This window comes from Opisthocomus hoazin, chromosome 3 (genome assembly GCF_030867145.1).
Source record: "Opisthocomus hoazin isolate bOpiHoa1 chromosome 3, bOpiHoa1.hap1, whole genome shotgun sequence".
NCBI lineage: Eukaryota > Metazoa > Chordata > Aves > Opisthocomiformes > Opisthocomidae > Opisthocomus > Opisthocomus hoazin.
This window is the reverse complement of record NC_134416.1, coordinates 87146468-87218206: the sequence shown is the minus strand read 5'-3', so window position 1 is coordinate 87218206 and position 71739 is coordinate 87146468. Positions and strand designations below refer to the sequence as shown.

Below are 71739 nucleotides of genomic sequence, written 5' to 3'. Positions count from 1 at the left end.
CAGCACAGAAACATATCCAAGCTCAGCCTGGTACTACTTTGTCTTCATTCCAGTAGGTGGGCGCTGGGAGGAGCATTAGTGCAAGCTGAGCGCATGTTAGAGACTTCAAGATCATCGACTACTTATCTGAAGTCGTCAGGAAGCCAAACAGTTGGCTTTGGAGGCATGGAAAAGGGACACGAAATCATGATCAAGAATATGCCCACATTATAGGAATACAGGTGAAGGGTTGGCAGTTTCTTCCAACAACCTTCTTCTTTCATCAAAATGATGATATTTTAGCTCCTGTCTGGAGTGCTGGCTCTGAGCTGGTGAACAGGGTTGTTTTTGTTGGTCGTTTTCAGTTGAATTCTTAGCTGTATGCTGATTATAGGAACCCGAGTGCTAAATACAGCTGCTGAACCCTCAGTATTGCTTGTGTTATTCATTTCTTTCCTTAACAGAGCCGAGTCCTTGGGGTCAGGTGCGTGCTATCGCAATGGGTATTTGACAATACTTGACATGACACAGAATACCACGATATTTCCAGGAAGAGAGCTCTCCGAAGCAGGCGGTTTCCAGTGTGCACGTATGTGCCTGTGTTTGTGTGCGTGCTGGCTATACTGTTCTCTGAAGCAGGGAGATAAGAGTGGGATTATCCTCTATCTGCCAGCTGCAGGCTTCTCAGACCTTTCTGTGAAGCATCTGGTACTGGCTAGCATCAGAGACAGGATATTGACCCTTTTCTCTAAGCAAATCTGGCAATTCCCATATTTCCAGGCACTGGACAGAAACAGACTGTTTTCTAGTAGAGGGTGGCTCATATTTCTGGCCAATGCTGACAGTCAAATGCTGCTTTCACATTCTTTCTTACTCCTAATACACAACCTCAGGCTGAAGGTCAAAGGGTAGATTCTGGATGTTCCCATGCAAGGAAAATCAATTTAGATTCACAAAAGACAGAGCAGTCAGTGCAGAAGGTCACTGCATGGTCTCAGTTGCTCTTCGGGTTTCGAAATTTGAATGGGGAGGAAGAAGGGGGATGAACAAAGTTGAACTGATGGAGCAGGAGTGCTTGTGGACTGGCAGACAAGAGCTTGAGAGGAGGCATGGGCAGAAGGGCCGTCCGCAGTAGAGATTGACCCATCCCGCTGTGCCAGGACCTGGACTATCCAAAAATCTGATCAGTAGTTGTAATTTGGCCTCAATTCATCCCCCTGTGAAGCAAAATGTCCACTAAGTGTTGATTTCAGATCCAACCTGAGACTTTTTACTTTGTTTTATGGAGAAGTTTGATACCAAGTAGTTTGCTTTGAATCAAGCAAGGGACTTGGACAGAGAATTGCCTGACTCCTCACATAAGAATGAATAAAGATGGTTTTGATCTTAAAATACTGGGGTAAAGCTACAAGTCTGCTCTCCTAGTGTAGCAGGAAAATCTGCTTGGCCTGTAACAGAGGAAATCTGAGCTGAGAAACACTGTCCAAAGGTTTTGGGGGGATTCTTTGCCTTATAAAGACACTCATTTCCCCCAAAAGTATATTAGCAAGAGTGAAATATTTTTTGGAGGTGCCAGGGCAAAAGACTCTGAATGAAAGGCAATGGGGAAAGCAACTCTCAGGGCAGTAAGGCAGCGCAGGTCTCCCCCCAGCAGACAGCGTGTGGAGGAGGTATTGGTCCTCTCTATCCCTACCCCCCGCTTGCCTTTCTGCTTTCAGGGCGTCGAATGGAGCCGCGCTCCATACCTCTCACCAGGACGTGCTTGTAGCTTGTATTCGGGATGTTGGTAAACTCAAGCTGCTCGTTATTGCATCATGTTTAAGCTAAGTTTCACAAAGGGAGACAGACCATTGCTTGTCTGAGAGGCCAGCGTCGTCATTTGGTAAAAAAGCACCCAGTGGGTGAATTCCCCCTTCCGCCTCATTACGTTTTTGAGCACTGCGCAGTAATGACACCAGGCATGGCGTCAAATTTAAGCACCAAGATCCCTACAGATGTGGACTGTTTTGCAGCTTTCGTGTCTATGGCAGAGCATGACAGCTCTCCAAGGGCTGGACCATGCTGCTGTTTTCATCTGGAGACAGATTCTTGCTGCAGAGCCTAAAGCCCTGATGAATTCAGCAGGGTTACATCAGAAGTAGAATATGAATCAGGATCTCAAGGTTGTCATTTAGTGTTTAGTTCATATTTGGTGTTGCTATAAATAGGTCATTTGGCTGCAATTCTTATTTCCAGATTTATTTATTTTTTTTAACCTCAGCTACACTTTTTTAGACCACGAGTGTGTGATGAGCCTCAAAATGTCAGACTTGGAACTGGAAAGGGCAGATAACTGAGGCATGGCTCATTCCTGTCCCATGCTGCTCACTGCCTTCCCGCTGCAGGCAGAAAGGGGCCAAACGATCAGTCTTGGCGCAGTCACCGAGGCTTGTTTTGAGTTCCTAGGAATTTAACCCTATGACTTTGACCTTTGACAAGAACACTTAATTATTTCCAGCTCTCCAGCCAGGTCGTAAACTGGCCCTTTTGAAAAGTTTCCTGCTCTCCATAAAAGAGAGCTCTCGGCTCTTGTCATAGCAGAGTTTACATTCTTTGAACAGAGGGGCTTCTTGAATCAGCAGGATACTGTGGTTGGGTTAAAGAGTTCAGCATTTGGTTTTGTTTTTAACAGTAGGGGAATCTGTGTTCCAAAATGCCATCCTGTGTTCAGATTTTGTATCTCCCAAAATTTTCCTTTTATTTTTTGTTTGCCCAGCTTCTGGAATTTGAGATTGTTCCACTATAAAAAGAGAATTTGTCTGCAAAATCAGAATAGAAACTATTCTGCCATTTTCTTATCTGCAAGGTCACATGTGACTAATGATCAATATTTTATTCAGCCAAATACAGAGCAGTGACTGCCTTATGCTCCTGAACCTTTATGTTTTGATAACAGCTCACAAGTGTATCTCCTCCCTTGGCTGACATATCAAGCTGCATGTGGCACGCTGTGTATGAGGCAAGAGAAACTTTTCTTTTCACCTTTTCCTTAATTCTCTCTATGCATTCCAGTTTGTCACAGGGACATTTCTCCTTCAGCCAAAAAATAACAAATGTAAGACATTAGTTATGCCAGATTATCCAATAAAGTGGAAGGTAAGACCCCAGCTGCAGCACGTCATGCCGTAATGAAGAAGTGTTTCATCCCATGCTTTCTCTGATTTAGGTAAACAGACAGACCTAAACAACCACAACGCAGCAGGGAGTGAAGAGACTCTGGCAGCCTTGCAAGGCTTCTGCTTTTTAGCAGAGATGGGCGGCTGGGGTGTGTGCTGACCTCCGTGCGCACGTCACTCTGGTTAAGGAGCTGCTGAAACCATCGGAGCCTCACTTAAATGACAGTAAGGTTTAACAGAGAGTGTAATTCTGCGTTCCCACTTAAAAGCTTTACCAGTAAGTTGCTGCTTTTTCCTTACATGGGGATGTGGTTGATGGGGACATTCTTTTAAAATGAAAAAGCAGCTCTTGGTACCAAAACCCACTTGCCCACATTTCTAATGTGATGCACTGTAAGGCAGCAAAACAGAGCTGAAAAAAAAACTTGTACTGAAACATCTATTTTTAGACTGATTTCCCAGCATTTGCAGAGGTCTGAGGCAGAGCCCAGTGCCCACCGAGAGCGCAGCAGCTGGAGCTGGCCTGAAGCAGACGGCTCAGGTCCAAATCTGCGTTTACATCAGCCCAGATGTGCAGCGAGGGGTCGGACCGGGGTGAGGAACAGCCTGGAATGTCTGTGCCCCATGAAGCTTTGGCCAAGACTGGGCTGCAACCAGAAACCCCTCTGGTGCCCCCTTGCCTTCACCTTGGGGTTTAGGATCATTGAGATGCCACAGCCAGCTGCAGGACCATCGCTCTGGTGAAGCCTGTGAGATGCCGGTGAGGAAAGAACTGAGCAGCACCCCTTCCTTACCTCATTGCGAGGAGGGGGAAATGGAAATACATGCATTCAAGATCACCAGTGGCAGCAGTGACCGCATTTCTTGGTCTGCAGAGAAAGAATTAATTTAGAAAGTGACGTTATTAAACTTGTCTCGGAGAACAGAAAGCAGCTGTAAGCATCTTTCGTGCTCGGAGGTAGTGTCCCATGCCTCGCAGAAGGCTGGATTCCTGAGCGTGACCTGGGAAATTCCAGCACTTCGCCTGCCTCTGGGGGGCTGCCAGCTTCTCCCTGAGTTATATGGGGGAATGCAGCCTTTGCCAGGCAAAAGGAAAATAATAATAATAATAGTAATAATAATAATAATAAAGGTGGAAAGCTTTACAGGCCACAAGCCCTCAGGAAAAGGGCTGCATTTCAAGATGAATCCGTTTAGCTCTAAACACAAATGGCATGTCGTAAAATGGCACAGAATCTCAGTTGCTGAAAACAAAACGGCAATTAACAGTGATGCTGAAGTCTGTGTCTCGAAGGGTTTATCTTTTTTTATACTTTTGTCCCTTCACAGTCTCCTGTCCATACACAATGTCCTGAAAATGCCTTCTGCCACCTTACCCTCAACAACAGCATTTCGCAGCAGATGAATTGCTTTTTTGTGTGTCCTTTCTTAAAATTCTTTTCTTCAGTTCAATCCTGCAGAAGACTGACTTTTAAAACTGTGATTCCATGCTGCCTGAACCCAGTTCTCACCCAGAGACTGCTCCAACAGCACCACACTGCTGAACTGCCAGCATGGTGTAGAAGAGACCTGGACATTAAAAAGACATCCTCTCATGTCTCTAGAACATTTTCCATATTCTACACAACTACCAAAGTACTTCTGTTTTCTCAAAATAAGAAAAAAAAAGCAGCAAACTCACCCATTTAATATCCCTCCTCCCCGTACATACCATATGGTATTTTAAATACCATCTTTCAGGGCCCTTCTTTTTTTAAAGGTAAGAAGTTCTATAGCATACATATTTTCCCTGTGAGGTTAGGAAACCAATGTGTCGGACACTATATTTTTTAACAGTTATGGTATATTAGATCATGATCTTTTGTGGTTAGGTATGACATCAGGCCACCACAAAGCCATACCAAGAGAATCACATGGAGGAAAACATGTTAACTTAATAGCTTTCAACATTCAGGGGAATTCGGAAAAGCCAAAACCTTGGTATGTGGAATGATGCGTTGTTATTCTGACAAAGCTAACCTGAGGTGACTTGCAAGCATGCATATGTATAAGAAGTTTAGAGGAAGAGATACGGTGGAAAGAGCTACTGTTTAGATACTGCAACTTCAGTGAAAAAATCAGTGAGGCAGACAGGCCAGCCACTGGCCCCACTTGTCCCCCAGTAAATCCCTGATATTTCACCTGCGATCTGAAGCTCTTGGTGCTGCCTTTCCTAAGTGAGAGAGGCAGCCCAAACTGCTAACAGACCCAGCTCGTGATCTGGTGCACCTGGCCTGCCACTTTGATGATGCTTCATTTATCCATTCCACTGATCTGATTTTTTTTTTTTCCCCTTAATGCAACACTGGCAATCTTTAGCCCTTTTGGCCATCGTCATGAGGAAACACACAAAGAAAAACAACTTTTCTCGGAAGACAGATCTGCGAGAGCAAGTGCCAAAATGCTGATGGGCAGCTGGAGCCCAGCGATGCCTCAGGCTGGCTGTGGGTGGCTGAGCTGCGCAGGGAGCTGGGGACCCAGCCCCGGGTGGGTATAACCTGCCTTGTGGGGCTGGGCTGTGGAGCTGCCCTGAATTGTCATTGGGGCAGAAAGATTATTGCCTGCCTCGAGCTGCCCGCATCCTCCTGCAGCTCGTGCCACAAGCTGTCTCCCACTCAGAGCAGCTGGGGAGCCTGGTTTTTCTCTCCCGCTACTTCTGCAGCCACAGCCGGCGATTGCCACGGAGCAAGGGCCTCTCCGAGAGACGGAGGGGGAAAGCAGGGTCTGCCCTGCTGCAGGTGAGCAACCATCTACAAAGATTTCATCAGCTGCTGAGGAGAAGTTGTTGCCTCCATGGAGCTCAGATTCTAGTGTTGGGGTGGGGGAGTGGGGGGGGGTTGTTTGTTTTTTTGCAGAGCAAATACCCACAATTTTATTTGGGAATTTGCTGTTTCTGAGTCATAAAAGGACTTGTCTGTCTGGAATTTTTTTCTAGCTATGCTAATTGGGCTAATGAAAAATATTTCTTCTACCTGTAAGCTTTATCTTGGCTAGGACTTACTCCATCCCTTTCCCAGCAGACAGCAAAGTGCAGTTCCCACTGCTGGCCTTGTGTGTTGAAGGGTAGAGGCAACACACCAGATATCCCGCACCTCCGAGGACTTGAGTTACAAGCAGTCTCATACTGATGTGTGTACATGCCTGTACATCTAACAGGAGCAATCTCAAATTGCAAAGGCAATCTTCCTGTTGGCATTTCTGAATCTAAGCAAAGTGGACTGGATTTTGACTTACTCCTGCTGTCATTGTCCTTGCTAAATGACTTGTGCAAAAGCACCCATAGCAAATTTCACACACAGTGCTTCTTATCAGCCCTTACACAGGGAGACGAAGGGAAGATATTTCTGATTACATGTAAAGTAGTTCTTTTTATAGATTCCAACATGTTCATAACAGCGTAGAAAAGGAAATCAGTTCTTCTGACTCTGCACGTGGGACAGACCCCAAAGAGCCAATTCATTTGCTTTGCTCACGGTGAGCCACTGTTCTCCGCTTCTGATTTCATGGCAGCTTGACACTAGCTTAAATATTATGCTTTTTAACTTGCTTTAATGTGCTCAGGGTTTTTTTTTTTTTGTTATTGTTATTAGCTGTTTATGTTTTGGCCCGGTGTTTGGAGGACTTTTGTGGTCAAAAGCTCTGACATAGCTCTAAAACCCTGCATTGCTCCGTGTCCTAGCAGCCCGGGGGGGATCAGCTGAACCCTGCCCTGCTGCTCTCCTGGGTGAACGGACACAATGGGGAACTGGGCTGTAGGAGGGGTGAGGCTTGAAAAAACAGAGGGATCCCATTTTCTTTGCAAAATGACAGAGAAATATAGCGGGCTGAGCTCCCAGGCATATCTTTGGGTGTTACACCAAACGCTGGCTTCAAGTAGCTTGCCTCTAGGTTTTCAAGGCACTCTTCTGAGTGGGACCAGGGAGAGGGCTTAATAAACACCTCAAAGCCACATCGTGCTGCAGTAGCAGCGTTGTCCTGCGTTAGCCCCATCTGTAACAGCCACTAGCTTGTGGAGAGCCCGGGGAAGTCCCATCAGAAATGCACATATCATTAGACCCTCCAACAAGGGCAAGATACTCGGCGTTTGCTTAGTGTTGCATTGGGTTGGGCATGTCTGTATTTCTGAGCCCTGAAGGACAGGGGAGTGCTACTTCCTTGCCCTGGGTTATTGCAAAACACTGTTGTTAGTGGATGACAGGGATTTGACGGAAAGTAATAAGGAACTTCCTGACTTTTCAAGGAAACATTTGTTGTACCTTTTCTAAACCACCAAATATTGACTGTGCCTATGATTTTCAAAGAAACCCCTCGGCGAGACGCTGAGAAGAGAGACACGTTTTCCACAGGCTGGCAGCACGGCACAGCTCCCCTTGCAGCTGCGGGAACTGGCATAGGGAGCAGCAAAGTAAAGCAGCCGGCAGGGAGGCAGCTTTGTGTGCTATCTGCAGATGCTGTGGATGGAGAATAGCACTGCCCTGGGGTGGCCTAAAGGAAGAATTTGTCACAATGACAGCAGAACCTTTGGAAATTAACAGAGTGGTAAGGTTCCTTGTCACTCTAGTGGCAAAATCCTCTCCCTCCTGTGTTCTGTGACAAAGACAGAGGAAAAATATTCTGGATTGGGAATTGTACAAAAGGAGCCCTTAGAAGTTCTGCAGTCCCTGGTTTCAGGCCCTGCCTGAAGGCTCAAGGGACTGCTTCAAGCTGTAAAAAAGGAGTTGAAACCTTCCCTAATTAACCTCTTTTCTTTGTTCAGAGTCTTCTGATGTCTCCAGCTGCTGTATTCATGTGCTTCCCCAGCTGAAAGGGAGCCAGGCACAGGGCAAGCAAGCCTGTAAGCTCTTACAGTGTTTGGAGAGCAGAGTGAAAGCATTAGAGAAAAGCGGTAGGTTGTTTTGCACCTTTTTGGTGTGTTCTTACCCCAAAAGCTGATGATCGCTAGCATAAGGATTGACATGTTGGTGGTTTTCCATTCTTAGTGGAAGGTTAAAGTTTCTGCTTCTGACTGGTGTAGTTGATGCGAAGTAGCAATAAAAGCAACGGATGAACGTGAAGTCCTTGAACTCTACACTGGCTAAGGTCCCAGTCTTGCATCTACTTCTATTGGTGTGCTACAATGTATTGGAAATCTCTGATCCTAAACAGAGGTTAGATAAACGCTGCTGAGACAACTGATAATGGCTGGGGGGGGGGGGGCGAAATCACAGTTGTTTGTTGCTAGGATGGTGCTTGTCTTTTAGAAGAAGCGTTGTCTTTTTTCTGATGCTTATGACTTTCCCTGGCAGAACAGCCAGCCTTTCTAAGAGCAGAAATGTGACTGTCAGTGTGTAAAACCTGTGTCTCTTATTCATATACGGGACAGATACGCTAACCCCTTTGAAGCTGGGTTGTCCATGAGAAGGAAGGATTTTACTTGTTGTTTTTCAAGCAGTTCTTGGGTAGTTTTGGGCACACAAAACATACAGAGTCCACAAGACCCTGCCCCCCCCCCCTTTTCTTGTGAGGAAGATGGACCTGATGTTGTAGAAGAGCATGTTTTCGCACTGTAAGCAAGCTGCAGTGCTGTTTGCATCAGCATGGTTTAGAAAAGCAAGTTTCATTCACTGTTCTTGATGGCTTTTATTCAGAGGGAGTTATGGACTTCAATTTTCCATTTAAAAAAGAAATCTGTTTGTCTTCTTATAGTGGAAGGAATCACATAATGTACCTAATGCAGGACTAGATGTTGTTGATACTGCCTCTCAGGAAGCTCAAAGTAAAATCATTCATAAGGCTGATGGCCACGTCAGGAGCTCTGCTGGAGGCAGTACAGTGGGCTTTTTTCATTTGTATTACCAGTGCTTGATAAGCAATTTGTCTAATGTGGTAAGAATCTGGACTGGAAGAGATGGAAATAGTAAGCTAAAATAGGCAACTCTGGGCATCACCTGCAGTAACACCTGTTGCAGTACCAGTGAAGCTCCTGGGAAAGACTTATTTAAAAGGAACATGGAGAAAAGGAGTGCCTTGCTTGTGTATTACGAATCTCCACCATCACCACCACGAGCTTCTGTAATACGTACTCAGAGAAACAAAGCAGTCGTCGTTAAAAATTTTGTCGGCAGATCTCATGGATTTACTTTAACTATTCTGTGTTCCTGCTCTCAGCAGCCCAGACCCGTCCTTCACCTCTTCACCTCTCAAGCATTTTGCCTGATTGCACTTCTCTCCATTTTCCTTGGTGACGGTGATCTTGGAGGAGTCTGCCCCGGAGAAGAGGTCTGGGTGAGAGAAGAGGAGTCACTGTTGTGATGCGCTGTGTGGGGTACGCTCTGCAGCCAAGGGGGTGATCATTTGCCCTGTACCTGCTCCTGCCTTCTCCCCCATAGCTCCACTGTACGTTGTTGTGCTTCCATCGGCCCCTAAGCTTGCAAACCAGCCTTTCGCTGGGGAGTGGTAACAGACGGACTCTTCCAGCATCTCCTCCAGCCTCTGCAAGGTCTCCGTGCCCTATGACAATTCTGTTGTGGCGTTCGGCAGTAGGATCATATGAACTTGTTTATGGCCTGTTTTCATATTTTTATAGTTCTGCTAAGAGGGAGGATGGGACCATTTAAACATTAACTGTTGGCTACCTGCCTGAGGGACCTAAGGACTAATTACAGGGGGTGTGATTGGGTTTGGTTTAAACAAACAGAGTCTCCTATTAAATTTTTTTAATATATATTTGATAAAGGAAAAAAACTTTAAAATTTGAATAATTAATTTAATTAAGTTCAAAGCATATTAAATTCGAAGCACAAATCTGAAGTTGAAACAACCTTCTTCCCTCCCTGCCCCAACAAAAGGCAGTATCTGTATTTTCAGAAGGCTACTGCCACGCCACAAAGGAGACCTTTGTTGTGCTCTTGGCCACGCGTCTTGCTCTCAGGCTGACCTTCTGCAGGCTAGCCTCTCTCGCCCCATTTAAAAAGGCAGTGTAATGTTATCGACCTATTTGGCAAAGTGCTTTGAGATCCATCTGTGAAAAAGTGCTGGGGGTGAGTTGCCTTTGCAGACTTTGAATGTTTCACGTTGGTGCGCTACTTCAGCTTGGAAAACATTACTTGCTAAATTTGGACAGGTTTTAATGTTTGTGATTCATTTGCAGGGAACTCCCGACTTCTTTAAGCTCTTCCCTTATTTGTAGGTATTTGCTGACTAATTTACTAAACGGGCTGTTCTGAGGCTGTTGGCCACACTTGACACCACTTATCCCTCCATGCAACCGAGTCATGCATCACCAGGTCTTACACTAGGGTGTGGCAATTAAGATAAGGTAGACGGAAGCAGAAATCCAGCCTTGAGCACAACATACAGCTTGGCGTGGTGGGGTGGGGTGGCATCTCCGCTTCCCCACGCCTGGACTCTGTCGGTGTCTGACTCACGGCTGGCTGAGCAGGCAGCGGTGGGGCTTCTGCAGCTCAGAGGCTTGATAACAGCCGAGGACAAAGAGGAGTTCTTATCTAGCATGCACACAGAAGTACTCACAGTGCAGACAGGGTGTTTGGCACGTAAAATCACGAGCTAAGCACTACACGCAAGAGGTAACTGTAACAGAAGTATACTGAGCACATTTTGTTAGTGGTTACTTCCTTGATAAACTGTGACAGCTCTCTCCTTTAGCAACTTTCCTTTCTCCCATGTCTCCTATTTCAAGAATATTCCTTTTGCATATTCTGAAAAAAGTGTCTCGTTATTTTGAAATCTCCCACAGGGAACAAAGCCACAGTTACAACCTGCTCATGCTTTCTCATAAATTGATTTAAAACCTTGTACATGGGCACACTGTGATCCCAACTGGTACTCAGACTGATGTCTTCCACGCAAACACACGGCTGCCTCTTAATGGGAGATTAGTGATTCAATAAGACGTCTTTTTATTACACTTGTTGTTTTCTCACTAATGAAACAGGCTTGTGCTGTGTGCTATCAATTACATTACAAACCATGTATTGTAATAACTTGGTACTTTTTTTTTTTTTTAAGAAAACATATCTCTAAGTTTTATTCAGCGTGGTTGTTTCATGGCTTCAAAATTTGTTGTCGAAGTCCCTAGTTACTGCAGCTATGGATAAAGACTTAAAAATCTGAATCTCTCAAAGCTCAGGAACATGACAGAGAATAGCCCCGAAAAGGTCACACACAGTTTGTTTCTGTGGGAGAGGAGAAGATGAGGAGGAGGAGGGGTTAAAAAGCTGACATGGGATATTTGCAGCTAACACTGCTGTCAGTGGGCCTGCTGGCACCGTGTGGCTCTTGGAGCTCTTTGTAAAGTTTTCTCTGTTTAGCCTCTGAGTCTGAATTCTTCCCAGCCATGTTTAGTCTTTCTGGGCTGCCTTAAAGGCCAGCTGAGAGAAAATATGAACTGGCTTTTCCAGAAGGAGCTGCCGCTTCGCTTTCTCCATTTGGCAATGCAGGGAAAGTGCCTAAAGCACGGTGGGTGAGAAATTAGCTGCTTCTGCTTTCTCCCTTACCCTGTAGTAAATTTTGTTCCTTGAATGAATGAGCCAGACTTAGTACCAATTTTATTCCTGACAGTCCTTGATACACAACCTAAAAAAAACCAAAACCCACACATATCCCTCTTAGCCCACAGCTTTTTCTGGAGGTGATGAAAAGCAGAGCTGATGTCATGGGCTATTTTTATACAGTGATGTCTAAAATACTTGAGTTTTGTAACAATGAATGACTGCACTGTACTTGTAAGTAAATTATTTCCATTTCATTGTGTCCATTTATGTAAATTGACAAATATCAGAGCTGAACTCAGATGAAGCAAGTCTTTTTTTTTTTTTCAAATTACTTTCAAGTTCTTACACCCCACTTCCACCCCTGTCCTCTTCCGCAAGTCTCCTCCAACAGCAAACACCAAGGTAACACCTGCCAGGGATGAGCCAAGCTCTTCAGACAGTGGTTTTTGATCTCAGAATAAGAGCAGGTGAGTAGCTGCACACTTACAGCCCCAAACCTGCACAGTGAGTTGCTGCAGCCGAGGTGGCACGTTCCTTCACAGTCCCTGGAGGCAGATGCTTTGGTCCTGTCGGCCCCGCATCCTTGTGCTGTCCTAGCAGCTGTGATAAGCCACCAAAGATTCACTGAGAAGTTGCTGAGATGGTGGCAAAGAGAGTGAGAACCGAAGTGTCCAACTCTGAAGTACAATGAATAGCTGTCATTACCCATGTCAGATATAGGCTGGGTGGTTTTCCAGTTTCTGGTTTTCTTCTCCTTCGATGCTGCTGAAGTGTTTGAGAAGCCAGTCTGTTCCCTGCCAACTCCCACTGTTACGTTTTTCCACTAAAGTAATGTTAAAGGTGCGGGTATTTTTTTTTTCAGAATCAAAGAGTAGCCCAGCGTGCAGAGTCTAGCCTGCTGGGTTTACATTTCTGCCAGCAAAGTCACTGCTCCTGTCCTGCACTTGACTTGCTAGCAACCCAGGCAGGCACAGCACAGCCTTTGTCTCGAAGCAGTCCATTAGAATAAAGTGCATTTTTTCAGAAAGTTAAGCAATTCCTGATTTGCGAAGTTCACTAAATGGAGCACAGGATGCTGCTGAATGCACAGCTGTTTTAAAAAAGAAACTGTTTAGTGAAAGCAGTACAGGTTCCTTCCACCTTTGCTCTCGAAAAATCAAATCAAAGAAATTAAAATGTTTTGGGTTTTATTCAGGCCCTACTTTAACAGCATTTGCCTTACCTGGGGGAAACAGGTGTGACTGAGGTAGTAGACAAGGGGCTCTTTTCCAAAAGGATTCAGGTACCTAATGTTGGTTTGAGATGCTTCAGCCTAAACGCAGAGCCCCCAAACCCCTTTGCTGTACTAAGGGACCTGAACACCTAACTCCAGGCCTCGGCAATTGTATCAGAGCTATGCATGAAATGGAGGTGGCTGCTTTTTATCTGCTCATTGTTGAAAGGGGAGATAAAAGCATTCATACCACTTCACTGCCCAAGGGCATTTGAATTTGTGTATCTCACTTCCCTGGAGAATGTCCTACGCAGCGAACTAGAGAGTATTCTGAAGTGGTGCTCTCTCTGTTACAACTCTTTGTGGCTTTGAGTAATTACACGTGTAATTATGAAGGTACAGACACACATGGAAGACTGACTCTGCCTGTGTGGTGGTTAAATACTCATTGTAGGCCTCAGTTGTTACTTCAAGGATGTTAAGGTTTATTTGCGTATTTCTTTATATAAGTCTAGTATTCAGTGAATTGGTGAGTTCAGAAAGGAACAAAGCTTACTGTATCTTCATAAAAGCTTGTATTAATCCAGATCCAGCATTTGGGTCCATTATACATACAGGAACACACGGACTCTGAAGGCCAAACTCCATGATATGTAACTGAACGAAATGGTTTGCAGACAGCTGTGCTGCACTGAAAAGCAAGCGCTGACAGTAAGCACCAGCCTGCAGAAGAGAAAGGAGATATTCTTCCTGCCTGCCCGTAAGCAGGTGCGGCATCAGACTGGGTTGTTTTCATAAACACCGTGTCACACTTCTCTGTTACATCTGTGCCATTTAAAGAAAAATAAAAGGATCATCTTCTCATTGCCATCTCCTCTGCTTCCAGCTTTCTGAATTATTTTCACTGATTTCATGGCAGGAAATGCTGATCCTGTGTTGCAATATGTAGTCCAGGCTGGAGCAGTAATTGCATTTTAAATATTCAAAGTAGAAAACACATTCCATTAACTTCTGGCAACCTAAAGAGTCACATTAATCAACTTTTTATCAGTATCTTCTTCAAAGCTTTCTCAAATTGCTATTAAATAATATATGTTTTTCCAATGTTTTTTAGATATCATTTTGTCTGATCACAATTATGCTAGCTGCCTCTAGAGGACAAATCTTTACCCCAAGCCTGCACTGTTCTCACATATCTGTGGAGAAGTATTGACCGAAAGCAGCTGCTGAAACCCTTCGCCACCAAGACGAGCATGCTGAACTGCTTCAGGTGACACTGGGGAGGCTGTCTCCATCCCCCAGCTGCTGTGGGCCAGGCAAGGGGGAATCCAGTCTGGGAGAAATGGAAACTACCTCAGAGGTTTTAAACAGTTTTGTCCACTGAGGCTGGAGGAAGAAAGAGATGGATCAGTGACCATCACAGAGCAGACCCATCTGCATAACCAGGAAACAAGAGGGGTCTGCAGACCCAAGGTTTGTGTGATTTACACAATCTGTCACGTGTGTGTGGCAAAACGCTATTCAGAAGAAGCAGTCTGCAATTGTTGCTTTTTGATCTCGATCCCATCTTGGCCTCTAGAAAGGTGGCTGTTGCATTTCTAGTCGGGCCTGCTAAGAAAATACAGTCCATCAGACAGGTTGTTGTAACCTGAAGAGCCAGGACAGGCATAGGGTAAGTTGTGCAATTTCATCCCAGTGCAGTTTCGCTGTGGATTTACCAAGACGGTTACTTCCCTCTCAGGAGTTTGTCCTTCTCAATGCCCAAACACACCCTCAGAATCTCTGCACTTCATGGGCACCTTGCAACTGAGATCTGGTTCCTCTACATCTGTTGTTTTAATGGAGCTGAGCGTAAACCAGCATGATGTGTCTGTCCTTATTTGTCTCTCCCTTCAAGATTCAGCAGCTATTTTTATAAAGACCCAACCTTTCCTTTTTCCAAGTCCAGCCCTTCTGCCTTGGAGAAGTGCCCTCTCCTCAGAGCCAGGCCACCTTCCTCAGAGTGTTTATGTCCTCTCCCCAGGAAAGGATTACATATTACGGTGTGAATGCAATGCTTAAAACAGATGACCTCTTATTAGACAGTGTTTTTAAGTAAAACAGCAGGTGAGCTTGTTAACTCCATCTGCCAGTCTTCTCATGGAGTACATGTTTTTAAAATAAACTTTAATATCCTCTACTAAATTAAAGAACTGTTGTTTTCAACAGGAATATGCTGAGTATAATCATGATATGCATATGTGCCCTTTAAAAAAACCCAAAACAATAACTACCATCTGCCACTTTCTTAGTAAACATCATGATATTATGTCACGAACTCAATTACGCAGATCACTGGGGTGTGGACAACCAGTTGCCGCTTTTTAAAAATAAGTGTTGAAATAAAGCTTTGCTTTAAGTGCAGCAAATCCATTACTGAATGTTCATCAAAGAGAAGGGGCTCATTTCAGCCAGCTGTGCATGTTCCCTTACGTCAGCGGGAAACTGCCTGGGCACAGCTAGCTTGTTTCTTATTGACTCGTGTAATTACAGGCAGGGTTAATAAATGGCATCAGTTACTGCGAAGGCTACCCCAAACCCTTGTTCTGCATTCTGCTGTCTGTCTTTGGCCAAGCCTGTTAAGAAATGATGATAGCTGTCACCAGGTCTGCTTTTTGGCAGGGGATGCATGCCTCGGGCTTGGTTTTAGAAATAGATTCATTTATTTAGAAAAATGCCAGTCTGAAGGGCTGAGAAACTGCTAGTACGGGGAGAAAGAGGAGGCAAAAGATAATTTTGTTCTCATGAGGAGAGAGTTTGGTGACCCTCTTGAAATCAGAGGTTGGAAGTCAACGGGGAAGATCAGAAGGAAAGTAGGACTCAGCATTGATGGAAAAATGCTTAAATTCACTGAGCATTGGACAGAGATGGAGAGAGCACGTGAGAAGAAAGGCAGAAAAATGGCAGAAAGATTCAATAAGCATTTAAAGAGTAAGGTGGGGGTCCCTCCTCCCTCTCCCCCAGCGCCTAAGAAATCACAACTTATTCACTAAAGAAATGGTGGAAGCTTGAAAACGAAGAACTCAAAGGTTAAGAGATGCTTCTTTTAATTTGACCTTTTTAAATACAAAAATTTAGAAACAGCTCTTAATTGTACACTATGTGTGATCATGCAGTGAGTGACATCTACTAATTGCATGAGGAAAGCCTCTTTTGGGAAGGGAAACAAGTTATGAGCCTAGAGGCAATTTACGTTGCAAATCTAAGAGGACAGTCATGGTTATGATTCCTATTTTATTACTCATGGGGCATTAGGTCATTTTCTCTGGAAAACCTACAGATATCTACTGAGTTACACCAGGTATTATTCAGAAACAACTTTCATCCTTTTTCAACTTATTACTGGCATCAGTTTCAGCCTGACACTTCAGGAATTGTTAAATATCTACATACTTGACTTATTTTATGTTCACACAACGTGTTGGTCAGACTCCTATCTTCAGTATTAGTTGTAAACTGATGTTAAGTTGGTAGCCCTGAAATGACTCCTGTGAAGTTTTAATACCTTCTCCCTCTCTTTTCATTTGGCCTGTCTTATTTCCCCTCCCTAGCCAAACTGACCTGCTGTCTCTTACTGATATTTTGAGCAGCTGAAGTGAGGGTAAGGAAACCCCTGTGTGATAGTAGGGGCCAAACTGCTTTGATGCACACAGCAAAACTCCTGTTCACTTTAATGGAAGAAGGATGAGTCCAGAGCCTGTCTCTCTTCTTTTTGCGGTTTGAGTTTTGGGGTTTTTTGTTGGTTTGGTGTTTCTTTTTGGCCAAAATGCAATAATAATATGCTGCAGATATGTATGTATTGCATTCACTAAGACACAAACAGAGAGGTTTCTAAGCTTCCCATGACCTGTTTGTGATTCAGGAGGTGTCTGTGTTTGATGTGGTGGGCACAATGTGCCTGACTCATTACACCTGTTTGGTTCTCAGCTGAAATCCACTGGTGCGAAACTGCAGCCCATTGTACCGAGCAGACTGGTCTCTCAGCAGGTTCATTGTGAGTACATGATATGTATCCCTCTGGCTGAGTAAGACCTTGATGAACTTGTATCAAAGGATTTTCTGAACTCCTTTTAGGAGCGTGATGTGAATTATACGGAGCAGGTGTGAGTGCCAGAGGAAGGCGGAGGTTGGTGTCACACTTCACAGCTGAAAGCCACCCACCTTCAAGGCTGCTTTTCATGTGCTCTGCCAATATGAACCCTGCTGGAAACAGAAGCCCCTCTGAGGCTATATGGTAAGCTTGAAGGGACAGAGCGGGCTTTTGAGGGAGGATATAAAAAAAATTGGAAAAATTCCTGCTTCAAATCAAGGTAATTTTTAATGACTTGTAAGTTAAGACTAGACTGAAGAAAAAACATGATTTACAGAAATCCTCTCCCTTGCCTTCAAAGTAAGCAGGATGCTTTCCAGGTTAAATCAGTTGCATGGGTCCATTGCAGCAAAACAGAAGAAGCCTTTGTAGAGGGAGTCGGTTACAATTCTAGCATTGTGGTGCTACCTTCTGTGGAGAGGGGTTATGTGATTTTGTGTCAGATTGTGCTACGTTACAGGCAGTGAGAGGGAGTCCTTTAGGGTGGCAAACAATTGTCTTGACGGGGAAACAGGACCATGCTGTGTGCCTGCTTTCCCCCCCCCCCCAAGGAAGCAGCAGTGCTTGGGTTTGAAGACCTGGACTCTTTCCTCCTGGAGATATAATGTTTGATGATGCCCTAAGGCTACAGGTAGAATGCCTTAAAAGGGACAGCCCATGGCTTTGCTTCCAGCAAAACTCCCAAGCCACTACTACTGGCAGTGCCTTTGTCGGTGTGGGGAAAAAAGTGTATAAGGGTTGATGAAACTTTCTTTTAACAAAGCAGTTTGGGATGTTTCCTAGCGGTTAGGGAACGCTTACATGGTAACACATCCAAGAATATCAACTGGCAAGTTATTCTTGTCACTGTGTTTCCTGAGGGACTGATTTCTTAATTGTTGTTCTTCTGATAATGCCCCTGTGTATCTAGCGTTGCATGCTGTGGAAGGCACCTAAGCCCGCAGTAGAAATTTCAGTGCGCTTGATGGAGACTGGATCTCTGGCCCAGTGTGGGATAAACCTGAATCATGAGGTAACAGATTCCATGCTCTGTGAGCTGCTCTGGTTAAATATTTAGATTTTGCATTGAAAAGTTTGGTTTTTAAACTGCGTTGGCCCTTCTGTATTGATTAGCCCTTACGAAAAGGAAGCCCCAGAAAAATACTGCCATGGAAGGTTTTTCCACTGTAGTCCCACAAAATTGAAATGGAGGCCCTTCACCATGAAAACGTTGTGTCTCCAGGAAGAAGTTTCACTGGTTAAATTTGACCAGTTCCAGCATGTTATGGTGTGCAGGTCTTTACCCTCTGCCTTGAGGGGAGTTAGAAATGGGAGATGCCTACAGCGGTCCTGACGTAATATTTTGTTTTCAGCAATTGGAATTGGGGATGGAGGAAAAAAAACAGAAAAATAAGAGTAGTGAGAATATAAAAAGTTACTGAGAGGCAAAAGGAGTCTGAAAGACTGACTGTCATACAAACCGGGCTTCCTGGAAAGCTAGATAATTTCTTCGTTATGTTGGCATGTATCTGAAAAAGTTTGTAAGCTTTCTTATATATTTCTGATTACTTAAAAAAAAATAGGGAAGATGGATTACAGTGTTACCCAATATCAGCATGCTTTGTGTAGTTCTTAGGCAGTGAAGTTACAAAATTCGGAGGCAGTTTGATTTTTTTTTTTTTTCTTTTAGAACATTTTAAACAGTGCAAGTGTAATAACAGTTGCTACCTATAAAGGGGGAAGAACATTTTCTGCTAGTTCTTAAATCAAGGGTTAATGTTTGCAGCAGTGATATTGGTTAAGGCTTTGCATTTCAAATCTGTAATCTTCCGAAGTCACCTTCCTAGTAGAGTTGGGTTCTGTTGGTGTAACCTGTGATGCCTGCATGCGCAGCCTCACATGCAACAGTTAATGTTTGAACAAAGCCTTCTGGCTGGATTGAAACCTCTCACAGTTAGCAAGTCATTTGAAGAATTTTTTTTTCTTTTTTCTCAAAGCTAGCATAAAAACCCCCAAACCTTATTGCTTAAATAGCGCAAGAAAAGATCTGAGGTAATGCATTGACATCTGCAATCCAGAGTTAATTAATCTTTACAATATGCTTTTCAGAAATAATGTCCTTTACCTTTTCTTGGTGAGTGGGGCGAGCATCAGCTCCCAGTGGGAAGAGCAGGACTACCCTAACCGGCAGCAGAATAGGACAAGAAGTAGAGCCGGGTTAACCAAAGCTACTCTTTCCCTGCTCTGTAGCCTTGATTTGGCAGCTTGCTTTATCCTTTGATCGGTGTCCATTGTGCCATGCATTATCCTCTTACTTCATCTTTGCGGTCTGGAAATGTAATGAAGAATATGCTTACTTCTTGGATAACATCCTCCCAGCAGGGCTAATTTGAAACAACAAAATATCACAATGGAGTCCAGTCAACGAACTAGCAAAAAAGGGGCAATAGAATAGCAAAGTTGTAGCCATGAACTAGGTATTGCTTGGCACCAGTAACAGTCTTGGGAAGGTAAGAATGATGACTCTAATGCTCCTGGTATTTTATTAAGAAGTTAAGGGTAGGGCAGCAGAAAGAACTTTAGGCTGCTGTAAGAAAAAGGTGAGAGCTAATGTTTGTCCAGGCTAGCATTTGTCGGCCAAGTGATCTGCACAGCACTTGGAAGACCATAGGTGAGTATAAAGGATGCTTTGAAAGTAAACGCCTGAGGGAGAGTTAATTGTTTAAAAAAAAACAAAACAAAAAACAGAGAAAACAGGCTGCTGTTCATTTCTCTTTCTCCCAAGAACAGTATGTGTGATGTGCCACCTCCACCATCAAGTGGGCTTTGTATTTTTTTTGCATTATTTTCTGCTAGCCTCATCGCTTCAACCAGTCTCCTCCTATGTGAATGCTTTTGGCTGCGCATTTCTACTTTGCTGGCAGGAGTAAGAACAAGGAGTGAGGATGGAGGAGAAGACTTTCCTTAGCCAGTCTGCTGAATTCTGAAGTTCTTGTAATCTCATGGTGGCCTGGTTATGTCTGTGCTTTCTTTTCCCTTTAAGCGTTGAGTGACGCTGTCCATGATGGAAATCACAGATGTAGGTCGGTTTAACACCCCCTCCCTCCCGCCTCCACCCCTGGTTTATGGTTACTTTAGCTAGGTTGTTTTGCCTCCTTTAATGTAACAGGTGGCACAAGCTGATGGCCTAGAATGAGGAAGTGTGATGTAGCTTTAATCATGATTCAGGTGTTCTAGCTATTCCTTAGGTTAGCAAAGGGTATTCCCCCTTGCATCAACCTAAAAAATAGTTGAAATCTGTAGCTATAAATATCCATCCATCAGAAGCAAGGCCTGGGAAAGCTAAAAACAGTAATTTGATGCTCTTTTGCTTTCTCCTCAAATAAGCTTATTTTTTGGCTGGATATTTTAGACGCATTTCCTTCGATTCCTCCTCTGGACTAGATACCATGGGTTTTACCCTAAATACTGTTTTGAAAGTAGCTCCAGTGCAGTTAAGGGATTGACAGTGGGCACATAGCAAGGCACTGGTTGGAACAAATATGTATGACAGAAGCAATGTCTTCTGTATCTGGAATAAGTGCATCAACACGCATCTTGTTGATATTTTAACAGTGACTATGTCAAAATATTGTGGGGGGTGAATAGAAGCCAGTAAACTGTCACAGAGACTTCCTCTCCTGAGTGTATAACGGAGTCCCCTTCACTCTTTCAACCTCCTTTGCATTTAGATGGATTAAAGAGTGAAAAAATACTGCATAACTGTTTGCCAGGAGTATGATGATCTATGACAATTACAGCATTAGAGAAATGTGCTGGAATGCCCAATAACCTCCTCGCCATCCAGCAAATATGCTGCTACGGCACAGAGCATAACTGAGATGCTGGTTAATTAAACTGCTAATGAGGTAATTCTAAAACATTTTTCCTGCTTTTCTGCTGGTTGGTAAGAGAGGTTCCTAACCATGAGTGGCATGGAGGATGCTTCACAGGAACAGAGAAGAGGGAAGAGGAAGTCTAGAGAGAAGAGTCTAGACATCTGAGCATGTAGTCTTCGCTTGAACCTAAAGAAAGTTGTTTGGTTTTTTGTGGGGGTTTTTTTGTTTGTTTGTTTCCTAGAAATGTGAAAGTTTTAGGATATAGTTACCTGAAGCCTATTCTCTCCTGGCAAGGCTCATCTAAGGACACTGCTGGCCTCTCGCTCCTGTGACTGTGCTGCTGTATGCCAGCCTCTCCCTCTGTCAGTGCAGCCATCTGTGGTGCTGCATGCTGAACGGTTTCCCCTGCCAAAGGACATGGAAGGCCACTGCCCACCCCCATGTGCAGCAGCAGATGCTGTAATGAAGAGTTTGACAGGCTTTTCTGGATACAGTCACACAAAACCATCAGCTGATAACACAGAGATAGGCCATTCCAAAGAAAACTGGAAGTACCTCTTGGAACTTGGAGTAGAAGCCCTTAGGAGGGCATGGACCTCTGATTTCTGCTTAGAGCTGGGTTGTGAATTTTGGAAAGATCACTTTACTTCCCAAACCATGTTCCAGGAGACTATTCTGATCTTTCTTATCAGATATGCAGAAGTGCAAAATAGCACGTTGTGATATCCAATGTCATCTTTTTCAAGAGGTAGAAGCCGTAGATGTGAATGAAAGTTTAGACTTGTAAATATTCAGCAAAATTTAATCACCCTGCAGGAAGAAAACTTGCTTGACTGTGCTTAATTCCTAGTTTCTGTCCACAGACTAGTCTTTTACAACTTCAATGTGCTTGTCATAGTCACTGTGTTGATTAAACAACACCTGTTTGCTAATAAATATTCTAATTCTTCCAAAGTGTAGATCGGGGGGGGGGGGGGGGGGGGGGGCGGGGAGGGGATTGCAGATCATACCTTACAGAACTGTTAAAGGATATGCAAACTCTTTGATGGCCTCCTGAATAAGATCAGTTATACTTGCATTTTAATTAGAGTAACAGTTTACTCCTGACCAAGACAGAAAGCAATTTGTGTCCTAAGGAAAGGTACAGGACAGAAGTCTATGTTCTTAGAAAGCAACCATAAGCAGTGCCAGCAATATCCGGTAGATCAAATGTTTCTAGGATCTCATGTTACTTGTCTGTGAAATCAAATTGAACCGCTGGCTCCCAAGGAACTTACAATGTGAGTAACGTTCCCAGCTAAGACGCTGCTTTGTAAACCAAACAGCACTAAATGCGTATTACGTCTCCATTGCTACCGCTAGGCATCTCAGCATGCTATTGTTCATTCCAGCTGAATTTATTAGTGGGCTGTTAGGCAATGAAACATTGATTCTCCAATGTTATTTGCTATGCCAGCTGCAAAGTCGATGCAGAATTAATCACATTTCTCTCAATGTTTGGTTGCTCTACCCAAAGAGATTCTCTTGAGCTCAATATCCTTGTTGTCTTTACTAATTAAATCAAAAAGCAAAATAAATTTGTCTTTCAGCCAAAGTCTACGCTGGCATAGAGAGGAAGTCTTCCTTCTGACTAGTAAGAGTATGCAGAAGGAAGAGCATGCATGTTTCTGGACCTGTGTACACCTTCAGCTCAAGGTGTATACATAGTATTGCCTTGAAATTTGACCTTTGCTTCCAATTCATTCATGGTCCATGGTTGGGTCAGCAGAGGAGTCAAAATGAGTTGCAGCTGGATGATACAGAGGCTAGAGTAAAGGGCCCAAGTGGTTGTGCCCAGAGGTATAGCATGAGAAACAGAAAGGGATTCGGAGTATACTCAGGAGACTGGCATTAGAACATCGAAACTTACAGGCTGTAGGCACTAACTAGAACATGGGCTTTTGCTAGGCTTGTAGTATTATTATGTTAGTAGTATGAAGACGTTTTGGACTACAGACAATGTGTTAGTGATAATAATTGTGACGTTAATTCTGCAAAGAGCTCATTATTCACACTTCATGCACATCTGGCATCATCTCAAAGGTAATTTTGTAACTTGCTGCAGAGATCTGCATGATGCTGAGTTTACTGAAACCAAGTCTGCTGTAAAACCCAGCAGGTTCTGCAACAGGAAGACATGGAATCAATACGACAAATCGAGCAATTTCAGATTGTTGTTGTTGTTTCTGTTTTCCTGAAGGATGACATTTCAGCCTTATGTGGAGAACCTGACTAAAGCCTAGGCAATGCTTATGGACCATCTAAGCTTTAGCCCTGTAACTTACCTGGAACACTATCAGAGGTAGTGTGTTTTTGGACTACTTACTCTGGTATGGAATTTCACCCTTTGGGTTTATATTATCATACTTCATTGCAAAAACCTGGTGAAATCTGAGTCTGAATATGACTACACTCTCCAAATATGCCTCGCTGAAGCTGACCTCTTTGCATTTTTTATCTGGCTACATTTAAAGCTGCTGACACTTTTATGTAGAACTTAGTCCCATCTACCTGAAAGAAAAGACCAAATCTAGCAGTGTTCCACAGAAAATAAGCACAACTACTGTAACCTGTTTGCCCAGGTGGTCATACAATAGCCCGTGATATTATGTTAGTTGTTGAGCTTTTCCAATTAGCATCCTAGAGCAAAAAGATTATATTGAAATATATGTTTAAGTACTGAGGATCAGAATCTCCTATTTAATGCCTTGGGAGGGAAAGCTCTGTCTGGCAATTTCTTATTTTGCAAATAGTATCACTGCCAATACTGGAGCTTGTGACGGAGTAAAGTATTTAGGGTGTCAGCAACTGATGTTCCACAACACAGACTATATTTCTTTTGGATTCGTATCGTATTTATGGTTCAGCCCGTGAAGATCAGAGTGAGCAGAGGTAATGGTGACATTGCAAACCATCGGACCAAACATGTGTAGAACTTCATGTTTAGCAAAAACAGCATAGGGATTCACCCCATGGTATGTAGAACTGAAGGGATTATCTGCTCTGCTAAATCCCATCCCTGCAATCACCTGACCAAACCAGGCTCATCTCACGCACCAGAACCTACAAAACATCTCCCTGCACCTTGTAGCAACTGTAAGGTCTGTAGGGAAAGATGAAACATCACAGAACGTACACTAGCTGAGGGCCTGTCCCTTTCCCTCTGCCTGCCTCTCTTTTTTTTCTGAGTATTTTAAGATCTATCTAAGATTTTGTTCTTACTGAGTCTGGATATGATGAGCGTTTGCCACATTGTGGCACCAGTGCCCAAAGTAGCAATAGTCTGTGCTGCACACTGAAAAACGGTGTGAAGCGGACTAAGCTTAACTATCTCTAAATAAAATTCTAGTGCACAATAATAGTCTTCATCATCTATAAAGTGCTGAACATAAATAGGGTAATATTGTCCTTGATCCAAAAGTCACAAGGTGCTTTAATTACACTGCTTAATGTTCCTGCCGAATTTTCTACATCAGATGTCTGTATGGCAGTGTTAAGTCAACCAAGCTAAAGGTGTTATTCTAAGTACAGAGTGAAAAAATAACCATGACCTGGATTATAAAACATTGACATTAAAGGTCTGCTGCTCCTTGTAAAGAGCGTGGTTTTGTAATTTGAAGAAATCTGATCTCCTGAAAGTGCCCTGCTGGGCCTGCAGCTGACATCATGTTTGCCTGAGCTTTAACAGATTCAACAGGACTAGTATGATTAAAGCAACTTTCAGCTCCCTGTATGTTTGGAACAGAGCTGTGGAAAAGACACTTCGAGTTAAAGATGACAGCTCCCTGGAGATCTTGACTTCACCAGCTTCATTAGAAATTAACTTACAAAACTCAAAGCTGTAGCTGGAAAGGATCCAGAGTTTATTTGCGATTCCTTGGTTACCTGTGAAAAATCGGTTATTTTTTTAGCTATGGTCATTTAGGGTCAGTGTGAAAGGTATGTGCCCAGGAGCAAGTAAACTAAGATTGCATTCATAGCCTCTAATTTAACCTGCTGTAACTGGCTGTGCATGCATTCTTACCTAGCTATAAATTCATGGCAGCTACCTCTCGGCAACAAATTCATGGCAAGGCAGGGTAATAGGACATTGTCCTTGCTCTGTACCGATTAAACAGAGCAGACTTTCAACGCTGTAACTGCACTGTTGACATTTTATCACAGCCCTCATCGAGAAGACTATCTTGGAAAGTCCAGAGGGAAACAAGTGCATATAATTACCACATATGCAAATAGAACAATTGTGTGTATCATTGAGATACTTCTTATCTACAAAGGTCAGCAGGTGGGTGCCAGCTGCACTACATGTGTACACAGAGTGTTATCTAGAATGTAGACAGGTATATTTCTGCACGCAGGCCTTGAATCTTGCTTTAAAGCAATTTCCTTTTTCTTCTGTTTTTTTAACAATACTGTTTTTGAATTATGTTAGGGGATTTCTGTATCTCTGACTTTCACCTCAGCTGCTTATCTTGATCTGCTTGAACTCCTTATCTTGATCATCACAGCTCCCATCACTATTATTACGTTTTGTCAAGAAAACCTTCTGGAAAACTACTCTGTTACCTTACAAAAGAGCATTGGATGCAATTCACCTCTGAGGCGCCCGGTGTTGCCTACGTTATTGACCAACGACATCTCAGCTCCACCTGGAAATTTGAGAGGTGTTCTAATTTTCCAGTGATCTCTTCATTTAGCAGTGATTTGCTCTTGTTAGAAATCCCTTCAAATGTGCAAAATCAAAATTTAATATAATCAGCAAGCCCCTGGCATAAAAAACAGATTATACTTACAGAAGTTAAAATAAGAGCAATACAGCCAAAAAGATGCAATGACCAAAGCACCGTCCACTATAAACCTTCAGGAATAGGCAACATTTCCAAATGAAAGATGCTTTAACTTTGCCTTAACCCAGGAACAGTTACTCTAGATTTTAGGATCCTCCGCATGTTTTTAGGTGCGGCTGGAGGGAGTGGGTTGCCTCTAAACATGTAGAAGCAGAAAAGCTGGGAGTCATAGGTTCAGAAAGTGTTCTGCATGGCTATGGAGACTTGCAGGGAGGGCTCCACCCCGAAGGAAGGCAAGCAGCAACGCTAAGGTACATCTTCAGTGCACACCCTAGCTGGGCAAGCCTTGCAGTTAGCAAATTTCCAGCACTGTTCTACGCAGACTGGAAAGGAGGGTGGGTGAAGGTGGGGCAGCCGTAGTCTTGGGCAACCCTCCAGAGAAGCTCCGACAGAGGTGGCTGCTGGTGGATGGCGTTGAATGGTTGCACCCTGGCGGCACAGCTCTCTCGAGCCAGTGCCGTCCCGTTGCTGAGCAGCGCTGGTTTCCTTTGGTGGCCCTGGCTGGAGGAAGGTTGCAGCCGCTCGCTCCAGCTTCCTCCCCAGGCAGACAGTCTGTCTGGAAGGCTCCGTGCCAGGGTTCGTGCTGGCACGGGGGTTCAGCCCCGAATTAGGAGGATTTTGTTACTAACGCATCTGTAATACTGATGATCTTAGTACTTGCAGTACCGTCGTGCTTTTGACAGAAGCTGCGTTAGTTTGCTCCTACATGAACAAGCAGAAACAGAGGGGCTGTTTTTTTCATGCTATGTAGCGAGAAGTGGAAACCAACGCTGAAAACCTTTTCCCTAACGTCGCGACCCACTGTGCTGCTTTACCAGTAGAGGCTGACAGAAACAGAGAACTTGGACCAACGTGCGTTTCTCCTCGTGTTACAGGCTGACCAAGTTCCTCTTTCAGATGCGAGGTAGTACGCTTATACACGCTGTAAGACCAAACTGTTAGCTAATCCTCTGTTCTGGAATCTGTCTGACAAAGGGGCAAACTTATGACACATTTTCCTTTTGTAATCTGTTTAAGTAAACGAAATTGAATCTCCTCTCGGCCAGTTTTAAAGATCAAGTCAGAAAAGCCTGGAATAGTTCTGTTGTACACATTTCCCTTGGAAAGTATCTGCTTTAGCTTTTCTCTTTGTTAATCAGGTTTGAGACCTCCATTAGAGAATAATCTATTCCCCAACTTCAGTTAATATTTTTCAAATGTGCTGTGTTTGTATAGATTAATTCTTGCAACTCTCACAGATTATCTGAGGACAGGACAGCTATTGTCTACTTGAAACCAGTCAGATTCTTTTCCTGATATCAGCGTAGGGACAGGAAAATTATCTGTAGAAAACAACTTCTAAAATTAGTGTGGTCCTTGCCCTTTTGTAAGACTCTTCTTCATTTTGTGGGTTGTTTTCTGGAGTAGTGGATTGTTTAAAAGCAGGTTCTTTATTCAGTGTACATTACAAGGAAACCTGTTTAAATTCTGATGTCTTTGGGAAGCTTCTTTACCTTATGTATTCATTTTGTGTTATCATTTCTGTGATGACTGCTGCCTGAATGCGCTAATTCTACTGTACTGTTTCTATTCCTTACCAAGCAAGCAGAAAGTGAGGAGAATGTTTGTGAGATGGTCTTTATCATCTCATCAGGACCTGAAATATTTTTAGGGCAGGGCCATAGCAACTGGTGCAGTCAAAAGCTAACATCCGGTAAGCTGGGAGTACTGCCATTACATTCTTTGCCACTTTGGGTCAGATCCTGCCTTCCCTACCAGTGATAAGTTTGTATTACCTTCTTTTTCTTCCACTGTTGCCACACGTGAAGTGAAGACTTAGGACATGCTTGTAATCAGATCTATCTACAAAAGTTTTAAGAGAATGCTGCTACCTTAACTACTTGTTGCTTCCCTCTCCTGCAGGCACGTTAGTTAGAAAGCACACTTCCCATCCTCACCTGACCTTTTTGCCCTGTTCTTAAGACTACTGGGTATCGTGACAGCCCACTTGGAAGGGACAGGAAGAGTGCTTCTGGACAGGGTGTTAAATACTGGCTCAACCAAGTACTTCACTCCCCCCCCCCCCCCCGCCCCCTTAGTTTTTTTAATCAGCTAGAGCTTACAAATCTAGTAAATCAAATATTTCTCCTACCGGTGGTATTAAATTGCATGCAGAGCACTGTGGGCAGGTAGCCAGAACAACAACAAAGCCACCTTGAAAGTATTTATCTCTGCCGATACTTTATACTTCTCACTGCTGTCTCTGAATCTTTCAGCGTATTTTAAACAGTCAGTGAATTAAACCTCGCAGGTAAGGTTATCTCTCTTTTCCAGTCAGAGAAACCAAAAACCAAGGGGTTTACAAATAGAATTTGGAGACCTCTTTGTGTTCTGAGTACTACCCAAGCCCTGGGACCCGCTGACAAGAGGGCTATTCACTGAGCATGACACTCTCTAACGTGAATCTGTCTGTGTCACTTGCCTGTCAACAGGAGGTTAGACTGGAGAGAGGTGCCGGCTCTCCTCATGCTTGGTTGTGCACTTCAGTTAGACTGCTGGCTCCTTCCTCCCTTTAGAAGCAGTGTTACTGAAGGGTCGGGCAGTACTGAAGACGGTACAAATAAACATTCCCAAGAAACACCTTGGGGTGTGATTGGATCATACGCGCAGAATTTGCCGAAGTATCAAGGCCTGGTCTAAAAGAAATGCAAGACTCCGACTATTTACTGCTGTAACAGTTACAACTACCCACTGTTCTGTATGAATTTGATTTTCTTTTGGTCAGAGCAGTGGGATCCCCTGGCTGTAGGCATGAGCAGCTGATTTTTTGCCTTTTTGTCTGCCCTGAGTTGTTTTGCTCGGGAATGCAAAGGTGGATCCTTTTGGAAAGCATAGTTGTTTGTGTGGCGTATTTATATGGTCGGCTTGAGCTATGAACTAGGAGAGGAAAATCTAAAAGGGGATGACAGGAATTCAGAGACTTGTTAAAACAGCTTGAAAATTCCAGGAATTCAAATGGGAACCTCGCAACAGTCTGAACTCACATATGCTTGTGGTGGTGCCAAAATTTCAAATTAACCAGTAAATTAAAATCAAGACAGGAGTCAGGTTTTGAATTTCATGGGATGGTGGTAGGGCTGGTGGAACCAGGGGAGATTAAGTGATGGCAACCCCGTTGTATTTTTTAAAAAAGGGGCAGGAAATGCACTCAAAGGTGTTATCTGAAGCAGGCTCTATCGATAAAATGGACAAGTAGGTTACATAAATCAGCACTGCAAAGATGTTGGGGCAACCAAGAACTGGGTAAGGCTGGATAAAACTGGCCTGTGCTAGACAGGGGGGGGGAAAACACATGTACCAGTGGCCCTTACTGGGGCAAAGAGACTGTTTCTTCCCTGGGGCAACTGAATCTCTAGAAACACCTGTAAGGGTTCTACTAGACCTAATTCTATCTATCAGATGAAAAGAAGGTAGGGTAAGATCAGATAATTCTACCACTCAGAACTGAATGTGAGGTCCACTGAAATCAATCGAATGTTTCCCAGTTACTCCAGTGTGCCGGCTCAGTGGGGGAAGGACCTGCTTGGGAACTGGCACAGCACAGCTGCCTGGGGGGAAACTCGGGGTTTTGAGGAAACGTCCCGCTTTGAGATGCGGATGTGTCACCTCCTGTCCTCCCAGGAGTGCATCGACTGAGGAGCAAACAAGGGGAGAGGTGAAGCTTGGTGTAAGGGTGCTACAGAGCATAAATACACACGCATGGGTAGCGCTTCAGCTGTGCGGGTTGAAGTTACAGGTATTTCAACAAAATTTAGGTATTTTGAAGACGATTTTTCCTGAGTCATAGAAGAAATGCAAACATGTAGTGGAAATTGGATATCCCAGTGCTGAAGATTCTACATATAAGCTATGCATAGAAGCCTGTATACTGTCTGGACAGTAACATGCTTATGTGAGGGTTAAATAAAAATTAATTTAATGAAGCAACAGATTTCTCTACCAAACTTACAGTGACTTCAAAACAAATAATTTAAAAATAGGATATTTCAAAACAAATAACTTGACAATGTGCTTGCTAGGTAATGACCTAAGCATACGAGAAACCTGATGTGGCTATCATGCATCAAGTCGTTGACATGGATCTTGAGAGTCTGTTACATTATTTAAAAAATCATTCGGGGAAAGGGGGGTAGGGGGTATTGTAAACGAAATAGGTCTTGCAGCAAGCAAGCTTTTTCCATTTTAGCCAAACCACCTTTCTGAATGTGGCACGGAAAAGAACAAAGGAGCAAGGGTTGTTACCCACTTTTGCTTTATTCTTAACTCATGAGGAAACAGTGAAATTAGTTTCATGCATGGTTTGAAAGATGGTTGTTTCCATTTCCCTATTCCGAATGGTTTCTAATGGCAATTTTCACAGTTAGTTGCCTGCTTTCCACCAGCTCAAAAGGGGAAACAGAAATGAAAATTCAGACTTCACGTGACCCCTGATAATATTCTTAATTATGAGAAAATACTCCTTTAGAGGTGTTCATACAGAGTAAAAAAATCCTTTTATAAGTAGCAACATAGTTGTTATTAACAGTAGTCCTGACTTGAAACTGCTGCATGTGTACGAGTGCACGCTCGGCAGGAGAAAGCCTTATTTTTGAGTGGCGATCTTGTTAAAAACGTGGCGTGGTCTTTGAAGCAGTGCAGACATAAATGCTAAAAGTCAGCTGCCAGTTTAGGCAGGAGTTTATTTACGACAGCACTTCACAAGTATTTCAAGAGTAGTCTGTGGGACTTTTTTATGTATTTCACAGTGGGAAAAATCTTAAAAGTTTTGTAATACGTACAAATTTGGCTAAAAGCATCTTTTACAGAGGGATATTCTGACACGCTGAAGCAGACTTTTTCTTTCAAAGCTTTAATTTAAAAAAAAAAAAGATAAATTCTATCTGCGGATCCCAAGTATCCACAGGTTTTGTGTTGAAATAAGATTGCGGACAGAGCGGGGCAGCGGGCGGGCGGTGCCACCCATAGCTGCGAAGCCCTGCCCGCGGGGTGTCCCCAGCTGTGTGGCGCGATGTGCGGGTACCATGGCACTTCATCTACCGGTGCCCAGGGGAAGGGTCCCGCGCGCCCCCGCCTCCCCCTGTAGTCTTGGCGGCCAGCTCCGAGCCACGGCTGGTGGCTTCCATCAACCCACCAGGCTGCTGTCACGCTGGGGAGAGCCGCGATGTTTAGCTCGTGATATCCCCTTGCCTCCTTCTTCTCCTGCATCGCTGTCAAGGCGTCTTCATCCACCACGGAGGGGAGGAGCCGAGATTCAGCTCGTGAGGAGCCCATATTACCAGGCCAAGGATCTCTGCATGATCCGGTTCCCAAACCACAACTCTAGGTGCGGCTGCCAGTTCTCCTGACTGAGTAGTAACTGCTGTGCTTGCAATGGTGGTCTAGGAGGAGGGCAAGTACACCGAAATCTGTTGCTAATGTCTGAGGTATTCATTCACTGTCTGCACTTGGTCATGTCTTGACAGCGACTGGAATCACAGGCTAAAAAAAACCCCTTTGAAGTGGGGGAAAACATGTCTGGATATCTGAACAGTGCTGGGGTTATCCATTCAGTAAAACCAGATCTGGAACAGGCCCGTAACGGCAGTGCCAGCCCAGCTGCGTGGCTAGCGCTGGCTAGAAAAACACCAGTGGAAGTTATTTTCCTCAAGGGGTCTAAAAGATGTTGTTCGGATTTTGACTTTTTACCTTGACAAAAAGCTGACTTCATGATGCAAAAATTAAATATTTATTTTGGAACAGGAGAGTACGGGATGCTCAGTGTTGTTCGCTTCCCTAAAAAGATGTGACTTGAGCACTTGGTTCGTTTTGAACAGCATTACCTTTCCAAGTAAGGGCCTTCAGCAGAGGGCTCCCCGATCAAATTTATCATTATTTCTTCAGCTTCTGAAAGCCACACCAGAAGTTAACAACAGCTGATGTACACACATTCTAATCTTTCGTGGTGCAGAGAAACTAAGCTGACACTGCTCTTCCACCTGCAAAACTAAACTTCCTTCGACCGAACGCGGGGCTCACAGCCGGCTCCTTGCGCTGCCGCTCGGGGAGGCTTCCCAGCCGCCGTGAGGGAGACGGGGAGCGGGACTCAGGCGCGAAGGACGCCGAGGCTGTCCGGGACAGCGGTGAGTCCGCGCGTTCGTCCTCAGGCGCTGCTCGCGCACTCCTCCCGGCGGCGTTCCCGCTGGGAATGGCGGTCCGGAGCCCGTCGGGCTTTACTCGCCGCTCGGCGCCCCGGGCCGCGTTTGCCCGGCCGTGAGGCGAGCCGAGCCGCCCCTCGGCTCCGGCGCGCGGCGGCCGCTGGGTGCCGCCGGCCGGCAGAGGGCGCGCGGCGCGGCGGGTCCCGGCCTGAGGGGCGGCCCCGTCGCCTCCCCTCCCCCCCGGGGGGGACCGGGCTGTCGTGGCGGTCGCGACTGCTCCGCCGCCCGCCGTGACCCGCGCTCTGCACAACCCCCCGGTGACGAACATCCACCGAATTCCTGCTCCGACCAACTCCTGCCGCCCCCCGAGCCCCCTCCCGCGCAGCCGCCTCCCCCGTCTGTCCCCACGCCCCCCCGCCAGGTGCCACAAGGGTGCGAAGTGGTGTCACCAGCCCCTTACAAAAGCGCTTCTTCTCCTTTTTTAACCTCGAGGGAGCTACCTTGTCCGACTGAACGCTAACACCGTGTTCCCTCTGGTTTTTTTCCTTTTTGTTTTTCCTCCGCTCTCCACCAGACAGCGCTGCCCCCTGCAACTCCTCCTCCTCGGGCTCTCCCCGGCCATGGCCGCCTTCGCTTGCCTCGCCCGAGCGTTCCCGGCTTGTTCTCCCCCAGGACCACCCACGCCGCGCTGCCTCTGCCCCACCGGGGACCCCTCGACGTCGTTGTCGCTGTTGCTCTGCACGTTGCTGGCTTCGTAATCGTCCCAGCAGGGAGCTGGTACCCGCAGGCCTCCCGGGCGAGAGGTCCTGCCGACGACGGAACTCTGGCCGCATGTCCCCGCTTGTGCGGAGCCACGGTTTGGAGGAGCGGATTTCGGTTGTTTCTGCTGCTCATGGAAGGCACTCTGTTCCTCCGGCGTGGGCCTCCCCGCGCTGTGCTGCTGGGAAACGTCATTGCCACGCTCCACCTTTTTATTGCTTTAGAGCCAACACTTTAGCAGCATTTTCCTCGATGATCCAGTTAGCCTTGTTTTCACGTGACAAAAAGTGCGTTTCGAATTTGTACCCAGCTCACTGGCTGGATGACGGACTGAGGACTAAGTGGAATAAACAAGATGAATTACAGGCCCTTGTAAGATGAGTCTCTGCCCCTTTATCACTTCTGCACTGTCAACAGAGCTTCCCCAAGAGCGTCAGTGGTGTTTGAGCAGAAAATGTTCGACTAATTAAGATGCTGCATACCTGAGGTTTGACAACCGCTGTTGGCATCTTAGGTGGAGTTTCAGTGGAAGCTGGTCTGTTTGTGGTGGACATCTCTCAGGAAGGAAGCCAGTTTGTTCTCCCGGGATCTAGAGAGGCGGTGCTGCGCTCCCACAGTCCCTGCGCTGCCGCAGAAGGATCAGCCCTCCCGGGGTGAGGCCCGAGAGGTTTCCAAAGTCTCTGTCTCTCGGGACAGAGCATCTGCGCAACATTAAAGGACGTTCCCCAGCAACTATTACGATTGTCTGGAGGCTACAGTGATGGTCCTCAGAGTGATACTCACTTGGCCTCCACACTAATGAGTTCTCTGTACCTCTGTCGTAAAACATAAGGTTGGTGTAAGATGTTTTAGCAAGCTCTGGACACAAGTGATTCAAAGCCAGTATTCCCAATGCATCCTTCCTTGTATGGGTCACAAAAAATCACCAGTGTGCAGGCTGAAAAGTCACTGCGCACCAATGCAGCATTTTATGCGGATATATGTACCTGTATGTATCTGTTGACACGCTGGAGGGAAGGGATGCCGTCCAGAAGGACCTTGAGAGGTGGGCCCATGTGAATCTCACGGAGTTCAGCAAAAGCAAGTGCGAGGTCCTGCACATGGTTTGGGGCAATCTCAAGCGCAAATACAGGCTGGGCAGAGAACGGATTGAAAACAGCCCGGAGGAGAAGGACTTAGAAGTGCAGCTTGACGAGAAGATCAACGTGATCCAGCAATGCATGCTCACAGCCCAGAAGGCCAACCTTATCCTGGGCTGCATCAAGAGAAGGGTGGCCAGCAGGTTGAGGGAGGGGATTCTGCCCCTCTACTCTGTTCTGGTGAGACCCCACCTGGAGTCCTGTCTCCAGCTCTGGAGCCCCCAGCACAGGAAAGACATGGACCTGCTGGAGCGGGTCCAGAGGAGGGACACAAAAATGATCAGAGAGCTGAAGCATCTCTCCTGTGAGGAAAGGCTGAGAGAGTTGGCACTGTTCAGCCTGGAGAAGTGAAGCCTCTGGGCAGACCTTATAGCAGCCTTCCCGTACCTAAAAGGACCTACAAGCAAGCTGCAGAGGGACTTTTTACAAGGGTATGTACTGATAGGACAAGGGGAAGTGGCTTTACACGGAAAGAGGGTAGGTTTAGATCAGATATAAGAAAGAAATGCTTCACTGTGAGGGTGGTGAGGCACTGGGACAGGTTGCTCAGAGAAGCTGTGTGTGCCTGCTCCCTGGCAGTGTTCAAGGCCAGGTTGGATGGGGCTTTGAGCAGCTCGGTCTAGTACGAGGTTTCCCTGCCCATGACAGGGGCGTGGAACTGGATGAGCTATAGGGTCCCTTCCGACCCAAACCATTCTATGATATGCATGTTTCCATACATGCCTCTGGCCTCTCAGATAGTCTTGCTAACATCTGTCAGTAGGTTGCAATAGGGTTTATAAGCTAAAATGTTCACAAAATGTTAGTTTTTCTGGGAGTTTCTCTGATTACACCAGTGTCCTGTGGAGTATACTTGTTCTTGGGGCACTGGTCTACAACACAGAGTTAGGGTTGGGGATATTTTTTAGGTGCATTGAAAAATGTTTGCTTTCTCAGAGTTCAGCACGCAGAAGTCAAAAAGAGTAAACTAGAATAGCTGTTTCTGAACACTTCACTGTATGTTTCACATTCAGACATAAATAATATGCTGCTTTCTCACTGAGCCCTATGCGAAGTATGGAATAATCCTGCCCTAAAAATGAATCGCTGCTGTGTAACAATTTCTGCGAGGTGTGAATGATACAACTGTAAAACGGTGGGATTGCAGGAAGAGGGAGGGAGGACCTTCCCTGGGTCACAGAGCAGGGACCTGGCCCAGCAGCTGGGCGCTTTCTCCTGGCGGTGATCCTGTGCTTAACCAGTCAAACCCAGGGCCCTCTAGGGAGCCGTTCACTAAGAGCTTCCCATTGCCCGGCTTGATACCTATTTACAGAAATGCCAAGTGTTGCCAGCTGCAAACAAAAGGCTTTGGGAGCGGTCTGCAGAACAAAACGCCCTGCAGCGCTCTATCTGAAAAAAATCAGGTCGTCGGCACCATGCAGGATATTAGTTGATTTGTCTGCTGTGGCTTTTCATCTACAAATTGCAAATTATATCACAAGTTACTTCACCTCTCCGACCCCTTACACCAAAGTATGCTGACATAAAATGATGTTTATGAAGGGCTATAGCAAGCACTGCTGAAGAAAGGCTGATGAGGAAACGTGTGCATTAAATATGGCCTAGGGCCATGTATTTAAGAACGGAGGGGAAAATTGCTGGGTTTTAAATGAGTGAGCAGCATGTGCTTTGAAAGAGGCAGCATTCAGCTTAAAGACTGCATTTTTTTAATTATATACACATAAAGCAAAGATCTAGGGACTGAAATATGGTTACGGGATTAAGGTTCGCTCGAGCTTTCTCACATTTTCTAACTTTAGAGGGCTTTAACCTGCAGCGGCAGCAGCAGCACTGCCGGCAGAGCCCTCGGGTTCAAAGGCGGAGACGGGAGCTTTGCCCAGACGTCATAGAATCAGAGAATGGTTTGGGTTGGAAGGGACCTTAAAGATCATCTGGTTCCAACCCCGTGCTATGAGCAGGGACACCTTCCACTAGACCAGGTTGCTCAGAGCCCCATCCAACCTGGCCTTGAACACTGCCAGGGAGGGGGCACCCACAGCTTCTCTGGGCAACCTGTGTCAGTGCCTCAGCACCCTCATGGTGAAGAATTTCTTCCTAATCTAACTCTGCTGTCTTTTGGTTTAGAGCCGTTCCCCCTTGTCCTGTCACTACACACCCTTGTGAAAAGTCCCTCTCCACCCTTCCTGTAGGCCCCTTCAGGTACTGGAAGGCTGCTCTAAGGTCACCCCGGAGCCTTCTCTTCTTCAGGCTGAACAGCCCCAACTCTCTCAGCCTGTCCTCGTAGGAGAGGTGCTCCAGCCCTCTGATCATCTTCGTGGCCTCCTCTGCACCTGCTCCAACAGCCCCATGTCCCTCTCCTGCTGGGGGCTCCAGAGCTGGACGCAGCACTCCAGGCGGGGTCTCACGACAGCCTCCTCCGCCGGACCTCCCCGCCCCGCCGGCGCTCACCGCCGCCTCCTCAGCTCGCCGTCTCCTCACCCCGCCTCAGCGGCGACCCGCGGAACCGCTGCCGCCGCGTGTGTTCCCGGTACGCGCGGCGGTCACGGCGGCCCGGTCACTCCCGCCCGGCAGCCGAGCGGCCCCCGCGCAACGGCGGGACCCGGGGGGGGGGGGGGGGGCGGTGCCGCGGGCACGTGGGGTGAGTCTGTCTCTATGGCGAGGGCCAATCAGCGAGAGGCGCGCAGCTCGTGCGCCGCTTAACGGTCACTGGGTCCCCGCCCTTTCCATGCACCCCGGGGGAGCCGCGGCGCCCACGCCCTCCAAGCCCCTCGCGCCGCGTCTGCGCGGAGCCGCCCGGCCCCACTCCCCGACGGCCGCAGCTGGCGGGGGCCTGCCCGCCTGAGGGAAGGAAGGAGGGAAGGAGGGCGGGCTGCTGCGGGTGATGCTGGCGGCCGGGCTGGCGATGCCGGTGGCGAGGCGGCGGCGGCCGCTACCGCTGGAGGAGGAGGAGGCGGCGGCGGCGGCGATGGGGTCCGCGCGGGCCCTGTCGTCCGTCCCCGGTGCCGCCCTGCCCTGCCCCTGAGCCGCGGGGAAGCGCCCCTGGCCGACCTGGTCGCCCGGCACCCCCCCCCCCCCCACCCCCGGGCCGCCATCTCCCCCTCCGTCCTCGATGTCTCCCCCGCGGCGCGGAGGCCCTTTCGCCGCCTCCCCGCCCTCTCGCTCCTCGCCGCCGCAGCCCTCCCGCCCCGCGGTCCAGCGGAGAGAGGCATCGGGCCTCCCGGCCCTCAGGCCGCCGCCCGTCCCCCCCGGCTGAGGAGCGGGAGGCCGCCGGACCGCCCGCCGCGATGAAGGTGGAAGCGGGAGACGGCTCCATGATCAACCTGTCGGTGCAGCAAGTGCTGAGCCTGTGGGCCCACGGCACCGTCCTCCGCAACCTCACCGGTAACCGGGCGTGCGGTGACGGGGTGGGGGGCTGTGCGGGCGGGCAGCGTCCTGGGTGCGGGAGCCGGGGGAGGCCGCTGCGGGACCGGAGGGCGAGCCCCGCGGTGCGCGGTGGGGGTAGGAGCGGGGTGCGGGTCTGCCTGCCCCGCGTGGGGCCGGCCGCCGTTTGCGGTCCCGAGGGAAGGAGCTGGGGGTTTGAGCGTGTTCACTCACCTCTGTGCCTGTGTGAGATGATAAACGGCTGGTGGTGCAGGGGGCGAGCGAATCGACGCGTGCCTGCGTGCGAGTAACGGGTTATAGAAAGCGTGTGTGAGGGTATGAATATGTCTGTCAGGCGGGGGAGTGGGTTTTTGTGGATATGTGCTCATTGGCATTTGACAGAGCGCTATAAAAAACGGAGAGTTTCTCACAACGAATGTGAGAAGCAGGGACTCCCCCCACACGCACCCCGAGTATTCCCTGGACGATGGGAGCTCTGGGAGTGAATGGGGCGGCGGATGTTTCCTGACAAAGAAGACACAGTCTTCAGCATCACGGATTCTTAAAGACTGGTTCACAGAACTTTTTCGGAACAGTAGAGTCAGGTGTTCATCCTTTGTTAGGAGAGGGAGAGCTTTTGCTAGCGTTGGCAAGAACTGGGCTTTTTCTGCTCTGTCTCATGCTGAAAAATGGGTGTGGACTACTGTGAGACCCGAGGCATCTAGTGGAGAGGTGTATCTTCCGATTTCCAATTCTGTCCAGGTGTAAAGACAAGTGTAAGTTTGCATCTCTGAAAACACAGGGATTTGGTGTCAGTAGCAGAGATGTTACTGAGTAAATTCTTTCTACTTTGTATAGGGGTATATTAGGTGGTGACAGATAAAATGTTGAGTAAAGCGGTTACATTTTGAATATTTATTAAAATGTTCTAGTATTTATGAAAGGGTATTATGCTAGATTTTTTCCCCTCTATGTTAAAGAGGGATAGACTATTTCTTGGAAAAAAATCTATTCAAGGTAGAAGAAATGCGATGAAAATAGAGATGTAGCTGAAGATGAAGATGTAATAAACAGAAAGCATCTTAGGGTTTATTATCTGTCTTGTTCTCTTAGCTTCCAGGATACTTTTTAAGGTAATTAAAAGGTTATACAGATTTTTTTAATTACTATTCATTTATTTTTATTTATTATTTGATCTATGAACTTTTTAAGCTGTGTGTCTGATTAAATTTTCTAGGTGTTAGTGTGGTGACACACTATTAGTGTGGTGACACACTAACACAGCTTATTTTGTGAATAGGTATTTTTGCATGCTTATGGTAAAAATACATCTTGTACTTTTAAAGGAAAAAGTTAACAATGGATTTAACTTTTCTTTGTGCCAGACATCCTCTATAAAGTTTCTCTAATTTGAGCATTATGCAACATAGGCTTTTCTATGAAATTCAGTGCGGAGTGTTAAGTAAGCAAAACAGGTTTTTTCTCAGTACTTTTGCAATATAACGGGGGGGGTTGCACAAGGTGTTTTTAATGTGGAATGGTTGTTCACTTCAAATTATAGAATATGAAAAAGAATTATTTATCCATTGTAGTATTGTTGGAGAAGATGTCAGTGTCAGTTGTAGTTGCACTAGAGTTGAGTTGGTGCTTAAACGCAGGTTGTCTTTCTGGCTGTAACCTGTTGCACTGCATGTTCTTATGGACTGTTGACAGTTAAGAACTTTCACTGGATTTAAAATCTTTTATGTAAGATACAACTTTACTGGTTATATCTTAGGAGATCATTAATATCAATTATTATATTAAAAACAAATAATTGTTATTAAATTTACATAAAACCCTCCTGAAACACTTACCAAACATAGAAGTAAGCTTTGTTCAAAAACAGAAGTTCTGGTTTTCCATGTGAAGAGAATAGGTGTGTGAATGAGTTTGTCTTGTTTGATGTTCCCTTGTGCACCTCTGTAAAGTATAAGGAGAAACTCCTTCAGATTACTGGGAGCAGAAATTTGTAAATATTCAGTGTTCCATGAATAGTCTTGAAGACTGCTTTGTGTTTATTTTTGGACTTCAAGCTGTGACCTGCACTTGACTTTTAAGTTGCACAAGTAAAATCTTATTTTCTTTAGATAAGCAATGTAGATTATGTTTGTGTGAAGTTGTAAAATTTTATCAGCAAACTCATATCCTCAAAAATCCATTTATTTTCCAAAACTTTCAACAGGGACCAGATTGTCCCAGTCTAAACCAGGAAGTACTTCAAACATTAATGGTTTAATTTGTTTTGGTTGGTTTGGTTGGTGTTTTTTTCCTTCCCTTAATGAGAAGCTGAACAGTTATTTTTATACTGTATACCTGATTCAGGTTCAATATAAAAAAAAATTGCATCTTTCATATACAGCCCAAAATACCCAGGAGACCACAATTTCATTCCTGCCACACACACATGTCCATCCTGTGATAGCTAAGGGTGCAAGCACTGTTCTTTGCAGCTGAACCTTGGCACACCAACATGATATCTACTTTGCTTCATATCTTTCTGCCTTCACCTGGGGGGAAGTGTTTCTATGAAGGGTGAAGGTAAGGGTCTAGCAACCATGGGAAAGGTGGCTTTTACTTCGCCTGTTTTGCCTCCTCCAGCAAATCCCAAGGACAGCCCCTTTATGTGGACTGGTTGTGTTTTAGAGTTAGTGATAGATCAGGGTTTACTAGAACAAGTCAGATAATAGCTGAATCTGAACTGAAAAAAACATCCCAGTTTGAGTGCCTGTTACAATAAATATTTATGACTAAAGACTACCTCCACAATAAAGGACTTCAGAATATTTCTATTCTTCCTGTAACTAATGTAGATGTTCTGTAACTGATATATTGTTCCTGTAACTAATGTAGGTATTTTATTTACATCTAGTTATTGCATGTTCTAAGGATTTAACCTTCTGACCCAAGATTATTGTGTGTTCCAAAGGTGTAAGCTTCTGGTCTGTGCAGGTTTTATATTTGCCACTGAGGAGGTGGGGGGAGAATGTTGTCGTCTTTATGCCGTTGCCTGCAGAGGAGTTTATAAAAACAAACAAACTTGGTTTGTCCTGTGTGACTTCTAAAGTCAGTCATCTTCCTCCTCCTCCCCCGGTGCCCTGCAGTGATGAGTTCAAGACTCCACAACTGAGTTTATACACTTTGAAATAGAAGTCTCTAATTTTGAAGTGCTGGACAGTAATAATTCCTGAATTTGTTGAAAGTGAATATTTATAAGAGATTGTGGGTGTGGCATAGAAGATGTTGCTTGTCTGGTATATCTTTTTTCATAAGCTTCATCCTGTAATCGTATGTCCCTGATTGTATGGATTATGTCTTTGTCCCCCATCCTGTAACGTGAGAGGATTAGTGTGTAGTTTATGATTTAAATGCTCTTTAACAAGTGCTGCTCTTCCACTTAGTGCAGCAAAAATGTTGGCATCTCCAAACAATAATCTGACCGCACGATCCTGTTAACTTTGAAAGTACCAATTAATACAATAATCGAGAAAAGGAACCATTGATGAAGAGAATAACATGTAAAGAGCTGAGTTACCTTTACAGGTATAATATACTGGCGTTTCTTAATCAGAGTGCTTCAAGTTTGTAAGTCTACAGGAATATAACATTATACAGTTTCTTAATTAAAATTTCAACATGTGCTACCTTGTTGACGTAAATTTGTATTTTTGTGTTCGCAACACAGGTACTTACTTCTTGACTTTGTAGCTAACAGCGGTAGGCTGGGTACATAGATTAGAATCTCGAGAGAGATACTTTCTTTTGGAGTAATTAGTCTTGATTTATGAAATGTTATGGCAATCATTGTTCATCTGGCAAAACAAGCTAAGGACTAGTGGAAAAGAAAACTGCTGAAGATGAAGGACTAAGGAAGTACTGCATGTTTACTGAAGCTGAGCGGCAGTAGGACAGCATGTTCATACATAGATAATATTGGAAAATACTGGCATTTACATACTTTGTGTGTTGACTCTGCATTTTTTTATTTGCCCAAGATAAAGCTGTTGATGGAGTGCAACTTCAAGTTTTGATAAACTGAAAGTGATATGAATGTTATTCTAAACTGTAGCATGCTTTAAAACCTCTTCTTCTTATCCTATGTCTAATCATTAAGGTTGTGTATGCCTACACCAGTATGATATGTATAATGTCTGTATATAGTGCATAAGAATAATGTATGTATGATATGTATCTATGATATGTATAAATACCTAAATTAACAAAGAAATACTCTAAAGCTGGAGTGATAGAGCATGAATTACAAGTTATTTGAGCCTTGCAATTTTTCTACTAAATAAAAAAATCCTCATCCAAGTAAAACCAGTGGAAAGGAACATAAGCTGAAGACAAGATTTAAAATAATGGTTAAGTGCTAAGAACTTTAAATAAACCTGAGATGGGTTTCAGTTGTCCTTATTGCAAAAGCTGTGGCTTCTGTGAATAGATTGGATGTTGCTGTGCTTGTAAGCTAGGAAGTGCTGGATCATTCCTAGCCCCCTGCCTATGCAGCCCTGTGGCAACTTTGGAGTTTTGATACAAAGAAGTTGTGTTTTGGCTACTTAAAGTAATTTGGATACACTGAAAGTAAACTCTGAAACTTTCTTAGGGTCAAGCAGACAAAGCTGGCTGGTTTTTCTAGAGTTTTATTTTTATTCGTGGCTCTTTAGGGTAGCCCTATGAGGATGTGACTAAATAAACTGAGGCTAGGTTAGTATTTCAAGCTCTTTGTCAAGTAAAGCTAAATCATTATTAGCATACAAGCAAAATATTCCATATGTGCAGCTCATCATCAAAAGAGCAAGGCAACTGGTATAGCTACACAAAGGCTGTCATTTTTTGACCGCATGCTTTTTTTATTGAGGTAGCAATGATGGTCGTGTAGGTAAATTTATTCCTCTGAAAGTATCGATCAGTATATAGGACATAAATAGCTGTTGTACCAGCATGTCACTTCAGTCTCATTCCTCCTTACGGGTATTGCAAATCTTTCAACTACACCGTTATTTTTGAACAAACAAAGTCTTGACAGCTTGTGTCCAGAGGTCCACATTATCTTTCTCTATTTTCTAGTGACATCTCTGTGTTATCCCAACCCACTCTTTGCTTCCTTCAAGTGTTGCTCTAGCACACTTTTTTTTGAGGGTCATATCTCATCATAATTCTAGACTTAGATGATACTGAATTTTAGTGAACCATAAACTCTTCCACTCAGAAATTCCCGTGCACTAAGTTCTTTGCCCTCAGCCTGTCAGGATAAGAATGACTAAGTTGTCCTCTAGGTTTACGGAACTTGAAGTCTCCTCCAGTTTGCCTAAAAGGTTGGCTGTCCTCCTTATCCTGTCCATCCGTGTTAAACAGCTTACTCGGTCATCTTCATCACTGGCCTAATTGGTGAGCAGAAGTAAATAAGTGAGTGTATGGAACGACCAGGCATAAAAAGGGTAAATAAAGGAGGATAAGGAAGTATGGCTCTTCCTGCCTTTCCTATGGAAGCTGCTCAAAAGAGATTTGTCCTGCTTCAGCGGACTGAGGTGATGTTTCAATGAAGTGAGGTGGTTATTTAACAAGGTGGATGATACATATTCATGAATCTAAAGAAATTTATGTATTCAGAAGAATTGCTAATGAATATGCAGTCTCTTGCTAAATGTGTGGTCTGTAGCTGAAGAACAGGAAACACTTATGTGAAATAGCCAATTGATACAATTCTTTGAATTACAGAGCTTTCATGTTTTTAGCAGCTACTTTAACATGCCGAAGATGACTGTGGTGAAAGGTTCATAAAATATGATTATAAATGGCTTCAATTTTGTATGTTGTATAAGTTTTCCGGAAAATAAGTTGCTGTGTTTCATTGCGTCCCTCACTAGAAAAGCCAGCTTTGCAAGAGAAAAGTATGATACAGCTGTATTTCTGTGAAACAAGGAATATTTCTACATGATCTCAAAGTTCCTTTTGAATGCATTCAATATGTGTGTAGGAGAAGAAAACGTGTCAAATAACTCAGGTTTATATTCCTTTATCCAACGGAACATTGGGGACTGGAGCTATTCTCATGTCTCCTGCCCTAAATACAAAGTGAAGAGTGATGCTGTCTTTCCTTGAGCCTTGTTTGGATTGTAAATAAGACCTAAGATATTTGCTCACTATGCAGCTATTTTGTGATGTAAGGGTTGGTAAAAACTTTTGGTGTCATAGTTACAGGGGAGTAGTTAGTCTTTCCTTTTCTTCAGAATATACAGTCATCCTAATAAGTCTTCTTAAGATGGGGAATCAATTCCCTTTTCTACCTGGTGAAGGTCAAGAGTGACCACAAACACTGATTTCCGAAAAGGTAGTGCAGTGTGTAGTAAACCCTGTGGAAATTACAGGGAATGGCAGTGTCCGAATAAGATTCCAACAGACTTTCGTAGTCTGGTTTCAAGCTTTTCAGCTGCAATGGCATTTTTAGAAAGTGCAGCTTTCAGTGTCCTGGGACTGTCCCTCGGATACATTTGCAGTGAGACAATATCAAGAGCTTTGCTTCTCCTCCTCAGAGCACATGTATTGGCAGCTCACTTCAGAGTAACTGGCTGCTGAACAGCCTGCCATAATCACAAGTCCCTTCTCACCTGGAATAACTCTGAGTCTTCTGTCCTTGGGATTCATGTTACATGGGAACAAGTATCTCTTTCTGATTGTCCTGGGTTCGGCCAGGACAGGGTTAATTTTCACCGGACTCCAGGAAGGGGCACAGCAAGGGGGTGGGGGCTGACCCCACCTGGCCAAACAGAGCCCGGTATTCCATACCATGTGCCGTCACGCTGGGTTCCGATGGGGGGGGGGGGGGGGGCGGTGCGGCGGGAACTCACTCGCGGCTCGGGAGCGTGCGGCGCCGGTCCTGTCCAGGAGAGCGGGTCTGTGGGGTCGTGTGGTCTGTTCTGTGTATTCCCCTTAACTGTATTGTTGTTGTTGCTGTTTCCCTCTGTTTGCTGTTCTGTTAAACTGCCCTTATCCCAACCCACCAGTTTCTGCCTGTTTCTTTCCATTCTCCTCTGCACCGCGGCGGGGGAAGCGGCGGCCGCGTGGTGCTTTTCTTGCTGGCGGCAGCCGAAACCAAAACATTAAATTGGCGCCCAGGCGTGGGGCGGGGATAATGGCAGGGCTGAGCAGCAGGTGTGAAAACTGCTTTCTTAGATTTTGTTAAAATTTATCATATACATTTGCTGTGTTTAGTTAAACAGTCGCCGGTAAAAATGTTTCTGACTTTGATCAAATGTCTCTGCTACGTAAATCCTTACTTGCTGTATGTGTTTGCCGCCGTGCTGTTTGTTACCTCGGGAAAAATGATCAGGATGACGATTTTGCTGTACTGTATGATATCGACTTATGACATGATAACATCAATGTGCATGAAATTAGGCTTGTATTTGCATGCGGCACTGTGGTCATTTCCATACCTCGGATCCTATGTCTTAGAATTTGTTAATAATCAAACCCAATCTGTGGGGAAAACCAGAGGGGATACCTTCCCCCACTCTTTCGCCCTCCCTCTCTCTCCCTCAGGCTGGTCCTAACGGCTTTTGAGAATTTCGAGTACCCGTGGGATGCTCAGGCCAGCACTCTCCTTTTGTTCTACCTCCTGAATGGGTTGCAGGTTTTGTTTAGGGTTAAACAAGTCGTTAAGAACATCGTGCAGAGACCTGCCCCGGGGCTGGATAGCTGTGAGTGGCCGGGTGTGTGGGACAGCATGGGCTAGTACCTAGGGCAGTGGGCACCTCCGGTGTTTTTTAAAATCAACGCTGAGCAAGTGCAGAATCCCGACAAACTAGTAAAATATCTGCAAAAAGTGTGCTGCCACCCTGGGAACTCCAGAGAGACACAGATCACTGCAATGTGCTGGGGTCTGGCCCACGCCTACCGAGCCCTGTTCAACACTGTTCAGTGCCCTAAAGGGGAAAGGGGGGGGAAATGAAGCGGCAGGCACTGCGACTGGCACTGCCCCCCCAGCCGGCCCTGCAGCCCCTCCAGCCCAGCAGGCAGTCACAGCCCCCCCGACCGGCACCACCGCTGCCATGGGCACAGCCGCAGGGTCTGCCTCGGTTTCCCCGGCGGGCACAGCAGCTGCTCCAGCCCCAGCTCCAGCTGCAGGCAGCGCGGCTGAGCCCAGTGACCAACCTGTGCCGGTAGCAGTCTCCCCTGTAAAACTAAAGAAAGATGCAAAGAGAGCAGATCGCTCCGGGAGGGATGACGATGAGCCAGGGTCATCATGGGAGATAGAGACAGAGATCATCACCCGGTCCCTGTCCCTGAGCGAGCTGCGAGACATGCGGAAAGACTTCAGCCGCCACCCAGGCGAGCACATTGTCACCTGGCTGCTGCGGTGCTGGGATAACGGGACTAGCAGCTTGGAATTAGAGGGCAAGGAAGCCAAGCAGCTGGGAACCCTGGCCAGGGATGGGGGCATTGACAAGGCCATTGGGAAAAACGAACAAGTCCTCAGCCTCTGGAGGAGACTTCTGTCAGGCGTGAGGGAGAGGTACCCCTCCAGTGAGGATTTTGCATGCTACCCGGGCAAGTGGACCAATATGGAAAGGGGTATTCAGTACTTGAGGGAATTAGCTGTGCGGGAGCTGGTTTACTGTGACACAGACGATGAGCAGGTACCCACAGACCCAGATGAACTCCAGTGCTCACAATCCATGTGGAGGAAGTTTGTGCGGAGCGCACCCTCCTCATATGCCAACTCACTGGCAGTAGTAGACTGGAAAGGTAAGGAGGCACCAACAGTGGATGAGGTGGCTGTCCGACTCCGGCAATATGAGGAAAGTCTCTCTTCCTCCCTTGTCTCAGCTGTGGAGAAACTGGCCCGGGAGATGTGGCAAATCAAAGAGAATATATCCTACTCCCCACCTGTGCGGGCCCGCATCTCAGCTATTAGGGGCAAGCGTTTCTCTGCTCAGGAGAGGGAATACAGAGGCTATACACCATGGGGCACCCTGTGGTTTTACTTGCGTGACCACGGAGAGGACATGAGGAAGTGGGATGGAAAACCCACCTCAAGTCTAGAGGCACGAGTGCATGAGTTGCGGGGTAAAACAATCACCAAAGGGAATTCTGTTAGGAAAAATGCCGCTCCAGTTTCCAGCAGCCAGCTCTCCAGACTAGGTAGGCAGTTTGACCTTGATTCTGATCCTCTGGAGGGGACCTCCAAGTCATTTTTACAGCAGGTGAGCAGCAAATTCTCTGACCAGGATGAGAGGGGCCCTGCCTCCATCCAGGTGGAGGAAAGGGACAACCGCGTTTATTGGACGGTGTGGATTCGGTGGCCTGGCACGTCAGATCCACAAGAGTATAAAGCTCTAGTGGACACTGGTGCACAGTGTACTTGAATGCCATCAGAGTTCAAAGGGTCAGAGTCCATTTGCATTTCGGGAGTGACAGGGGGGTCCCAAGAGCTGAGTGTGTTGGAGGCTGAAGTGAGCCTCACTGGGCAGGAGTGGCAGAAGCACCCCATTGTAACTGGCCCCGAGGCTCCGTGCATCCTTGGTATAGACTATCTTAGGAGAGGGTATTTCAAGGACCCAAAGGGGTATCAGTGGGCTTTTGGCATAGCTGCTGTGGAGACAGAAGAAATTAAACAGCTGTCCATTTTGCCTGGTCTCTCGGAGGATCCTTCTGTTGTGGGGTTGCTGAGGGTTGAAGAACAACAGGTACCCATCACAACCACAACGGTGCACCGGCGACAGTATCGTACCAACCGAGACTCCCTTCTCCCCATTCATCAGCTGATCCGCCAGCTGGAGAGTCAAGGAGTGATCAGCAAAACTCACTCACCCTTTAATAGTCCCATATGGCCAGTGAGAAAATCTACTGGAGAGTGGAGACTGACAATAGACTACCGTGGCCTGAATGAAGTCACACCACCGCTGAGTGCTGCCGTGCCAGACATGCTAGAACTTCAATATCAGCTGGAGTCAAAGGCAGCCAAGTGGTATGCTACAAATGACATTGCTAATGCATTCTTCTCCATCCCTTTGGCAGCAGAGTGCAGGCCACAGTTTGCTTTCACCTGGAGGGGCATCCAGTACACCTGGAATCAACTGCCCCAGGGGTGGAAACACAGTCCCACCATTTGCCATGGACTAATCCAGACTGCACTGGAAAAGGGTGAAGCCCCAGAACATCTGCAGTACATCGATGACATCATTGTATGGGGTGACACCGCGGAGGAAGTTTTTGAGAAAGGGGAGAAAATAGTTCAGATCCTTCTGAAAGCCGGTTTCGCCATTAAGCGAAGTAAAGTCAAGGGACCTGCTCAAGAGATCCAGTTTTGGGGAATAAAATGGCAGGATGGGCGCCGTCAAATCCCAATGGATGTCATCAACAAAATAGCAGCTATGTCCCCACCAACCAGCAAAAAGGAAGCACAGGCCTTCCTGGGTGTTGTGGGTTTTTGGAGGATGCACATCCCAAATTACAGCCAGATTGTAAGTCCTCTGTACCACGTGACCCAGAAGAAGAATGATTTTGAATGGGGCCCTGAGCAACGACAGGCATTTGAACAGATTAAACGGGAGATAGTTAGTTCATGCCGTAGCCCTTGGTCCAGTCCGGTCAGGGCAAGATGCTAAAAACGTGCTCTACACCGCAGCCGGGGAGAATGGCCCAACCTGGAGTCTCTGGCAGAAGGCACCAGGGGAGACTCGAGGTCGACCCCTGGGGTTCTGGAGCCGGGGATACAAAGGATCTGAGGCCCGCTATAGTCCCACTGAAAAAGAGATTCTGGCAGCATATGAAGGCGTTCGAGCTGCTTCAGAAGTGGTCGGCACTGAAGCACAGCTCCTCCTAGCACCACGATTGCCGGTCCTGGGCTGGATGTTCAAAGAGAGGGTCCCCTCTACGCATCATGCCACTGATGCTACGTGGAGTAAGTGGGTCGCGCTGATCACCCAGCGCGCCCGAATGGGAAACGCCCAGGAATTCTGGAGGTAATCATGGACTGGCCAGAAGGCAAAGATTTTGGAGCATCGCCAGAGGAGAAGGTGACACGTGCTGAAGAGGCCCCACTGTATAACCAGCTGCCAGAAGATAAGAAACAGTATGCCCTGTTCACGGATGGGTCCTGTCGCATTGTGGGGAAGCAGCGGAGGTGGAAGGCTGCTGTATGGAGCCCTACACGACAAGTTGCGGAAACTGCCGAGGGAGAAGGTGAGTCCAGCCAGTTTGCCGAGGTGAAAGCCATCAGCTGGCTTTAGACATTGCCAGTCGAGAGAAGTGGCCAGTGCTCTATCTTTACAGGTGTACCTGGTGGGTAATGCGGAAGGATGGGGAAGTCCGATGTGTACCTCATGGGGATTTGATTTTGGGTGAGAATAGCCCATAAATAAATAAATTGTATAAAGTTAATTGTTAAATAACCCTGTCACTGTCTGTTATCACTGTTATAATTGTTATATGTTATACCAGTAGTAGCATAGTAAGAATCGTCCAGATTAAAGGAGGATGGACTTTTTTGATGAACCCTAGCAGAGCACAGCGATGATGGGACTGGAGCTGGTTTTCAACAACTGGCACCCAGCAAATTCGTCGAGATCGACGTCTCCAACCTGCAGACTGGGGGCACGAGCCGCACCAGATACATCAGCCATGAGCTCCGGGTGCAGCAAGTGACCGCCCATCACCACACATCACCTCTCCTGCCACAGAAGACCATTACGACAGATGGAGCCCGAAGTCATGGATTAAATGAACTCAACGGACACTTTAGAGTGATGATCCATAGACTGAGGGAATGATATCTGGAGACAGGAGAAGTGGTGGTGATCAACTGGACAATGGGGGACCTGGGCATGACGTAGATGGTATGGAATAAGGGGTGGATAATGTCCTGGGTTCGGCCAGGACAGGGTTAATTTTCACCAGAATCCAGGAAGGGGCACAGCCGGGTGGGCTGACCTAACCCCAGCCTGGCCAAACAGAGCCCGGTATTCCGGTATTCCATACCATGTGCCGTCAGGCTGGGTTCCGGGGGGGGGCGGTGCGGCGGGAACTCACTCGCGGCTCGGGAGCGTGCGGCGCCGGTCCTGCCCAGGAGAACGCCTCTGTGGGGTCGTGCAGTTCTGTGTATTCCCCTTATCTGTATCATTGTTGTTGCTGTTTCCCTCTGTTTGTTGTTCTGTTAAACTGCCCTTGTCCCGACCCACCAGTTTTCTGCCCGTTTCTTTCCATTCTCCTCTGCACCGCGGCGGGGGGAGGGGCGGCCACGTGGCGCTTTTGTTGCTGGCGGCAGCCGAAACCAAAACACTGATACTGTTTTATAAAATCAGTTGATACCTGCCTGAAGTCAGTATACACAACACCACACCTTGCGGAAGCTTGTTTTTGGACTGTAGAAGAGATGATAGGATAAAACTAATCAATACACCACTGGCATAGTTATAGAGTGTTTCGCAGTCTTAAAAGCCCGCAGTTTTCATGTAACCTTACATAAGAACAGAGTGTTTTCTTCAACTGCAGCGTTGAAATATGTATTCTCAAAGTCCATCACTGTGGTATCAGGTTATCTTTACTCTAGTAATAGTGCAAGAGGTCATCACTTTCTCTTGGTAGTTGATGTTTCATCTCTTGCATCCATCTTAGTCAAGAGGAATGAAAGTTTGGGTCCAGAACACTGTCAGCACTCTGTCCTGATAATCCAGGCCTCTTTCTTACTGAGTATTTTGCATATCATTATAATTTGAGTGGTATGTAAATTGTGTGACAGACAATTCCAGGGAAGGGTGCTGTGTCCAGAAAATAGTAGCGAGGCATGCCATCCTCTTCTGTGTAAGAACAAGGTATCTTTTGAAATGGTGCATTCAGCATCAAATTCACCCACTAGCCCTTTAATTTAGTGTTTCTCTGAATAATCTGGGAAATGGGTTCAATCACATTAATCTCGAAAACTAAAATGTAAGATCTGAGATATGCACATATCTTCTTTTTGATCACGGGAAGGTGTACAGAGCACCGGGCCTGCTGGCGACAGACGGAGTGCAGCTGTCTCAAAGGGGAAAAAGGATTCTTGGCCACAAGCTGGCGGGGCTCACTGAGAGGGCTTTAAACTAGGTTCGAAGGGGGAAGGGGACATCGCCCAGCTCACTAGGGACGAGCTCAGGCTTGACGTGCTAAGGTCAGGGGTGAGATCGACAGCGCAGCGCAAGTGTGTCTATACCAACGCACATAGCATGGGCAATAAACAGGAGGAGCTGGAAGCCATTATACAGCAGGACAGCTATGACTTGGTCGCCATCACAGAAACGTGATGGGACAACTCGCATGACTAGCATGCTGTTATGGATGGCTACAGACTCTTTAGGAAAGACAGGCCAACAAGGAGAGGTGGTGGAGTTGCTCTATATGTGAAGGAGCAACTGGAATGCATTGAGCTTGGCCTGGAGGCAAATGAGGAACAAGTTGAGAGCTTGTGGGTTAGAATTAAGGGACAGCCTCATACAAGTGACATTACAGTGGGTGTGTACTACAGGCCACCTGACCAGGAGGAGGAAGTTGATGAGGTCTTCTACAGGCAGCTGCAAGCAGCCTCACAGTCACAGGCCCTGGTTCTCATGGGGGACTTCAACCACCCTGACATCAGCTGGGAAGACCATACAGCTAGGCATTCGTAATCCAGGAGGTTCCTGCAGAGCATCGATGACAACTTTCTGATGCAAGTGGCGGAGGAACCAACAAGGAAAGGCGCGCTGCTGGACCTTGTGTTAACAAACAAGGAGGGACTGGTGGAGGATGTGAAGGCTGGAGGTAGACTTGGCTGCAGTGTCCATGAAATGGTGGAGTTCAGGATCCTGCGTGGAGGAAGCAGGGCAACAAGTACGATCAAAACCTTGGACCTCAGGAGGGCTAACTTTCGCCTCTTCAAGGAGCTACTGGGAGGAATCCTGTGGACCAGGGCTCTCGAAGGCAGGCGGGTCCATGAGTGATGGTCGCTGTTTAAACGTTACTTCCTCCACGCTCAGGAGTGGTGCATCCCCCTGGGAAAGAAATCTGGCAAAGGAGGCAGGAGACCTGCATGGCTGAACAAGGAGCTTCTAGCGGAGCTCAGGTGGAAGAGAAAGGTCCATGAAATGTGGAAAGAGGGACAGGCCACTTGGGAAGAATACAGGAATGTGGTCAGAGCATGCAGGGATGCGACAAGGAAGGCCAAGGCCCACCTGGAACTGAAGCTGGCAAGGGATGTCAAAAACAACAAGTGCTTCTTCAACTACATCAGCAGCAAAAGGAAGGCTAGGGACAATGTCGGGCCGCTGCTGAATGAGGTGAGTGTCCTGGTGACAGAGGATGAAGAGAAGGCAGAGTTACTGAATGCCTTCTTTGCTTCAGTCTTCAGTGCCAAGGCAGGCCCTCAGGAATCCCAGGCCCCAGAGGGAAGAGAAGAATCCCACAGAGAGGATGACTTTCCCTTGGTCAAGGAGGACTGCGTGAGGGATCGCTTAAGCGATCGGGAAGTCCACAAATCCATGGGTCCTGATGGAATGCACCCATGAGTGCTGAGGGAGCTGGCAGATACCATTGCTGAGCCACTCTCCATCATCTTTGAGAGGTCCTGGAGGACAGGAGAGGTGCCCGAGGACTGGAGAAGGCCAATGTCACTCCAGTCTTCAAAAAGGGCAAGAAGGAGGACCCAGGGAACTACAGGCCGGTCAGCCTCACCTCCATCCCGGGAAAGGTGATGGAGCAGCTTATCCTGGAGGTCATCATCAAGCAAGTGGAAGAAAAGAAGGTTATCAGGAGTAGTCAGCATGGATTCACCAAGGGGAAATCATGACTGACCAATCTGATAGTTTTCTACGATGGCATGACTGGCTGGGTAGATGAGGGGAGAGCTGTGGATGTTGTCTACCTAGACTTCAGCAAGGCTTTTGACACGGTCTCCCATAATATCCTCCTAGGGAAGTTCAGGAAGTGTGGGCTGGATGAGTGGTCGGTGGGGTGGATTGAGAACTGGCTGAATGGCAGAACTCAGAGGGTTGTCATCAGCGGCGCTGAGTCTAGTTGGAGGCCGGTAACTAGTGGTGTCCCCCAGGGGTCAGTACTGGGCCCAGTCTTGTTCCACTTCTTCATCAATGACCTGGATGAAGAGTTAAAATGTACCCTCAGCAAGTTTGCTGATGACACCAAACTGGGAGGAATGGTAGATACACCAGAAGGCTGTGCTGCCATTCAGAGTGACCTGGATAGGCTGGAAAGCTGGGCAGAGAGGAACCTGATGAGGTTCAACAAGGGCAAGTGCAGGGTCCTGCACCTGGGGAGGAACAACCCCATGCACCAGTACAGGCTTGGGGCACACCTGCTGCACAGCAGCTCTGCGGAGAGGGACCTGGGTGTCCCAGTGGACGACAGGTTAACCATGAGCCAGCAGTGTGCCCTGCCTGCGAAGAAAGCTAATGGGACCCTGGGATGCATTAGGAGGAATGTTGCCAGCAGGTCAAGGGAGGTTCTCCTTCCCCTCTACACTGCCCTAGTGAGGCCCCATCTGGAGTACTCTGTCCAGTTCTGGGCTCCCCAGTTCAAGAAAGGTGAGGAGCTGCTGGAGAGAGTCCAGCGGAGGGCTACGAGGATGATGAGGGGACTAGAGCATCTCTCCTATGAAGAAAGGCTGAGGGAGCTGGGCTTGTTCAGCCTGAAGAAGAGGAGGCTGCGAGAGGACCTAATAAATGCTTATAAATATCTGAAGGGTGGGTGTCAGGAGGATGGGGCCAAACTCTTTTCAGTGGTGCCCAGTGACAGGACAAGGGGCAATGGGCACAAACTGAAGCATAGGAAGTTCCATCTGAACATGAGGAAGAACTTCTTTACTGTGAGGGTGACAGAGCACTGGAACAGGCTTCCCAGAGAGGTTGTGGAGTCTCCTTCTCTGGAGATGTTCAAAACCTGCCTGGATGCAGTCCTGTGCAGCCTGCTCTAAGTGACTCTGCTTCGGCCGGGGGGTTGGACTATATGACCCACAGAGGTCCCTTCCAGCCCCTAACATTCTGTGATTCTGTGATCATCTAGGATTGAAGGTCTTCAGAGATCAACATCTGCAAGCAAGGAAAAGCTTGGTCTTGCCTGCTAGATACATCCTTAATTCCCATATTAGTTATTTTCTCTAACTTTGTTCTTTGTGGTTATTCATATGGTAAAGTGGAACATAGATGTTGTGTTTTTTCACTGCCAATGTTGCCAATGCAGTTTAGATTTGAGGATCTGTTCAGTCTGTTGCTGAACTGTAGTCTGCTCAGTCTATACCTCTGAAACTTACGAAGTATCTGCTAACAGTCTGCCTGATACTCAAGGAAATGATGCCCCATGGGACAGGAGCTTAGTTGTAATTTTAATAGAATAGTGTTTTGAGCTGTTTGGAACCTAGTTTTGTGACAACTTGCAATGAAAGGGTCTTTTGTGGTAGCTCTTCTATGTATGCTAGAAGAGCTGAAAGTGTTCCTTCCTAACAGGGCTTTCCTGCCCGAAGTTCTATGTAATTTATATTTGCAGGAAAGTAAACTTTTTTCCAATCTCCTAAGGCTTATTTACATATGGTCAAACTGTAGGTCTTGCAGGGCTGCCAGGTTCTATACCGATAGATCCTTTGGCTAATTTCCTTGCGTATTTTCTTCCAGTAGAAAAAAACAGTGGGAACACCCAAGCTGTACTGGCAACAGACAAGGCCAGTTAGGGCTGCCGGAGAGGTTCTCCTCCCAAACTGTCCATGACCAGGGCAGGTTAGGTCTGCAATCAGTCTGTCTTTCTTAATGGTGGGGGGCTTGTCAGATATTTGTAAAGTGACTGCTTGGCACTCTTGCCATTGTTCTGTCGCAGTAGTTTCTGAGAATGATGAGATATTTAGTGGAACAGTAGAATTATGTCATAGAACGGCTTGGGTTGGAAAGGACCCTATGGATCATCTAGTTTCACCCCCCTGCCATGAGCAGGGACACCTTCCACTAGACCAGGTTGCTCAGAGCCCCATCCAAGCTGGCCTTGAACACTTCGGGGGGGGGGGGGGGGGGGGGAGGGGAGGAGGGGGGCACACACAGCTTCTCTGGGCAACCTGTCCCAGTGCCTCGCCACCCTCATAGTAAAAATTTTCTTCCTTATATCTAATCTAACTCTGCCCTCTTTCAGTTTAAAGCCATTTCCCCTTGTCCTATCACCGCAAGCCCTTGTAAAAAAGTCCCTCTCCAGCTTTATTGTAGGTCTCTTCAGGTATTGAAGTGCTGCTATAAGGTCTGCCCAGAACCTTCTCTTCTCCAGGCTCAACAGCCCCAACTCTCTCAGCCTTTCCTCATAGAAGGTGCTCCAGCCCTCTGATCGTTTTTGTGACCCTCCTCTGGGCCTGCTCCAGCAGGTCCATGTCCTTCTTGTGCTGAGGGCTCCAGAGCTGGAGACAGGACTCCAGATGGTGTCTCACCAGAACAGAGTAGAGGTGCAGAATCCCCTCCCTCAACCTGCTGGCCACCCTTCTCTTGATGCAGCCCAGGGTAAGGTTGGCCTTCTGGGCTGTGAGCACGCATTGCTGGGTCACGTTGATCTTCTCGTCAAGCAGCACTTCTAAGTCCTTCTCCTCCGGGCTGTTTTCAATCCGTTCTCTGCCCAGCCTGTACTTGTGCTCCAGTTTGCTCCGACCCAGTACTGTGACATTATCCTTTTGCAAAGATTTTTGAGACCCAACTTGGTGCCAGGGGTGATGGGATAGAGGATCTGAGGACAGCTGCTTGGAGCCACCCGCGATATATGTGTGCATGTGTCCAAGCAGTCAGAAAGAAAAGTTACACCTTGAACTACTGCTGAAGTATTAACTGAATGTAGACTTCCCACCCACCTTCCTTGCTGCACTCTTAAGAGAGCCTTTTGGCTACTGTTGTTTAGAGGAGTTGTAAGTCCTGTAACATAGTTTTGCCTTTTATGCCTGTATGAAAGGGGAAGGGTTGAGTCTAGTCTCAAAGTGCTGCTCTTTTCTTTGAAGGTAATGATCATGTCTGCCATTCATCAGAGAGGTGTTTGTACTCCGCACATTCTCATGAGCTCTTGTCCTTGCTTAGTAATTTAGATAATAGTGACTACCTGTCTCTGTGAAGTTCTGTGCAATTAGAAGCAGGGAGTTAGCTGTGTTAAATTTTTTTTTGTTGAATTTGTAATGGTTTTATGTGTGCCTTTGAACCTAATTCAACAGAACAGTCTATTACAGCTCCTGGGTAGATAAACTGAAGTCTATAATCTCAGTTTTCCCCGTTTGATGTTATCTGATGTTGTCTCTACTTAAAAAAAGAAAAAGAAAAAAAAAACACACCAAAAAACCCCCACCAAACCAAACCCAAAACAGTTCTTGACTTCTTCCTGATTCAGTCTTTGTTTCAGAGACTATTTCATTCTGCAAAGTAGTTACAATACCTAGTAAGAAATTTATAATAAATGTTGCTTAAAGAAACCATTAGAAGAATGATGGACTTCTTGTAATAGTACATCTGAATTACAAATTGTGCCAGAATCCTTTTTATAATTTTTTTAATCACAAAATCACAATGAAGTTATTCCTTTATGATAGACTGCTAAAAGGGGGAAAGTGTGGTGAGCGTATGCCGATCTTTTCACATTGATTCCTATTGTGATGGAAATCAGTACTGCTTTTCTCTTACCGTTGATTGTATGCAGTATTTTAAAGTTTCTTAGTTATGAAGTTCTTGTCTCACAAATATTAACCCTTTATTTGACTGCTTTCTTTCAGAGATGTGGTACTGGGTTTTCCTCTGGGCTCTCTTCTCCTCTCTCTTTGTCCATGGTGCTGTGGGAGTGTTAATGTTTGTGATGCTGCAGAGGCATAGGCAGGGGAGGCTGATCTCTGTCATTGTGGTCAGCATTGGATTTCTGGGCTCTATAACTGGAGCAATGATAACCAGTAAGTCTGTCTTTTGCTTTGTTTTTTTCTTCGTATTTTACATCTAACTTCTATAAAGAAAAAAACCCCACCCTTTGTCTTAGCGATTTGTTAATTGTTTGTTAAGGATTTTGCCATAGTTATATAGCTATCCTAATGATAATGACAGCTGAGTTGCTCTTCTGTTGTGTAAAGATAAAACTACTATAAATTGTCAGAGGAGTGCAGAAAGCATCCGACTCTTTCATTCTGGAAACATTGGACACCAAGCTTTCCAAAAAGTGTATGCTCAGCAGGTAATATCTTTTTGGGGATCAAGAGCAGTCATGTCCTACAATACTTGTTGCAGGGTTTTTTTTGTCAAATGTTTCTGAACAAGATCACCTCTTAGTGTGCCTAAGGCCAGGAGTTTCTTTCGGAGATGAGGTCCTGATTCCATCGGTTGCAAGGCTGACTTCCTGCTTGTTTCCTTGGGCCTGCTGGAGGCTTTTAAATTGCACCTGGATAGGAGGTTGCTTTTTTGAAAGAAATGAAGGTGCGGTGTAGGTAGTAATTTACAGCTAAGAAAATTAATCTGTTTGTCTGGAGATCTTACACTTGGCTCATGGATTTGAAATAACTTTCCAGTCTTGGCTTGGCCATAATGTTACTTTCTAGTTTATTAGGGGTAGGGAGGAAAGAAGGAGGAAGGCTATTCGACTGCCCCCTCCCCCCCCCCTAATTATTCCGTGCTGTTGATCTAGTTAAAATGCTCTTTCATGCGGGCTTCTGTTACAGAGTTGCTTATGGTGTTAGTCTAATACCTACCACTCAAGATGCGCTTTAGACGTCCTTTATTTCTTGACACTGTATCCACAGATAAGGTGCTAACTGTTCTTCTGTTTAAAGCAGCGTGCTGGAAGGTTCACAGAGCTATGGTTAAAACCTATACTCATCATTAAAACGTTGCAGGAATCAGGAGTACTTCATGTAGTGAAGTGCAGAGGTGTTACACCTGAACAAATACGTCACACAAGTGATGTTGCCAAGATCATTTTGAGGAAATGCTGGTTAGCTGTTTTCATCTAGAGTTATTGGTATCAGATATTGTTTTTCCATATTTCCTAAGAATTCCGTTGTCTGTGTCAATACTGAAATGTATGCCACAAGACCAGTAGGACACTTTATTCAGTCTTTGGCTTTATCATATCCAGATACTTATAAATAGACTACAGTAGCTTTCCCAAGCAAATAGGAGCATGGTGAGTTTTCTGTTTGGGAGGGTGGGGAAGAGATAGTGAATATTATTTTCATAGGAAAGAAGCTTGTGCTTCATTGTCTAAAATGGTGCCAGTAAGGAGTCCTCAACATTAAAATCAATGGATTGAACGGGGCCTATGTTAACCTGAGCAGCAGTTTCTGCCCAAAGACCTTCAGGGTTGTTGATAAGATGGTCTAACTTGAGAGTAAGGAACTGTAAATCTGGTGACCATCATATAGTCTTTAACTGTAGACAAACCTTTCTGCCTTTCATTCCCATTTATCTGTGTACTGCCCAGATTATCAGAATAGTGGTATCACTTCATCTTTGAATACATTGGTTTGTGACAGATTATTTCTTATTGCTACTGAAAGTCCTTCTTGCCTGTTGGTTTTCAAGGTTAAATAAAAATGCAAATTTCATGAAAAGATTCGTTAAGACTTTCCTCAAAAGTTTGTTTTAATTGCTATATATTTCTCAGCCTAGAATTTCCATCATTTAACACAGTATAGTTCAGTATGACTATTTTTATTTTTATTTTTTTTTTTGCTAAGGTGGGGCGGAACCAGCTGAATGCCTTACGTTACATGTTATACTGATTTTTGTCCTATGATGAAAATGAGTGGGCCCTGTTACAAGGTTAATTGTGCAGGAGCATTTCTGAAGAACAGAAGATAGGAGATGTGATGCTGGAATATCCAAGCAGATACTTTTGCAATATTCTGTGGTGGGGAAGGTTCAGGTTCAGTGTTTCTCAAATCAAAGTATTTTGTGTCTTTTATCTATGCATAAAAAGAGGAGCAACACAGTTGTATCTTTGGCATCCAATCTTGCAGGTCAAAACATTTAACAAGTAAGAAGTACTGCTGATGTGTAAATTCACCTGAGACTTTCTCTAAGCTTAGACTGTAGACTTGTAGTGCTGTTCCCAAAGGTATTGCGCAGAGCATGGCGATTTGCTTAGCCAAATAACTTTTACTTTCGGGTATTTTTGTTTCTGGACAGCACTGGATTGTTTCATACTGAAAGAAATTCTTTGGGGAGCTTCTAAAGACAAATTAAGGTGTCAAAATATTAGAGAGGATTTTTAACAGCTATTGTGCTGCAAACTGGAATGCAAGTTGAAGTGTTTAGTGGTTTGGATATGCCTGGTCCAGTGCTTAAGAAATTGAAATAGCAAACTGATTGAAAATTAGAAAATGAGAAATGGAAATAGCAAATATCTAGAAAAGCCGGAAACCCCTCAGTTTCTAGCCTTTGAAAAACCACAGAACTTAATGGTTATAAAAAAAAAAAAGTTATTAAAAAAATGTACTAAATAGCAGTGGATACTGTCAAAAAAAACCCCCTCAAAAACCCAAACCACCAAACCATCACCACCAACAAAAAACCCCAAAAAACAACAACCATGAACACATAAATGTCAGGCAGTTTGAGGCAAGGCTTTTAGATGTTTTTCACCCAGAAGAGTCTGTTCTTTCTCTCCGCAAGCACAGTCCTTTTTGGTGACATGTTCTCATTTCCCTTATTGGCAGCCTATTGTCTTATACTTTGGCTCTATACCAACGGTGCTGGGTTATGCATTTCAAGTTGTATTGCACACAGTTATTTGACAAGTATAAATACATAATTATCAAACTGCCAATTTTTTATGTTTTTATTATTGATATTTTCCAGAATACCTCAGTGTTTTCTCAAAAGTAGAAAAATTTCTGTTATTGATTAACTAGTAGCATCAAGTTCTGATATCCCAGTTTGGCTGATTTGAATTAACTTTGAGAGTTCAATCACTGAAACAATTTTAATTTCAGTACTGGACTCAGTCTAAAGGACATCTTTCAGCTTTGGATAGCAGATAGTCAAAGGAACAAATGGAAAATCTTATGCGAGCTAACTGAGTGAAATACCATAAGGCTAGCCTTCTGGTGAGATGCTGCTGACAACACTTTACAGTTTGTTTGTTTGGTTTTTTTTAAAACAATACTAACAAAAAAATCCCCAAACTTATTCACATAGTTTGATTAATAGTGATTGTAAACATTACCATGGCCACGATTATTAACGAATACTACTCTCCCTAAAATTTTTGTGAAAATCAGGTGTTACTTTTTTAAGATATTGGATTATATTCAAATACAGATTGTACTTTCAGAAAATCTGTTGGGACTTACTGTATTTCCGTGTCACTAATGGGTTTTTGATTGCTTTGTCAGACTATTCCTGTTAGTAACTGCAACACCAAGAAAATTCCTAATCTTTTTAACACTTGCCTATTATTTAAAAAAAATGGTGATAGCTTTTCAGTTTTCTTTGAGCCTTGGAAAAGCCTCTGTGATCACTGAAAGCATTTAGTTATGATTAGATAGTATCTGAGACCATACATACTGAAGGTCTGTAAGTTTGGGGTTTTGGTCTTCAGGAAAAATTCATTCTGAAACAAAGGAGAATATACTGAATGTTTATTCATTGTAAGTATTTCATTGCATGAAAGTAAGCACTTCATAGAAATTACTGGTTCACAAAGTATTTAATAAAAGCTTCATTCTAGGTGAACTTTTGAGGGTTGGACTGAATAACATTTTTACCTGTAGGCACAGCTGTATACAAGCCTGTATTTCTTTCAAAAAAGAATATTTTAGTATCCTTAAAAGGCTCAGAAGTTGTTTGAGCAGAAAATATTATTCATCATTAGCATGTTATTTTTTTGACTGATCTTTTTCTCAGATATTTGCTCCAAGACATCACAGCTATCCGTTTGCCCTGTGACTTTTGTTCTTCAAATGCATGTGATTGATTAATTCATCATGTGAAAGACAGTAGCAGGGAGTCAGTAGCACCTGGCTTTGTTTACAGCACAGTATTTTGTTTCTGATTTATCCTGGCCATTTGATGTTATACTTTAAATGGAAATTTGCACACAACTGTACAAGAAAAAAGGTCTCTTAAATTTTAATGTGTTATAGCTCAAAATCTAATCATATTGGTTAGAAGGTTCCTCTTGTGCACAGTCATGGATAATAATGCAATACTTTGATCTTTTTGATGTTTTGCTAAACAATTGTTAACAATTTGGTAGTTTAAGTCAAAGATAAACTGACACAAGATGACCAGGTTATTCAGCCGAAATATTAAGTGGAACTGATAGATGTGTAAGTGTTTACACTTATTTTGTAGATATTAGCAGTTTTACTGCTGTTGTCTTCTTCCTGCCGATACAAGCACTGTTAAACCATGCTTTGGACTTGGTCAATTTTTAAAGGATTTTTTTGCTACCTTTTTAAATTAGCAGATGGCAAAAATGTAAAAAAGACTTGAAGATGTCTACAGGGAAATGGCACAATTCAATTTTCTGATATCAAACTGATGTTGGAAAGTTAATCTGGTTCAGCTGGGGAAATCATTCCCGAAGGACTTCCACGACAACTAGAAAAATACAAGCAAGACTAGTAATTATGTAATGCCATGAAGTAATACGGTGTTTTGTAATCATCTATAAATAGACATAGTAACCAATTTGTTGTATATTTCAGCCTTGGCTTGATTTCTGTGAGTTAATCGTTGTTTTTCTTGTGATTCTTAGGTGCTGCGGTAGCTGGAATTTACAGAGTAGCAGGAAAAAATATGGCTCCCTTAGAAGCTCTTGTCTTTGGTGTTGGACAGACAGTACTGACGTTAATTATCTCATTTTCAAGAATTCTTGCAACACTTTGAGACTTATGTAAATGGGGAAGAAATCAACTGGTTTTAAGAAATCTTTAATCTGAAGAGAAGCTTCCTGAAAGCAGATTCTTCAGCTTATGAACTTGAATTCCAGCACAAGAGAAGGGAAGCTATGTGGAACCTGCACTACAAATCTAGAGGTTCAGTCAAATGAACAGACTGTCCTCTAGTGTCAGAACTGTTGTACTTCTGCACTGCGCCTTATGTGCCTCTGTCGTAGGCAAGGTGCAGTCCATGTGTGTGAAGATGACATAAAGCACCTTGAATAGCTGCCAGTCAGGTTAAAGCTTGGTGATGGGATCATTGTTCTTAACAGTGTTGTAATAAAGTTAAGGGGTGCTCCTGAATGTTGCTGTATGTGCCAAACTTGGATTCTTAACTGTTGGTTGGGTAAGCTTTGAAACTGTAATTACAGAAAAATGCTATGAACATACACTCAAATTCGGGCAAAATAGCAAGACAACTGACTTTTCTATTAGCAGAATCGCTTTGAATGCTGAATAGTCTTATTCAGCATTCCAAACAACGGTTTGGTCAGTTTCAAAGTGTAGATGAATTTTGATGGGGTTCAAGAACAACAGCTTTAGCAACCCTGATATCAATAGCACTGTGTGTAGAATGGCTCATGGCAGTTTTCTGAAGCTCAGCACATCATTTCCTCTTGGTTTTAGCTTGTCATAAATCAGTAGTTTAAGGAGACTGTGTGAGGTGTACTAAGTACAATCTATTGTGTATGCACAAACAAATCGAAAATGATGCTTTCCTTGAAATTTTTTTGTCTTAAGCATACAGATGGTTAGCAGCCCTTCCGAAAACCTCAGAAAGGCTCCTTCTTGCAAATAAGCTCCCTATATTTATTGAAGCACTGATAGGACTCTTCACCCTACGTGTATTCTTTAAAGAACACACAAATTTAACAGACTTTAAGAGAATACACCTATGAGGGAAAGGGACAAAAAAGGAGATATACTGATTTTCTACCTAACAAAAATGTTGAGTTTAATGAAATAGCTACTATCCTCCAAAAGTTTGGAAGTGGGGCAGCACTGATGTTTTTACTACCTGAACACTTTGTATATTTGGAAAGATTAAGATACCTGGAACTTTCAAATACTTAGCTTTCAGTAGAGTTTGTGCTTTTCTAGTTTAAAAGGGACAGTAGTGTTGTGCATGTGAAATGTCTTAAATGTGAATGTTTTGGAGTGAATAGAAATTTAAACTCTAATTACTAATTATTTACAAAATGCAAAATTTAAAGGGCACAAAGTTCTGTGTGAGAAATAATGAAAATTTTTTATATTTCCTCAACTGAATGCTTTTCAGCAGTCCACTTTTAATGCTGACACGAAGAGAAATTGCTCAAACGTTTTGCTGTTAAGATGTCAGAAACACTTTCAGGACTGTTGAAACCACGGGCACCTACTGCACAGATAAAAGAATATGGTTAAAATATAACTTACAATCTAGCCGTATTGCTTAGAGCTTCAAAATGTTACAATAAATCAACCTGTCTGCCTTTATATTACTCCACAAACTGTTTGGGGTTTTTTTTGAAGTGCTAAGGATGCTAATATTTTTCTTTAAAAGTATTTAAGTCTGGCTTGAAAAATGTACAAAATTACGGGCTTTGCAGGGATCAAAGTAAAATATAGGTTTCTAAACCTTTTCAGTGTTATTTTGGCTTTGAAATGCTTTAAAATGTGGCTGAATACATGTATTTTCATTATTTTGAATGTCTTCAAAAACATATTTATTTTTCATGGTTTGGATTTTTTGGCTTGTGGGGTTTTTTTACTTTCTGCAGATTCTTTTTGGCATAACAATCGTTGCACTTTAGTAGATAATGAAATTATTACATGTGTAAAAGGTAATTTAAACTTCTCCCCATTGTCTTAAATGATGAGAACTGGTTTCAGGTATTTAAATCAAACAATAATAAAAATAAATTGAAGATATTTCTCCTAACGTGCCTTGTTACATGTATTTGTAGGGGAGAGAATTTGAAAAAAAAAATTACCATATCTTCATTCTTGTTCTTTTTTTGCAATTTCTAATTAAGTTGGTTATTTGATATAGTGTCTTACTCAACAGACATTAGTATATTTCTGTTGGACAACCTGGAAATGCTTGTGGCATCAAAACCAATCATTTTATGAATCGCTGTATTCAGTAATTTAGATTGTCTCATGACTTTACCTCACACTGAAACTTCTTCCAATTTTCTGAATTTCTTTGAGCATCCTGATTGTTATTTATTGTACAAGGTTATTATGCTACCACTGGTCAATGTCTTGCTATCTTTCTCTAAGTTTAACTATAACAGACTACTACTATACTTACGAAATGCATGTGCAAAACTTTTATTGATGAACTTCATTCTGCATTTTAATTGCAGTGCCAATGAAACCGTTGCAGTTGTAGCTTTCCTCCTTTGACAAGGGGGCATCTTTGCGAATGTTCAGTTATCTTCCTCCAAATAATTTTTATTGCATAGATCATTGTAATCACTTTTAAAACATTGTTAGGTGCTTAGTTGTCTCTGCTTTATATGGCATTATTGCCTGGCGACAATGCGTAGCCAGATAACACAATGCCTTAACAGAGACAAAGTTATGTATTTGACAGAATATTGTTTTGAACTGTTTCTTGTGAGGGATATATGAGGAAAAATAGTCTGTCTTTGAAGTATTCTTTGATCATAGCATGAACTTGCTGCATAATAACTCCAGCAGTGAAAGGAAGTGCAAGTAAGTGACCTTACATCTGTGAAACTTCAAAGTTTCATTCCACAACCTTAGGAACAGCATTATTAAACATAAGGTGCTCTAGCCAAAGTGCAGTGTATGCATATAAGTGTGTGTGTGTATACATATGTATGAGTGATGCTTTTGGGTGTGTTCTATACCTTACACACACTAACAAATTAGATAGCTTGTCTAAGAAAAAGAACATTACTTCAGATCACCCTTTCCACCCCTCCTCCCCTTGCTATTAGGCTACAAAGATATCTTGTGTATGAGTGGCACTGGTGGTACTCTGGTTCACTTTGGACAAAACAGCGTTGCGCAGATGTCCACACAGGATCTTATAGTGTTATCTTCATATAGCTCTGTCTGTCTCTGTATTGTGTCGCCAGGTACATGCTGTGCACTGTTAATGATTAATTTCTAGTGAAGAACAAATAATAAATACATCAATACAATTTAGTCTTTGGAGGAGGGGGGAATACTGAATATACTATTTAATGCGAAGAAGCTTCTGCTCCTTTGTTAGAAGCTGCTTTTGTTAAAGATTTAAACATTCCACACACTTCCAATTGATCATCATGATCAAAAAGTTTTATTTTGACTCAGAAACCCCAGCTGTACAGCAGGAAAAAATTCTTCCAAATCATTACTGTTTCTCGTTTCATGGGTAGTTCTGAGTTTATGAAACTAATCTGTGTATCATGACTATTGATATAACTTCAAGTTTGCTGTTGTCAGTTTTTTAAAGAAGCCAATAATTTAACCAACATGGACCAAAGAATAGTCCTGATTTTGTGTAATGTAGCTTTCTGTTTTTGAAGTACACTGTTTTTATTGCTCTAAAGGAAATAGTATTCCCTCTTCAACATATTACACGTTGGTAATTATTTTGGTTACAATTTCCATTTGAATTCTGTTGGTGGGGAGACATAATGTCATTTGAGTGGAGGCTGTAATGGAGTCTAAGATCTAATAAGTGTAAGAATTGGTCTAATTGTTATTTTCTGTATTTCATGCACTAAGCATATTCTAATAATGCCTTTCCCACATTAAATCTGAATATTATATCATAAGCATATTAAGCTGCATGGTTTTGTACATAGCCATTCAATATCATAGATGTGTAATTCCCCATCAGCAATTAATTTTCTTCTTCAGACGCAATATTCCTAGGTGCAGCTGACAAAGTGTGGATGAATCAGCACCAAAAAAAAAAGTTACTCTAAGAAGGCTTAGAAAAGCAACTGCGAACATGAGAATTTTTTCAGTTACTCTTCTGTTTCTGGAAATACTCCTATGATGAAAAAGCAGGTTTCAGTTAAGGAAGAAAAAATGCGGACACTGGTTGTTAGGATCACAACTGCAATCAAATTGAGTTCCAAGCAGTTTAAGATAAAATGAAATTCTGAATTTTGTTAATTATAATGGAAGGCTCCATGTATATAAGTGCTAGAACATATCTTTATTTGCGTGCTACCAGAATTTAACATGCAACTGTGTCAACATATTGACAGAATACCTTCTGAATTATTTCCTTTTTTTTAACCTCTAGATAGGGAGCAGCTCAGGGTGAAAAGACTGTTTAAATCTTCAGCTGTTGCTTCAGAAGCAATAAGCGTTCTTTATGTATAAGTCAATTTGACACAGGTGAAAACCCAATAAAGCATTAAAAGTAAATTTTTTGGTCACACCTTGGTGATACCACCACAATCTTTAGATTGGTGGGAAAGTTACTCTGTACTCTGTTACAGCAATGAAATTGTCAGCTGGGCTACACTAGCTTGTGTACTTGACTGCACATCCTTTGATGAAAATGAAGTTGTCGTAGAAGGCAGACTTTAACCTGAGTGCATACCATTTGATACCATCTAAGTGAGAAAGATTTTGTCCTGACAGCATGCGGTTTCCCACACTTGTGCCTAGAGTTATGCTTGAAATCAGTTTGTGCATTAAGTTTAAATGTAAGCACAAAGATATCTCAAAGTCCGCAAAGATATGTTACTGCTTAGAGTGTTCTCCCAGTACAGCAGTTATAAAAACAATCATACTCTGAAGTAATGATCTAAAGAAGGACTTTCTTTCAGGAATGCATTTTTTTTCCACTTCTAATTGTTCATCTTGAACTTACTGAATGCTTTAAGAAGTTACTGCACAAATACTAGTAAGATTTGTCAGTTGTTAAAGGGAGTGGATAGTATGTCCTTTTGTGCTTCTTTTGTAAATTGAAAAAAAGACAACTATAAGGCAAAGTAAATACTGAAGAGATATTTTCAATAAAATAAATAATAATTAACAGCAGTGGCATTCCTTTTTGATTTGAGATCTAACATTTAACGTTTAATTTGGGTATTTAATATTGCCATTGTAAAATCTGTTTCTGGATTTTACCCATCAATATGAGGTATATTGATGAGGCCCCTGGAGCTAAAAATCTAAAATCTTTTAGAATTACTTGGTGGGAAGTTTACTTGTTTGAAATGTGCTTAACTTTTATACAGATAACGAAGTTTCGAATGTCCTTAATATTTTGGGATTTTAGAGGATAATCAGGTATTTATGTAACTAAACTCCTGATTTTGGCAATATATAGAGTAGCACATAATTCTTCAGAAATGCTTACAGAAACAACTAGATACCTATTTTACAGTTAGAAAAAGCCTACAGTACTTGACATCTGCATTGATAACTACGACGGCTGTACTATAAGCTTTACAAATACAAGCAGTGTTATAACCATTTGGATTTGGCTGAACAAATAAGGAGGAGAGGAAAAAGGGAATCTGAATATCTTTAAAAATGAAAAAGTCAAGAAGCATCTGTTAGTCGACTGACAAAATTGTGCCCTTCAACATGGTTTTTCATCAAGCATGACTTAAACAATAGATCATACACAATGCAGCATAGTATCTCTCCATAAAGTGTCTTGTGGCTAGAACACTTTCTGAAAATTTATGTTAGAAATAAATGTTCAAATTTTCACTTGACGAAGTTACCTAAGCTAAAGGATCGTGACCTAGGCATTGTTATGAAGCTCAAAGATAGCAAGAACAGCGATGGAGTGATTTAACGTGTAGTTGATTTATGCTTTGTACAGGACTATACTGCACTGCAAAAAAAGTATCAGCTTTCAGTTGTGGATGTTCTGCATGTTCATGTAACAGTTTAGTTCCAATTAAAAACAAAAAGATAGGACTTCAATGGGTGACATTAAAGCTGTAAATACTGTATACTGTTATCTTTCTTTTGTTAAGCAACTTTTATTTCCTTGTTTGTGTACAGTTCCCTATGTACATATTAAAAAAAATCCCACAACATTTCAAGAAACTTTTGTAATTAAATTTTGCATTTTAATTGCAGTAATGATCTGAATACGTCCATTTGGCTGATGAGTTCTGAGTTTTCGTTGTATGTTTTCAGGTTCTTTGAAAAGCAGCAATAACAGTTGGACAGTTATTTAAAATGTTTTTCTGCACAATTTCCACTTCCATGCTTTCGAATGGAGGCACAGTGGAACTCTTGTCCAATTGTAAGATTTCAAGAGCCTTGAAATAGTTTTCTTCACTTTTTTTGTGACAGGAAATGTTTTGTAGTCAGTTATATACAGAATTTATAAGTCAAACACGATTTCTCATGCTTATTTATTTGATTAAAAGCTTCTGTTGAAATGTTTTCACAGACTTTCCATAGCTTATCGCATGTGCTTATAAAAAATAAAGCTATGTGTTGACCTCTGTATGAAATACACTGATAATAAAATTTTTACATTTTGTGAACCTCATTTAAATGAACAAATGTACACATTAAATAAAGCTGAAATTAATAATGAAGTGATGCTCTTTATTCTAGACTAGTGGTGTGTTCCTGCAAGCATCTTATTTCTGCTTTATAGATAGGAAAATAAACACAGCACCTTGAGTGAGACCTGTGTTGACCCAAGACTGAAGTGTGTTGTCAGCAAGACTTTCATTTCTCCGTTGTTTTTTTTTCACACATGATTTCAATACTATGGCCTCTGTTTCTGGTAGTTAATTCTAGCATGTGGGAAAAAAACCATACGTAAATAGCTAGTTACAACAGAAACTGAGGCTCCTGCTTTTGTGGTTATAATAAGGATTTGTTTATGCCACTGGATGTGCATAGTTTAGGAAACAAATTGGCTGCAGAAATGAAAACCAGATTGATTTAGTTCATCAGATTAAGCCAGCTCACATGGAATACTGTTTGGGGAAAATATGCTGAGTCAACATGAAGTAAAATTTTTATCTAGTTAAGTTTGATGGTTTGTTTTTTGGGGTTTTTTCTGTGGTTTTTTTGTTGTTGTTGTTGACCTGCTGAGATATATAGATGCTATTCACTCCTGCTTTTGCCACATGTGCTTTGCCTTTCAGGAAGTCTAACGCCCCGTGAGTGTATTGGTTGTTACCTCTCGGAGATGCCATTTTGACAAAGTAAACTGTAAGCTTTGTATTGCTTATTTTAAATAAAAGATACAGTTTTATGTGCTTTATGTTTTATTAAACTAGTCTCAGAATGTTCATCAGTAAATGGGTATCTCTTCCATGCAGACTGAAAGTCCTGCTTTTAGAGATGGCAACAGAATAGCTAATTGCTCATGAGCTGGAGGGGCTTCAGAAAGTGTAACACCAGGTTGCTCTATCTCAAAGTAGTGGTGGACTTTTTGTTGGGTGCATTTGGGGTTTTTTTCTTTGGTTGTTTTTTGTAAGTTAAAGTAAAATTTGTAAGTTAAAGTTGTTTTCAAGATGAGCTTTTATTGCAAGTGGTGGAGGCACAAGAAGGGAAATTGTTCTGGGGGAAAAGATTCAAAACACCAGAATCTTCTGATTACAAACACTGGACCTTACACAGGTTCCTCCAGCGCAACGCTAGGCAGAGGTGTGAGCTTTCAGAGTAACTGCCAGAAGCAAAGAACTACGTTAATTCTGTTCCCTGCATGAGCTGCCTGCCTCTGCAGAGCAGCTGGGTACGTTTGGGGTCTGGCTCTGACCGCAACAGGGGTGCCTCGCCGCTGCCATGCTTCGAGGCTGCCTGCCCCATGCCGCTGCAGGAACACCTGCGGAAAACTGAGCTGTGTTGGGAACCAGGGGGACAGCGGGAGCTGAAAGCCCCAGAGCTGCCCTAAGGTAAGCCGTCCCTGCTCCCAAGCTGGAGCCCTCTCTTGGGAAGGGTGATGTCCAAATGCCACTTCCAGTGTGCCAAAATGACTCGCTTGGGACTAGTTCGGGCATTTGTTTTCCTTCTTGAGAAACGTATTAATTTTCAAGACCTGTTTTCTCCTGAAGGAAAATACTTTTTTGCTTTCTGAGAAGCTTAGTTTCGGGGAATGGTGTTAAGCCATTGCATCTTACATTGCTTCACAGAAAAGTCTTTAAATCGGTTTCACTCTTTATGACACACAAGAGAAATATTTTCGTCTTTTCAATACCAAAACTAATTGGCCTGGTGAGGTAGATATTACCAGAATAAACCTCCATATTAATGCATTTTATATATTCTAAAATATGTAACATGTCTACATGCATATATGTAGCTAGAAGTATAGATGTATAATACAGCATTTTTTATGTATGTCCATGTTTAGTTGAATTTCTCATAGTAGCTATACATGCGTAAATAATGGGGGTTTTATCCTTTCTTTTAAAAATATGTTATTTTTCTTTTTTAAGTATTTCTAGTGAGCTTGGGCACAGAAGTATAGCGTAAGTGGAGCTTGTTCAGCCGTAATGTAGGATACATGTTGAAGTTATTCAGAGAGCAAGCAGACCTGCTTTTTATTTCATATATGTTCCTTTTGTCCAAATTTATTATGGCATGTATCAGCCCAACTGCACTGACGTGTTATAGAACAACACTGATTACTGACATTCCAGGCATGACAGATATTGGCAGTAGCAGGGTTTTTTTAAAATTGTTAGAAGCTGAATGAAAATAGAGTTGTAGAATAGCAACTTAAAATTTTATCAGCAGAAGGGGAGTCAGAATAATCAGTTGTCTGAGCATATAGCTTCCTATTTAACATGTAGTGTATTTAACGCCACTATTCCCAAAACAAAGTTATCCCTTTGCACAGCACCTATCAGTTGAGCCATACCCTTGTAGAGTGGTTGTGTTTTACTTTAGAGCTGTCTAAACTATCCCTGGTGCTATGTAAAACACGAAAATGCTGCCTTTAAAAAGAATGTTTCTAATGCCTGCACTATTTGTTCTTTCTTCAGTGCTGTACCAGTTGCAGCTAATGCATTCCTTTCTATTTCAAAAGCTTACTGGGAGCAGCTTCTGCTTGAGTACAATTCCTAGTTCTGTCCCTTGTTGTAGGATTTAGATGTTATTTGTTGTCTACTGACTGTTCAGCATGAGCCATTGCTTCATTTTGTTGTTCAGCCATCACCTGGGAGAGGCGTGCAGCCCAGTTCCTACGAGTGGGCGGCCCAGAGCTCTAGTCTGACTGTTCCCCTGCTGCGCTAGCGTGCGCACGCATGACCCACCCCAAACAGGCTATAACTAAGGGTAAGGCAGTAGAAAATAGCCATCTAAAGACAGGATGGGAAGTACAAGGTAATATACAGCATTGTTTGGCATGCTAAAATGATAGGATTTGAATAATTATTTTTTTAAAAGCCATAATTAATCCTGTTATCACATAGCTAAGTAACTGGACTGATTAGGGATAAAGCATAACAGCGTTTGAGAATTTAACGGCTGCTGGATAGTGACATGACAGGCCCACTGGATGCGGGTGAGAATACCTTGATAGTGTGTAAGATGCCTTGAGAAGCACAGGCAATGAAATGCCTTGAAACGAAAGCATGGAACTTGGATGGGACGGAGAAGCAGAGCAAGGGGTGGGATGGCCAAAACCTAGGATGCACTGGGTTATGGTGAGGATCTTTGTAGTGCGTGAAAGGGAGGGAGCAGGGGAAGGTGTGCTTCTCAGGGCTGGGGAGAAAAGGTACTGCAATAACGAGGGCAGATGGCATGAGCTTCATCTGAAAGGGCAGTTTTCAGCACGCTTGTCCTATTTGTAGGAGATATTTATTATTCTGAACATAAAAATGTAGATAATCCACATCAGAGATCATGCCTCAAGTTTATTATTTTGAATGATGGCAGTGCTGTCCAGGGAGGGAAAGTATCTAGTGAGATAAAAAAGAAAAAAACCAATGTATTCTGCTGGAATAATTAAAGACAGGTTCTAGGGAATCTTCACACTTTGCCCGACACCCCTTCACAGCCAGGTGCTGCACAGAGCTGCGCACCCAGGCCTCTTGCCCTCATGTAGGCGGATGCTTCCTCTGTCATAGAGTTCTTAGTCTGTGTTTTTCAGGGTCCCACCAGTGCAAAAACTCCTGCCTCTGTTGAGTAATGCCAAAATAACTAATTTTAAACCTGTTCAGATTCAAATAATATATAACTTATTAGTTATCTAAATTGTTAGTTTAGTCAATATCATAACAGGGGCCTTGCGAATTAATCTTCCACAAATTCAATAAACTGTTTTTTTCTTGAGTGTTTTTATAACAAGCAGAAGGAACCAGCAAAGTATGAAGTACCTGACTGCACCAGATTAAATGCTCTGATTTTTTTTTCCCTAATCCTGAAGGAATGCATAATCCTGACGTTGGAAGATGATTATTGGAAAAGGATTGGATGATTTATCTCCCTGGCACGATAACGTGTCTCACATTGAAGTGACCCGCCTGCAAGGCAGCAGTGCTGTCAGTAGGTGGTGAGCTTGGCCTGTGCACACTTTCTCTTCTCCCTCCCTGCTCTCCCTCTGCCTTCCCACGCTGCGCTTCTAGGTGGTGACCAAAGCAGTAACACCTTCAGTTTTCTTCTGATGCTGCTTCTGAATATGATGTCTACAAAGGTAAAAAGTATTAGCATTTAAAGCCTTAGGGA

At 44.1% G+C, this 71739-nt stretch overlaps 1 protein-coding gene across 1 annotated transcript; it reads left to right on the top strand.

Annotated features, from left to right (window-relative positions):
- The first annotated feature begins 36565 nt into the window (after positions 1-36565).
- On the top strand, positions 36566-68246 carry TMEM170B (transmembrane protein 170B). The gene is made up of 3 exons (XM_075416943.1): positions 36566-37202; positions 55966-56136; positions 60936-68246. Exons 1-3 carry the CDS (start codon positions 37106-37108, stop codon positions 61064-61066), a joined length of 399 nt encoding a protein of 132 aa, XP_075273058.1. The 5' UTR covers positions 36566-37105; the 3' UTR covers positions 61067-68246.
- The last annotated feature ends 3493 nt before the right edge of the window (positions 68247-71739 follow it).

Bases quoted from the DNA above. Each gene is read 5' to 3' on its own strand.
- TMEM170B (XM_075416943.1), top strand. From the start codon at position 37,106: ATGAAGGTGGAAGCGGGAGACGGCTCCATGATCAACCTGTCGGTGCAG. The intron at 37,203-55,965 runs GTAACCGGGCGT...GCTTTCTTTCAG, and splicing joins CGTCCTCCGCAACCTCACCG to AGATGTGGTACTGGGTTTTC. The intron at 56,137-60,935 runs GTAAGTCTGTCT...TGTGATTCTTAG, and splicing joins AACTGGAGCAATGATAACCA to GTGCTGCGGTAGCTGGAATT.